This window comes from Zea mays, chromosome 6 (assembly GCF_902167145.1).
Source record: "Zea mays cultivar B73 chromosome 6, Zm-B73-REFERENCE-NAM-5.0, whole genome shotgun sequence".
Lineage (NCBI taxonomy): Eukaryota > Viridiplantae > Streptophyta > Magnoliopsida > Poales > Poaceae > Zea > Zea mays.
In genome coordinates, this window is record NC_050101.1 from 68,156,342 (window position 1) to 68,228,430 (window position 72,089).

General features: G+C 49.6%; 2 protein-coding genes across 3 annotated transcripts; both read left to right on the top strand.

The window, feature by feature from the left end:
• Window positions 1-518: 518 nt before the first annotated feature.
• Window positions 519-2,401, top strand: LOC100284990 (ATOZI1). 2 transcript variants are annotated; one of them, XM_008649730.4, is made up of 3 exons: window positions 519-761; window positions 1,746-1,844; window positions 1,938-2,401. In XM_008649730.4, exons 2-3 carry the CDS (start codon window positions 1,751-1,753, stop codon window positions 2,078-2,080), a joined length of 237 nt encoding a protein of 78 aa, XP_008647952.1. In that variant the 5' UTR covers window positions 519-761; window positions 1,746-1,750; the 3' UTR covers window positions 2,081-2,401. The 2 variants fall into 2 exon arrangements, with proteins under 2 accessions (XP_008647952.1, NP_001151357.1); NM_001157885.1 differs by having other exon boundaries at window positions 542-761; window positions 1,731-1,844; window positions 1,938-2,397.
• Window positions 2,402-19,459: 17,058 nt separating this feature from the next.
• LOC103631082 (G-type lectin S-receptor-like serine/threonine-protein kinase LECRK4) lies at window positions 19,460-23,739 on the top strand. Its single transcript, XM_020539252.2, has 2 exons — window positions 19,460-21,584; window positions 23,328-23,739. Exons 1-2 carry the CDS (start codon window positions 19,520-19,522, stop codon window positions 23,666-23,668), a joined length of 2,406 nt encoding a protein of 801 aa, XP_020394841.1. The 5' UTR covers window positions 19,460-19,519; the 3' UTR covers window positions 23,669-23,739.
• Window positions 23,740-72,089: the final 48,350 nt, after the last annotated feature.

Consider the following 72,089-nt stretch of genomic DNA (forward strand, 5'->3'; position numbering starts at 1 on the left):
GCTATATTTACCGGACAGAACTCTTTACAGAATGTTCACTAAACCAAATCATATACAGAGGTTTGACCTCTTTTTGTTTCAAAGGAAAGCTGAAACAAACAATGTTCGTTAAACCAAATCACGAAAAAAAACTCGTGATCTTTTGTCAAAGAAAACAAAACAAAGATGCGTGTAGGCAGATTTTGTACTGTGCGCCTTGCTCCTCAAAAATAAATAAATGCGTTCTAGCTGACGTCAGCGACTTAGGCATCCCGCGGAGACGCGGACTGGGACCTCACGAAAGCTTTTCTGCCGGCGTAGTCAGCTTGGGCTGGACCTTAACCTGGACCTCACGAGAACCCGCGGCTCCCGCCATGGCCGGCTCGGATCCTCTCGCGCATCCAGGTCACCTGCCTCCACGCCTGCCCGGCAGCCGCGTCCTCCACGCGTGCTCCAAGTCAAAATAGGTGATGGAGAGCATTCTTCCAGTAATTCATTTGGGCCTTAAAATAGCCTGTCGTTTTGGGCCACAAGGCTGGAAGCAATCCCTTACTAAGGGCCCACGTTGGCCCGCCCGGCCCGGAGGCCTGGTGCACGGCCACGGCGACCCCAGTCAGTGTGAGATCCGAAAGACCGGCCGCCGCCGCCCACCGGGTCATCGCCATTCGCCACAAAGCCATTTGAACCCCCCACGTCTCCTCGCCTCGTTCCCCATTTGCTGCGTCTCCTTGCCCGCGCCGCCGCTCGCCGTTTGCCCCTCGTCTCCGCACCGCGCGCTGTTGGTAATTCCTCCGCCCCCTGCTCCCATTGGTTTCCGCCGGTTCGCTCCCCTCACCAGGCATCGGGGGTCTTCTCTGATCTAATCTCTGGTAGCTGCGGACGACGACTCATGTGTCGGGTATTGCCCTCTTGGGGCCGTGGGAATCAGACGACTAGATCTGTGCGGATCCGACCGATTGGGGCGCGGCGCGGGCATCCGGAACTTCACCTCGCGTGCTTACGCTGACGGCGGCGGCCCTCTGTATTTTACTGGGTTGGAGATCCGTCCATCCCAACTTGAGTCGATTTATGTCTGATTTCTTTTGTTGCTCGTGTAGGCGAACGGACGGAAATTTGGGTGGGGAGAAATTTTCGCTTTTTAATGGTCTTAGCTATATAGATATGGATGTTTGTCGTGGTTTGAATTGCACCGTACACATTACACATGACACTGTCACTGTAATTCTGGTGAGAGAGATTCGTATTGACGCATGTTTTTGAAGAAAGATTGTGGATGTAATGTTAATGTGGGATGGAGGTCACTTCAAGTATGGCGAGATTCATATTAACACTGTCACTTTTAAGCCCAGTGACTTTCTTATTTACACTTTCATTGAAGCTTTTATGTTAATCATTCATGGTTTGAAATGTTCCCATGCATATGCCGCTGTTACTGTAAGACTAATAGTAACACTTGTTTCATGAAGATGGATACTGGATATAATATACTGGTAACATAACCTGCTACGGATTCGGGGTTCACTCGTTTGTTGCTGGAAAAAAACTGTTTGTCTTTCTGCTAACAATGAAATGTTATAGCTTCCCCGGGCTTTTGTGTTGGCGATTTATCTGTTGCTAGGCTATATGTTCTGTTTATTTGTGTTATTTGTGAGGAACAGTCTATAGGTTTGCCTTGTCTACAATGCATCTGCATATGTTAGTCATTTATTCATGATTCCATTATTTATCAGACCTGATAGTCTGTACTTCAGTCCATCCTTGTGCAGCAAAAATGACGGCTGGCTACATTGTTGGCTCACTGGTCGGATCCTTTGCCATTGCATACCTGTGTGACACATTTATCTCTGACAAGAAGGCATTTGGAGGTTAGTGTCATCCTCAATAGATTTATGTTTGATATCTGTGCTTCAACCCTGTAGATTTGGATTTGATCTGGATCAGCCTTTGCGGGCACATAGGTAGCACCCCCAAGACTGTTTCTGAGAAGGAGTGGTGGCAAGCCACAGACACCAAGTTCCAGGCCTGGCCTCGCACTGCTGGGCCACCGGTTGTCATGAACCCCATCAGCCGCCAGAACTTCATCGTCAAGTCCACTGAGTAGGTTTGGGCTGGAGAAGCTGGTTCTGCGACTTGGTGCCGCCATGAAGCCAGAGTTCCTTTTCTAAGGTCTTAATCAATTGTAATAAAACGAAATACAGTCAGGATTTTTTTGTGATTTTTACTTGATCTGTGAGCGAACACTGGGTCTTTCACCTTGTCATCCAATGGGTTCTGCTCCTTGGTGAAATCTCCCACCAGCCAGTAAAGAACTGGGTTGTTTTCATAATATATGCTTTTGCTACGCAGCCTCTGCTGTTGTAAGGAATTGCATTGTTATCTTATATCACTGTATGGTGATGTTTAACTAGTTTGTTGATGTGCCGCTTGTGGTTGTGGTTTCCTGTAGGCTGTTATGCCAATCTAACTCTTGGCTCATTTAGTACTATACTGGTCAAATTCTTATGAATCAAAACACCGGTCATCTCTGAGAGCCAGCTCAACTGAAGGCTTAAACTCAGGCGCACTTTATGGTAGATTCAGCAACAGATTATCATGGAACTCGGGAGGGGCCTTCGTCCTTGGGCGCCGAGCCCTCCGGTTGATTTGGTGATCAGAGATCACGGGAGGATGGGATGGAAGGGAATTAAGGGGGAAATTAGTTCATTTCTCTCTCAGGCCTTGTTCGTTTGTATCAGATTGGTGGGTCGGAATGATTCATAGCCGGATTGCTTCTCTAATTTATATAAACTTTGATTAGGTTGAACGATTCCAGGTGCAATCCGACACAAACGAACAAGGCCTCAATCTCTTCCAATCTCCTTATCATCAAATCAATCTGTAGTGTCTTGTCTTCCCTTGGCAACTCCATGGGTAACGATGGGATGATCAGCCATTGTCCCAACAATGCGACCGTTCAAGCTGTTTTCCTTGTCGCAACAATGCGACCGTTCAAGCTGTTTTCCTTGATAGACTTTGTATCTTTTCTAAAGCCTTCTCTAAGAATTAAAGTGGTATCAAAGGGCTAAAACGAAAAACCTTATGCAAGGGGACACTAATATGAGGTACTTTCATTTTGGTTGCTAGTAGAAAGTATAGAAAGTCTAGAATTTTCCAGTTAAAGGATAGAGACCAAATAATCAAAGGGGAAAGCTGCCCTGACAAAGCATATTACCACGTATTATAGGGACCTGTTTGGGCCGCTCGAGGAAAATTATGTTACTCCAGACGAAACTCCACGGCTATCTTTCACATTGCTATCTTTCAGATGAATCATAACAAAGCTCCACGGCTGGATAGTTCCCCAGTTGAATTTTATCAAACCTTTTGGTCTATATTAAAAGATGATTTCATGGCTTTGTTTGTGAGTTTCTATAAGGGTGATCTTTCTCTTTATAGTTTAAATTTTGGGACAATTATTTTGTTGCCAAAATCAAAATATGTTGAGTCGATTAAATAGTTCGTGTTATTTGTTTACCGAATGTAAGTTTCAAGATATTTACTAAAGTACTCACAAATAGATATCCAAAGTGGCAGATAATTCTATTGGACCGTTTCAGTCGACATTTATTCCTGGACGGAATATTTTGGAGGAGGTAGTAGTGTTACACAAAACAATCCATGAGTTGCATAGAAAAACACTAAGTGGGATCATTCTTAAGATAAATTTTGAAAAGGCCTATGACAAAGTGAAATGGTCGTTTATGCAACAAACACTACGGATGAAAGGTTTCTCTAGTAAGTGGTGCTCTTGGATAAATTCGGTGATGATTGGTGGCCATGTGGGGATAAAAGTTAACAATCAGGTGGGGGATAACTTCTAGACAAAAAAAGGTTTGCGTTAAGGAGATCCCCTATTTCTTATTCTCTTCAATATTAAACCGAGCGAAAAATGATGGCCAAGTTGATGCGTGTTATCTATTTTAAAATATGTGGATGACACTTTGATATGCATGGACCATGATTTGGCTAAAGCAGAAAACATTAAACATCTCTTACTGGCTTTTGAGAAAGTGTCTGGCCTAAGGATTGACTATCACAAAAGTGAATTATTCTGTTTTGGCCAAACCAGAGATGAAGAGTCTCAATACATTAATATGTTTGGGTGCAAAGGTGGGGAATATCCTTTCAGATATCTAGGGATCCCTATGCACTTTAGGAAGCTTAGAAATAGCGATTGGAAAATCATTGAATATAAGTTTGAGAATAAGTTTAGTAGCTAGAAAGGAAAACTTATGTCGGTAGGTGGTCGACTGGTGTTAATAAATTCTGTCCTTTCGAGCTTGGCTATGTTTATACTGTCCTTTTTCGAAGTCCCTAGGGGCGTTTGGGAGAGAATAGTTTACTTTGAATCTAGGTTCTTCTAGTAAGGAGAAGATCATAAAAAGGAAATATAGGCTAGCTAAATGGGACATCCTGTGCCAGCCAAAGGAGCTTGGGGTTTAGGGATCTAAAATATAGACATGCAGAACAAGTGTTTGCTAAGCAAGTGGCTTTTCAAGATGATTGATGAGGATGTCACGTGGCAAAATATTTTGAGGAAAAAAATACTTAAAGAAACATACTCTATCTAAAGTTCGCATAAGCCTCGTGACTCGTCACTTTTGGTCCAGACTCATGAAAGTTAAGGATGTCTTCTTCAGCCTTGGTATTTTTACCCTTAAAAATGGTGAACAAATTAGGTTTTCGGAAGATAAATGGTTAGGTAACCAATCCCTCATGGTTCAATACCCATCCTTATACCAAATTGTTTGGCAGAAAAGTGGCACGATTGCCAAGGTCTTTAGTTTAGTTCGGCTTAATGTATCTTTCCGTAGAGCTTTAGTGGGTCATAACATGGTTTTATGGCATAACCTTATTTTAGTTGTAATCTAACTTCTTCGAGACATTTTCTGTTCAATCGATGTATAGGACTCTGATCAACAATGGTTATGTCTTCCATCACAAAGTTCTTTGGAAATTAAAATTGCCTTTGAAGATTAAAATTTCCGTTTGGTCCTTACTCAAAGGAGTGATACTTACTAAAGATAATTTAGCAAGACGGAATTGGCAGGGCAATAAAAAAATATGTGCTTTGTGATAGAGATGAAACGATTCAACATTTATTTTTTTTCAATGTCACTATGCCAACCATTTGTGGTGACTTTTGTGCTGGTGTTTTGGTTTGTGACCACCTCAGTCAATCCATCATGTTTTCGAGAATTGGTTGTTGGGCATCGATTCAAAAACTAGAAAGCTTATTATTACATGTGTTTCTCTTATGTGTTGGGCTATCTAGATAAGTAGGAATGATTTGGTTTTTGATAACGCCCAATGCTAACTTCATTACAAGTGCTCTTCAGGGGAACATATTGGCTTACGTCATGTGATTTGTGCATCCGCTATTAATAATCCAACTTGTGCCCTGGATGCATAAACCTGCAATATAATTTAAGCTTGGGATTTAGGTACCCAAAACTTGTTGGGGTCCTATAAGGTTAGTCACATAAGATTTTGGAATCCAAATGCAAGTTTTGCCTCCCTTGTATCTAGGCCCCACATTTTTAGCAACAACTTTATCATTTTTACAATGTAGCACATATGAAGCATCATAGGTACAATAAAACAAAGTTGGGCCATTATATGCATTCATATACGCATGAGAAACAACATGATAAACACGACGCCTAGATCTACTTCTACCATGAACATATGAAGAGCTAGATGATGCAATCGTGCCATGAGAATCAGAGGCAACATCATGACACACATGTAAAACAACACGATCATAATAAACATCATGATGAGCAACATGATAAACATTAGAAGCATTCTTAACATGAGCATACAAATAAGCATGGTTTTTCTTGTCATGAAAAGAATTTGAACTACTAGCCAAGGGCGCCTTCCCTTTCTCCTTAATTATGTTGGAGGCCCTTTGGCTCTTTAAGTCCTTGGTTCCCCTTTGGAAACCAAGTCAATCCTTAATGGAGGGATGTTTACCAATGGTGTAGCATCCCGGGCAAACTTTATCTTTTCACATTCATTTTTGCAAATTTTTAGTTGAGCATGAAGATTAGCAATTTCATTATTCAACTTAGAAATAGTAGAGGTACGATCATCGCAAGCATCAATATCAAAATATTTGCATCTATTGCAAATAGAAATATGCTCCAATGATGAACTAGCAACATTTAAATTTTTTATTCTAGCATTTAAATCAACATTTAAACTCTTAAGGCTAGAAATAGAATCAAGACAAGAGGACAATTCAGAAGCAAGTGTTTCATTTTTCTTAATTGCTAACGCAAGAGATTTTTCAGCATTAATACATTTATCATGTTCTTCATAAAGATATCTTCTTGTTTTTCTAACAATTTATCTTTCTCATTAATGGTATCAATTAATCCATTAATTTTGTCAACTTTGGATCTATCTAAGCCTTTAAAGAGATCGATGTAATCTAACTCATCATCGGAATCCTCATCGCTAGAAGAAGTGTACTTAGGAGTATCTTCTGTACGTACATTCTTCTCCTTAGCCATGGGATTTGTTGAAGGTGGAGGCAGCAAGTCCCTCATCGCTGGAGTCGGATGTAGAGCAGTTTGAGTCCCATTTCTGCTAATATGCGCCTCGCCCTTCGCCTTCCTGTAGTTCTTCTTATTTTCCTTATTCTCTTTCTTTTCTTGTTCCTAGTCATTGTCATGCAATAAAATGACTAGACTTACCACATTTAAAGTATTAACGCTTTCCCTGTGAAGTTGTGTATCGGAGGGATCGACAAACTGCATAGCCCCTGAGCCCCCAAGTTTGGCAGAGGGTATGAGAAGGTCGTTGATGAAGACACTTGGAGGGGTGTCTTCATGTGAGGCCGTCAGCTTGGCCATAGTGTCGATGGCCTGATTGTCGCGTCTTAGTCTTAGGACGTGACAGAGCTCAAGACCATGGAACTTTTCCTCGAGCTTGCATATCTTGTTACAGTAGGCCTCCATCATCTCGTTATGATAGGATGCCACCTTCATGACTTAGTCTTCCATAAGCTTTGAGTTCCCCAAGACGTAGAGCCTGCGCACACCTAGGTCGGCGACGATGCGGAGCCCGTTTATCAAGCCTTTGTACTCCGCCACATTGTTAGTTGCCTTGAAGCGGAGGCGAATGGCGTACTGAAGCATTGACACCTCAGGGGAGATCAATACGACCCTAGATCCCCCTCTCGATTCCATGAACGAACCATCAAAATACATTGTCCAGTATTTCTATTTGGTCAGAGCCAGTACGGATTGCACTTCTGTCCACTCCGCCATGAAGTCGGCGAGTACCTGGGACTTGATGGCCATCCGTGGCACATAGTCAATCTCAAAACCCAAGAGCTCTATCGTCCACTTGGTTATCCTTCCATAAACATCCTTGTTGTGAACCACCTCCTCGAGCGGTGTGGAGGTAACCACCGAGATGTGGTGGCCCTGAAAGTAATGGAGTAGCTTCCTCTTAGCGACGAGGATGGCGTAGAGGAGTTTTTGGATTTGTGGTACCACACCTTGGTGTCGGATAGTACCTCATTGATGAAGTTGACGGGCCTTTATTTGCACCTTGATGGCGTGGCTAGGCTCTTCATGCTCCGCGACGATTACTGTGCTGACCACTTGAGTGGTTGCGACGATGTGGAGCGGCAAGGGTTCGCCAAGGGTCGAAGGTACAAGAACCGAAGCAGTCGTTAGGGAGGCCTTGAGTTGGTCAAATGCCCCATGCGCCTCGTCCGTCCACTGGAAGCAGTCAATTTCCTTGAGGAGCTTGTAAAGTGGCATGCCCCGCTCGCCGAGGCACGAAATGAAACTGCTCAAGGATGCCAAACATCTCATCAGCCTGTGGACACCCTTGACATCTTTGATAGGGCCCATCCTGGTGATAGCGGTAATCTTCCCTGGGTTGACCTCGATGCCACGCTCGGAGACAATGAATCCAAGAAAGTATTTTTCGTGATATGTTGGTCGGTTCTGAATGATCTTCATATATACAAACAGTCATTATGATCTATGAAACATAACCATTGTTTGCGATATGATGACATCTACCATAAATCACATAGTTTGAACTAAAAATATTACTACCACAGGGAGATGAAGAGGTAAAAATGCCATTAGAGATACTATTTTCGTAGTTAAACGGGGTAATAAACTGAACTAAAGAATAGGAGGTTATCTAGACAAACAAGAAACTTCGAGACAGATAATTTGGATTTTTTTTCTTAAAAAATTTAAGGTTAAAATTTATAATTAAATTTGAAGCAGAACCTAAAATCATTGTTTCAAAATTCTGGGCCTGTGTATCTGAAAATTTTGGAGAACACTTCAGTGGGCATCTCTAAATTTGGTGTTTATCCTGCTTTCAAGTGGATTTGGAAGCCTTTTCGTCTTATAGCTAAAACATAAGATCACTCTTTTTTTCTTGTGTTAAGAACTTAAGATAAGAATTTAAGATCACTCTTTTGTGATTGTCTCTCCAACAACATTGCAGGCAAGCTCAACTGCCTTAAACTCTGTTCATTCTCTTTTGGTTCATCGAACTTATCCACAAACCTGAATGTATACTTCAGCTGGACCAGATCACCTTCGCTAGACTTGGTGATGGTCTCCTTCGGCATTTCCCAGCTTTCTACAAGCGGCCATACTCTGAATGCTATATGCTCTTGAATTAAATCTCTTGTACCAATGAAGGAGCATACTGTACTGAAGGCCTTTTGACACGCTTCGGCGGCATCATCAATTTCAACCTTCGGCTTTCGGAGGCTGAAGCGGGACCAGATGGGGCGCATAATGATTTCCTTAATATCTTCCCTTGCTTTCAGATCATTTTTCACATAAAACCACTCTTCCATCCAAGCTCCGGGCCATCTCTTCCGAAATGTTGGTACTGGGTGGCTTGCGTTGGAACGGGCGATAAATCCATAACAACCGAAGTTGTTGTGGTATTGTTCTTTACCCATGGCCTTCGTCTCATATAGCAATTCATGCATATTACAGAAGCAATTTGCGCTTGGTTCTAACCCCTGGCTCCTTACTGCCCAGACAAAAATCCCCATCCTTATTATGGCTTCGGGGGTGATCTAATGAAGAAAGATTTGGAACGTCTTCAGCACTTCAACTACAAACTTACTCAAAGGGAACCAAAGTCCAGCCTTGAAGAAGCTTCGGTAGATCACAACTTCATTTTCTTCAGGGGCAGGGACGTTGTTGTCTCCGCCAGCTCTCACAATAGACATATCTCGGAAATACCTTCCTCTCATGTTCTCAAGATGACTTTGTTTGATGGTTGATTTTCCGAAGATTGAATGACTTGGCCTCTAGGGCCGATCCTCAGAATCTTTGTCCCCACTTTCTACATCATAGCTATCGCTGTCACCAGTATCTTCAGACAAGCCCTCCAGTATCTCCTTAGTAATCTTCTCTGTATTTGTTTTTGCCATTGACTCAATAAATCCAGCAATATAAGGATTCACAGTCTTCTTATCCTCAAAAAGCTTCTCTTCTTCAGTCAGCTTCGTCTCAGCAGCAACCTTCTTGTCTTGAGACATTTCTTTTTCATAAATGACGAAAATGCGTCTTTTTAACCGAAGCTCAGAGAGCTTGAAAAACTAGCAAGCGTTAGTGAGCAAGAGCTATGGAATTGAGAAAATAAAGCAAATAGCGCAAGCAGCGTATCAAATGTAGCTGGTGTGAGTTCTTATTTATACGCTCAGCACGCTCCAAATTGGGGGGGGCCCGTCCGTCATTGACTGTTGCTATTCTAGCAAAGGGAAGATGTTTTTTCGGACCTTCGGCTTAAGGCCTTCGTCCATGTCGCAGTCTGAATTCGTTATCTTAAACAAATTAATACTAAGAGGGGCTACTGTTGGGGGCCTTCTGTTGGGGGCCTTCGTCCTCCGAAGGTCCTCAAAAACGTGATTTAACAATGTCTTCCAAGTGTGACATATGAACATGTACCTTCGAACTCGGGTTAAAAGCATATACGATGTAAAAAAGCATGATCGTGACGAAGGCTGGAGTTGCTCCGAAGCTACGCGCAAGGGAGCTTCGGCTAAATAGCGGAAAAAGGAACCAACTTAAAGGGGAAAAGGCTATCTAGTCCTCATAGAGTTGTCCATAAGTCAATAGTAAATGTAAAGGACATGAATGTAATTTCTCACAGGCTGCGTCCTGTGCCTATAAATAGATGAACAGTACTCCCGTACTGTTCACGCTGATTTGTACTCGCTCGTGCATTACTCTTGTACTATCTCCTTCTGTCAAGCCGAAGGTACAAATGTAATTCTATATTACTTCAGTTTATTCAAGATAATATAATAGAAGATGGGTTAATAATGTTTCATAACCATTCACATTGTTTTCTATGTCTTACACACTTCTTCTTCCATTAATGTATATTGAGATCATGAAGGTATGTCCTTCATGACCTTCGTCTGAAGATCATTATATCCTGAGGGGAATAATGCTTCGAAGGACGAAGGGCCTTAACCTATAACATTTTTGTGTTGCCTTGTTCTTAACTCATAGCATTTGAGAACAAGTCTCCAACAGGGGGTGAATTGGGCTTTTCTAAAAATCAACAATAATTAAACCCTAAGCAAGAGCCCAACTTCACCCAACAACTAGCAATAAGAGAATACTACTAGAAATACAACAATATTAAGACATTGATTCAACTACTTGCTAAACAAATAAACAAGGTAAAATTCTTGAATTAAATGCGGAATGTAAAGCAAGGTTTAGAAGACTCCTCCAATTTTTTTCGAGGTATCAAAGAGTCGGCACTCTTCCCTAGTCCTTGTTGGAGCACCCGCGCAAGGGTATCGCTCCCCCTTGGTCCTCGCAAGAACCAAGTGCTCACTATGAGATGATCCTTTGCCACTCCGGCGCGGTGGATCCCTCACGACCGCTTACAATCTTGAGCCGGGTCACCAACAAGTCCTCCAAGGTAATCACCGTGCTCCCAACGCCACCAAGCCATCTAGGTGATGTCGATCACCAAGAGTAACAAGTCGTAGACTTTCACTTGACCAAGAGAAATCTAATGCATGCGGTGTGTGCTCTAGGTGGCTCTTACTTGCACTAATGAGGTCCTAATGCGGGATTAAGATTTTTTAATCACCTCACTATGCTTTGTGGTGCTTGCAATGCTCTAGCAATGTATGTGTGTTAATGCGGGCAACAAGACATTCAATATGGTGGGCGGAGGGGGTATACATAGCCCCACTCACCAAACTAGCCGTTACTAGGGCTTCCTGCATATGGGTGCACCGGACAGTCCGGTGTGCCACCGGTGCGCCAACGGTCACTTCAAACAGCTAGTTCTGACAGCTAGCCGTTGGGCTGATGGCACATCGGACTGTGAACAGTGATCGTCCGGTGCACATCGAACAGTCCGGTGTGCCGGTTAAAATTCCAATTCGCAACTCGTTGCTCTCGGGTTTCTGTGGGGGGAGAAGCTCTTCCCCGGGCCAGACTGGCCCCCCTGTTAGAGGGCACACTGGACAGTCTGGTGCCCCTAAGACAGAAACCCTGATTCTTATTTCCTTGTGATTTTCAAATATGTTTTCGTTCAAACTCGTGAGTGTGTTATAGAGTGACACTAGCACTAGATGTGAGTGTGAATATGCACCAACACTACACTAGAACTCTCTTGGTCAAACTACTCATCGTGAACCCCTCTTTATAGTACAATTAAAATAAAATAGAAGAACTAACTCTATACCGAGTGTCCACAACTCCTTTGACACTCGGAATACGAAGACCTTCATCTTTTGATTTGTCATTTCAGCCGTCGCTTCAAGTTCTCATCTCGGGGATTGTTTTCACCGTTGTAGTACAACTCTGTGTAATGCAACCTAACTTACCATTGTCTCTGCAAAACACACGTTAGTCACATGTAATATTACGTTGTCATTAATCACTAAAACCAACCAGGGGCCTAGATGATTTCAATCTCGTTATGATAGGATGCCACCTTCATGACTTGGTCTTCCATAAGCTTTGAGTTCCCCAAGACGTAGAGCATGCGCACAACTAGGTTGGCGATGATGTGGAGCCCGTTTATCAGGCCTTCTTACTCTGCCACATTGTTAGTTGCCTTGAAGCGGAGGCGAATGGCGTACTGAAGCATTGACACCTCAGGGAGATCAATACGACCCTAGATCCCCCTCTCGACCCCATGAACGAACCATCAAAATACATTGTCCAGTATTTCTATTTGGTCAGGGCCAGTACAGATTGCACTTCTGTCCACTCTGCCACGAAGTCGGTGAGTACCTGGGACTTGATGGCCATCCATGGCACATAGTCGATCTCAAAACCCAAGAGCTCTATCATCCACTTGGTTATCCTTCCATAAACATCCTTGTTGTGAACCACCTCCCCGAGCGGCGCAGAGGTGACCATCGAGATGTGGTGGCCCTGAAAGTAATGGAGTAGCTTCCTCTTAGCAATGAGGATGACATAGAGGAGTTTTTGGATCTGTGATACCACACCTTGGTGTCGGATAGTACCTCATTGATGAAGTTGACGGGCCTTTATTTGCACCTTGATGGCATGGCGAGGCTCTTCATGCTCCACGACGATTACTGTGCTGACCACTTGAGTGGTTGCGGCGATGTGGAGCAGCAAGGGTTCGCCAAGGGTCAGAGGTACGAGAACCGAAGCAGTCGTTAGGGAGGCCTTGAGTTGGTCAAATGCCCCATGCGCCTCGTCCGTCCACTAGAAGCAGTCAATTTTCTTGAGGAGCTTGTAAAGTGGCATGCCCCGCTCGCCGAGGCACGAAATGAAACTGCTCAAGGATGCCAAACATCCCATCAGCCTGTGGACACCCTTGACATCTTTGATAGGGCCCATCCTGGTGATAGCGGTAATCTTCTCTGGGTTGACCTCGATGCCACACTCGAAGACAATGAATCCAAGAAAGTATTTTCCGTGATATGCTGGTCGGTTCTGAATGATCTTCATATATACAAACAGTCCTTATGATCTATGAAACATAACCATTGTTTGCGATATGATGACATCTACCATAAATCACATAGTTTCAACTAAAAATATTACTATCACAGGGAGATGAAGAGGTAAAAATGCCATTAGAGATACTATTTTCGTAGTTAAACGGGGTAATAAACTGAACTAAAAGAATAGGAGGTTATCTAGACAAACAAGAATCTTCGAGACAAATAACTTGGATTTTTTTTCTTAAAAAATTTAAGGTTAAAATTTATAATTAAATTTGAAGCAGAACCTGAAATCATTGTTTCAAAATTCTGGGCCTGTGTAACTGAAAATTTTGGAGAACACTTCAGTTTTTTTGAATTTTGAGTAAATTATTAAACCGTAAAGATTAATTATTTTAATCATCATAAAAATTCATTTAATATCAAAATCTCTGTGTTGAAAACCAAATTGAGTGGACGGTCCGGCCTCGAGGTCGGATGGTCCGCGGTCCGGACGGTCCGCGCTAGGAGCGCGGACGGTCCGCGCGTGCGCCGAGTCAGTTAGGGTTCCTAGTTTCTCGCGGGATTTGTTACCTAAAACCGCGGGATTAACTCGGGAAACAGTTTGAAGCGGATCCAGACCTCCCCCTTTATATAGATGAAGGGCTACGGCCGATTGAACCCCCAACAATCAATCAAATCAAGTCTATTTCTCGTTTTACCTTATGCATTAGGAATAGCTCTAGTTTAGTTCTAGTTTAGTATTTCAATCCCCAAATTCTCCGCTTCTCTTCGACTCTACGTTGATTAGAGGAGTCTAGGTCGGCCTGCTGAGCCTAGACACACCTAAGATCTCTCCTCCCCGACGGGGTCCCTCCCGGGAGCGAGATCTAGGCGCCGCCGCCGACCTTCGCCACCCCTGCGCACGCGCGGACCGTCCGACCTGTAGGCGCGGACCGTCCGGTCGTTAGGCAGGGAACCCAAGCCCATGTACCAGGTCGCGGGCCGTCCGGCCCCTGGCCGCGGACCGTCCGCGCCTCTGTAGAGGGCACCGCCGCCGGTTCTTGTTATAGTGATTGGCGCTCGAAAAGGTGTCAACATACTTTTGGTGACTCCGCTGGGGAGTAGGTTTCTAGATCTGCTAAAAATCGGCCCATAGATGGCCAGTTCTAAGGACCACACCAAGATCTCCACCACCAACATCATCAAGCCGGCCATGGAAGCGCTCTCGGCTGATGATCAAAGACCCTTGAGGACCTCATAATGCGCGATGAGAAGGAGGTGATGCGACAATGGAACGAACAACGTGACAAGGATGAGGCGGAATTGCTGCATAAACTCTCCGAACGACGCAAGGAGGCAGCAGAAAAGTATTTGTCACACTTCATGGTGGATCGCCACCAGAAGATCATCCGTCAAGGGGAGATCGATATGAAATCTCTCCTACCTCCACTTCAGGGTCCTGCTGTAAGTACTCCAGATCTATCTCTTACGACTTTCATGGATCAACGAGGAGATCAATTAAAGCAATACGCAGATGAATCTATTAAAATGCATTTACGTTCATACGAGAAATCAACGGCTCCTAGTTTTCCATCGCGTGAGTCTAATACAGAGCCACCTGCGCCAAGTGCATCGACTACAAATGGGTCACCCTTGACCCAACCATCATATGGTATGCCGATGCACGCTTTCGTGTCACCATCACAGCCGCCGCCATTAGGCACGCGACAAGTACTGGACGCGGCCGGACCGTTCGAGCATCATCTCAGACAGTCCGGTTATACCGCGGACCGTCCGGCGTATTTTGCCGGACCGTCCGACTCGACGCAGGCCCGCACACAAAACGCTCAGGTCGCACCGTGCATGGTCGGACCATCCGGGTACAACCCCGAACAATTCGGCCCCGGACCGTCCGGTACATTACGCCGGACTATCTAGATATGTCGCGGACCGTCCGGTACCTTATGTCGGACCGTCCGGATATGTTGCGGATCGTCCGCTATCTTACGTCGGTCCGTCCGGATATGGCATGAACCGACCGGTGTATTACGCTGGACCGTCCGACTCTACACGAGTCCACGCGCAGACCGCCCAAGTCGCGCCATATATGACCGAATCATCCGGGTACAACCCTGGACCATTCGGCCTGATCGCAAACCGTCCATCCCTTTACTACGGATGGTCCGGGTACGAGACTACCCAGGCAACACCATATACAGCCGGACAGTCCGGACACACCTTCGGACTGTTTGGCCCAGTTACGGACCATCCGACCCCTTACGCCGGACCGTCCAGGTATGCGTACGCAGAACCAAGAGCTGCAAAACCGTTCCCACACTCATCGCAGCAACAATATGGTGCCCCACCAACAACACATTATAACCATGCCATGCCACCTCATGGACACATGGCTGAATACTGTTCGGCCACTAGAGAGCCTGAGAGGTATAGGGCAGGAGCTGGTGACATTAATAGGACATCTAACACACACCTCAGACATCCCTGGGAGGAAAGCCGACAGAGTGATGTCAGGCAACCTGAGATTTCCACCCACAAACTTAATGGGTGGTCGCCAGACATGGCGGAGAGGATTAGAGATGAGGTAGCCGGAATGTTCAGGGACGAACTCGGTGTTAGTATGTCAAGTACAGGACAATCATATCGGAAGCCTTATAGCCACCGATTCGACACCGTGTCGTATCCACAGGGGACTAGGATACCAGACTTCTCTAAATTTTCTGGTGAAGGTGGGAAAAGCACGCACGAACATATAAGCCAATTCATAGCACACTTGGGAGAATTGGCTGATGGGGAAGCTTACCGCGTTCGTTTATTCTCGTTGTCCCTTACTGATACCGCATTCGCATGGTACGCAGCCTTGCCACCGAATTCTATTAACTCTTGGAAAGAATTAGAGCGGAAATTTCATGAACACTTCTTCTCAGGAGAACATGAGTTAGAATTGGCTGACTTAGCTTCAGTCCGACAGGGGCCTGAAGAATCGGTTAATGACTATATCCGGAGGTTCCGAGACACTAGAAACCGATGCTTTCAGATCCATGTCGCGGAAAAACAGCTAACAGGACTGGCTTTCAATGGGTTGCGACCCTACTTAAAAGAAAAATTAGATGGCACCCAATTCTTTTCGCTAGTGCACTTACACCAGCGGGCTATGACCTGTGAAAGCCGAAGTAAGGAAACATCAAAATCACCTAGCCATAAGATGCATCTAGTGGGATACGATAATTCGAAAGATGAATCCACGGATGTACACACCACCGAACTGGTTTGGCCAGGATAGGCTAAACCTTCCGCATGTTTTGCTTTACAGTCGATTCGAAAGAATCGACAAGAAGAAGTTAAGTTTACTTTTAATGTTGCCAAATGCAATAAAATATTTGACGAGTTACTGAAAAACAGTAACATTAAATTAACTCATGCTATTCCTCCCCCTGATAAATTAAAGAGGCGTGCTTATTATAAGTGGCATAATTATTTTTCTCATGTCACCAATGATTGTAATGTTTTTTGTCGACAGATACAATCGACCATAAATGAGGACCGGTTGGCTTTTCAGGAGATGCAAGTAGACACACAATCATTTCCTGTTAATACAATAGAACTCACATGCAAAAAGGTCTTGGTTCGGCCCGAAATGGCCGATAAAGGCTAAGGCAAGGACATCGTCATTGGCGATCCTCGCATGTCAAATATATCACAAAAGAAGATTGCTCGAAAGGCTCCGGACGAGAAGGCTAAAAAGTTCGAAGGCGCCGGGGGGCAGGCACAATTAATAAGCCAAGCACGATAGTCTGGCCCGAGCATCGCAAATGGTCCGACACCTACGTGCGGACGGTTCGGTGCTCAGACAGACAGTCCGGCTAACTCAGCCGGACAATCCGCATATGGACAAAGGCGTCACCCTCCACACAAAGCAAGGAAAGAGGCGCAAGGGCAAAGCACATATGGTCGGGCCAGGTCGGCTATTGAAAGCTGACCCTACTTTTGATCAGTTGCTCTCCAAGAGTGCTCGCAAGAAGACCGTTCTACGTGATCGGTCAACGAAGAAACCTCGATCACCTTCTAAAATGAAACGGCCAAACAAAATGGCTCGAAAGGCGACACAACAAGCATCGCCTATTCATCCTATGGGACCAGGGTACTTTCCACCCATTTACTTATCGTCGGTATATTATCCTGTTCAAATATGGAATGGTACGACGATGAATCCATGATACATGTATAGTCCCTTTGTCTATCCAGATTGGGGGGCATCTCCATTCTATTCCTTTTGATCCATTGATCGAATGGTCATGGCCGAGAAAGATACAATCCGAAACGACCTTTATACAATGGTGCTTTATTGAATGATCTCCATATTGGAAAGCCGGTGACTTACATCAGGCTTAGTTCATATGCTTTTGGTTCGTCAACCTTCACCAAAAGGCAGGGGCATATATTGAAAACCAAATTGAGCGGATGGTCCGCGCGTGCGCAGAGTCAGTTAGGGTTCCTAGTTTCTCGCGAGATTTATTACCTAAAACCGCGGGATTAACTCGGGAAACAATTTGAAGCGGATCCAGACATCCCCTTTATATAGATGAAGGGCTACGGCCGATTGAACCCCCAACAATCGATCAAATCAAGTCTATTTCTCGTTTTTACCTTATGCATTAGGAGTAGCTCTAGTTTAGTTCTAGTTTAGTATTTCAATCCCCAAATTATCCGCTTCTCTTCGATTCTATGTCGATTAGAGAAGTCTAGGTCGGCCTGCTGAGCCTAGACAACACCTAGGATCTCTCCACCCCGATGGGGTCCCTCCCGGGAGCGAGATCCAGGCGTCGCCGGCGACCTTCGCCGCCCCTGCGCACGCGCGGACCGTCCGACCGTCAGGCGGGGAACCCAAACCCCTGTACCAGGTCACGGACTGTCCGCGCCTCTGCAAAGAGCACCGCCGCCGGTTCTCGTTATAGTGTTTGACGCCCGAAAAGGTGTCAACACTCTGTATAAAAGGCACACTTATTTCTTTAGCTAGTAAACTTATTGTTTTTTATGATGTAAAAGTAGCTCTGCATCGATCACAAGGTTAGACAAAAAAATAGTGCATGGGAGAGGAACTACAGTAACTCTTAAGGATAGGAAAAAGAAAAGAGAAAAAAAAAATCAAAGCTACATGGTTAATAAAAAATCATGTGTCCATATAAGAACCAATTAGGATTCAATGTCTCATAACCATCTCACAACTAAACGGCCAAGTCAATGTTCCACAAATAATTACGGATCCAGCCCATATATTCCTGCTCATATATTTAACAAACGACAAATTATCAGGCTTCAGATACATGCCCTTTAAATTGTTTCAAGGAAATGCCACAAAGAAAATTCAGAAAACAATGCATCCACAGAAATCTTTTTCTCAGAATTGAAAAACATAATAGAAATATCAAGGAAACTGGGTAAAAGTAACCAATTTTTTTTCTCTTGTACACTTTCAACCTCCTTGTTCCAATCTGATGACTAGTAGTCTAGGGGGGAAATCAGACACTTCGCATGACCCTCGTGATACTTATACTAAAGGTGTGTGTGGTTTTTATGGACTAATGTTTAGGCCATATTTGGTTTCTTTAGTCTAGGAACTAAAGTTTAGTTAAGTGATTAAAGTTTAGTGCCTAACATGTTTGATTCTAGGGGTTGAAAATAGTAAGAATATACTAAATGACTCATAAGAAGACTAAAATGACCTTTAATATTCTCCTGCTATTAGTACAATTGAACTAAATGAGGGGTAAATGTGGAATTAATATGGTTTAGTCTCTTTTAGCACATATATGAAGAACTAAAGACTAAATCATTTTAGTCCATATTTTAGTCCTAATGTTTGGTAAAAAAGGGACTAAAAACCAGAGATTAATCTTTAGTCCCTCTAACCAAACACCCCCTTAGTCACTACATTTTATTTTATTTTAGTATCTAAATTACCAAATATAGAGACTAAAACTCTATTTTAGTTTTCGTATTTAGCAATGTATTTAGCAATTTATGAACCAAAATAGATAAAATGAAGGGACTAAATATTTAGCAATTTATGAACCAAACACCCCCTAATTTCAGCTAATTTCAGCTGGCTTGACTGCTAGTCTGGTAGTATGTAGTTGTCATTGCTATTCTTCTGAAATAACTGCAGAATAATAACTGGTACCATCCAGGCAATGGTATTGTGCACCGGCCTTCAATATGTAACCACAAGAAAAATATGTCTTCATTAATGTTGAACTCGCCATCGTGTGAAAAAAATCTAGCATGCCCGTAAAGGAGCACCACATAACGCATGCAACCTTCCAAAACCAAATCCAATGCATCTGGACCAGCCAACTGTGTCTTGATTGACTGGTTCAAAGATGATTATTGTTACCCCTTGAAGGTTCTGATGACCCATCAACAGTTAGGTCAAGTCAACGAAGACCCATTGATGCATTGGATATATAAGCTTGCCATCAGAATTCAGAAGCAAGAAATGGCAGCCAAGCCATAATAATAATATAATAATAGTAATCGATGGGGTCTCACCTCCTCTTGCCGTTCCTCCTGCTACTGTCCTCACCATATGTGCAAGCTCAACAGAGAATCACCTTGGGCTCCTCCTTAACAACCCAAGGGCCTAACAGCTTTTGGCTCTCCCCTTCTGGTGACTTTGCCTTTGGCTTCCGGTCCATCGAGGGCAACACCTCCTCCTACTTGCTCGCTGTCTGGTTCAACAAGATCAGCGACAAGACAGTGGCATGGTATGCCAAGACCGCTGATCCAGATCCAGCGCTGGTACAAGTTTCATCCGGTTCATGCCTCGAGCTCACGTCCAGTGGAGCGCTCTCGCTCCAGGACCCTACTGGCAAAGAGGTATGGAATCCAGAAGTTGTGAGTGCAACCTATGCTTCCATGCTCGATACTGGAAACTTCGTACTGGCTGCTGCAGATGGCTCTTCCAAGTGGGGGACCTTCGATAACCCAGCAGACACTATTCTGCTCACTCAGGTGCTCACCCCTGAAACCAAGCTCCACAGCCGGACCATTGCCACAGACTACTCCAATGGACGGTTCCACCTTAACCTGCAAAATAATGGTGTTTTCTTCTATGCTACTGCTGTGCAATCCGATCCTCAACATGAATATAATTGGTCCATGCCTGGGAACGCCACAAATTTGGTATTCAATGCGACTGGCATGATATACATCACCTTGGATAATGGAACACAAGTAAAAATCACATCTGGGAAGACAAGCTCCATAGCGGACTACTACCATCGTGCCACACTTGATCCAGATGGCGTTTTCCGGCAATATATGTATCCAAAGAAGTTCAGCAACCACCTGTACACTCAGGCATGGTCAGTTGTCGACTTCAAAGCTCCAAATATCTATATCCCAAGAAGGTCAATAGCAGAGACACAGGTCAGCAGTGGAACATGCGGTTTCAACAGTTACAGCAAGGTGGATGTCATAAACAACCAGACTACCTGCGTGTGCGTCCCACAGTACACATTTAAAGGTGGAAGTAAAGGCTGCACGCCTGACTTCCAGCAACCAAGTTGTGACTTGGATGAAGCAGGTGCCACGAAGCAGTTTCAGTTAGTAACAATGAGCAATGTGGATTGGCCTCAATGTGACTATGAACAGCATGACAACATACCTAACAACCAGTGCCAGCAGCTCTGCCTGACGGATTGTTTATGTGCTGTCGCTGTGTTTCGTGATAGTGACAATACATGTTGGAAGAAGAAGTTGCCTTTAACAAATAATGTTGTAGGGGATAGTGTGCAGAGGACAGTTTACATCAAGGTACCAAAAAACAACAGTCAACAACCTGAGCTTCTTGATTCCAACAGATGGAAGAAAGATAAGAAGCACTGGATCCTTGGAAGTTCATTGTTTCTAGGAAGCTCTATCTTGCTGAACATTGTCCTGATCTCTGTTATACTCTTCGGTACTTACTGTACTATAACCATAAATGAAAGCCCGTCTGTGCAGTCATCAAACAATCTAGGATTGCCCCTGAAAGCCTTCAATTACACTGAGCTTGAGAAGGCAACCAGTGGATTCACGGAGGTACTTGGCACTGGTGCCTCTGGTATTGTTTACAAGGGCCAGTTACAAGATGATCTCTGTACATACATTGCGGTTAAGAAAATTGACAAGCTTGAGCATGAAACAGAGAAAGAGTTCACCGTTGAAGTCCAGACAATTGGACGGACTCACCACAAGAACTTGGTCAGGTTGCTTGGATTCTGCAATGAAGGAAAAGAAAGGCTGTTGGTGTACGAATTCATGACCAATGGATCACTCAACAGGTTCCTATTCGGTGATATCAGGCTTGAGTGGAACCTTCGGGCTCAGCTTGCTCTCGAGGTGGCAAGGGGTCTGCTATATTTACATGAGGAGTGCAGCACGCAGATCATCCATTGTGACATAAAGCCCCAGAACATCCTTCTCGATGGCAACTTCACAGCAAAGATCTCAGATTTCGGGTTAGCCAAGCTGCTCCGAACCAACCAGACACAAACTAATACAGGTATCGGGGGTACCCGAGGGTATGTTGCACCTGAGTGGTTCAAGAGTACCGTTATTACTGCTGTTAGACTATGTGTGTGTGAGTGTGTATGGGTCGGCACCATTGTTGGGCTGCCGGCCCATTAGGGTTAGGGTTTCCTGTGTCTCTATATATTGTAACCCCATCTATTATCAATACAATAGTTCATCTTCCTACATGGTATCAGATTAGGGTTTTTTCCTCACCTCCCACTGCAGCAGCCGGCGGCTCCTTCCTCCCGCAACAGCCACCGGCCGCCTCCAACCTCTACAGTCGTCGCCCCGGGAGGTTCATCCCTCATCCCTCCCTCCCGGGGCGGCTCCCTTCCCAGCCGCCGGCCATCCCTCCAGCCGCTCCTCCCCATCTCTCGGCGGCGGCCGGCGCTCAGATCCGCCGCCCCGCAGCACCCTCCCGCGCCGGCAGCAACCACGACGCCGGAAGCAACCACGACGAGCGGCCCCGGCGCGGGCGCGCGTTCCCCTGCGCGGGGCGGCCACGGCAAGCGGCCCCGGCGCGGGCGCACGATTACCCTGCGCGGGGCGGCCACGGCGCGGGCTGGCTCGACGGCGGCCATGGCGCACGCGGCCAGCGGCCTCACGGCCTCTCGTCGGTGCTCTCCTCTCTCACTCCTCTTCTCTCTCTCCCTGCCTTCCCTTGCTCCTGCGCGCAGCCGCCAGGGACCGAGCCCGACGCGCCCAGAGCGCTCTCTCGTCGGCGCTCTCCTCTCTCACTCCTCTTCTCTCTCTCCCTGCCTTCCCTTGCTCCCGTGCGCAGCCGCCAGGGACCGAGCCCGACGCGCCCAGGGCGCAGCCGCGCCAGGACGCCGCCCCTTCCCTGCAGCCCGGCGTCGTGGCCGCCCCTCCCCTCCGCCCACCACCGCCTGCTCCCTCTCCACTGCGTCCTCCGCCGGCACCCTCGCCCGTGACGCCTCTCATCGCGTGGCCTCCTCCTAACTGCTCGCGTTGATGCCCAGCAGCGCCTCACCCTTCAAGCTTCTCCCGGCGCCGGCGCCGTCATCGTCCCTAGCCAGGTCCGGCGCAGGCCCCTGCCTGGTTGGAACCGCCCCGTCGCCCTCCCCTTCCTCGCCTTCGTTGGATCCGTCGCTGCCGCGGCCTTCCCGGCCGGATCCACGTTGCTGCGTCCTTCTCAGCTCGATCTGCCGTCCCTTTGGCTGGATCGCGTCTCCCCGTCTGGATCCGTCGCTGCCGTGGCCTTCCCGGCCGGATCCGACATTCCCCTTCTTTTCTGCCGCGGGCGCGGACACCTTGACCAGCGCAGCCGCGTGCGCTGCTGTCGGCCTCTCTGGCGGGGCTCCTTAACGTCTGGTCGATCGAAGAAGCAGGAAGGTCGGCCTGTCGGTGCCCTTTTGCTGTGTCGCCCTGCCGATCGTTGACGCTCGAACGTCGACCCCTCCCGAAGATCAGGCTTTTGCTGCGCGTCTTCCGACCGCGACCACCTCGACTTCGGCTACCTCGGCATCTAGGGGCTATCGTCTTCTTGGAGCACACACCGTTCTCTACTCCAGCCGCAACATTCGCACCATCACGACGCTGCGACTGCGGGGGGATTTCAACCCGTCGGCTCCTACCTTCGGCCCCTACTCCAGTCTCATCGTGTGTGGTGCCCCCGTTGCGACTGCGGGGGGATGTTAGACTATGTGTGTGTGAGTGTGTATGGGTCGGCACCATTGTTGGGCTGCCGGCCCATTAGGGTTAGGGTTTCCTGTGTCTCTATATATTGTAACCCCATCTATTATCAATACAATAGTTCATCTTCCTACAACTGCCAAGGTGGATGTTTACAGCTTTGGGGTCATCCTGTTGGAGCTAATCTGTTGTCGGCGGAACGTTGAGTTGGAGGCTGCAGAAGAGAATCAAAAGATACTTACTTACTGGGCAAATGACTGTTATAGGTGTGGCAGAGTTGATTTTCTGGTGGAGGGTGATGAAGAAGCAATTTCCAATCTGAAGGTGGTGGAAAGGTTTGTAGCAGTGGCATTGTTGTGTGTCCAGGAGGACCCGACCATGAGACCTACTATGCTGAAGGTTACACGAATGCTTGATGGAGTAGCTGCTATTCCCACTCCTGCTGATCCTTCCTCCTTCATAAGCTCACTTCGATAGTACACCTCATCTACTGAAGGCAATGCAATACTAGCCTTGATTAGTGTTTTTTTTTTTTTTTTTTTTTTTTTTTTTGCGAACAGCACCAGCAGTCAGTGTTGTGTAGTTCATGTTCAGCGAAATAAAATGGCCGGAGAAAATAATAGGAAGTTTCCTCTTCCAGATGGAACATCTTTTTTCTATGACAAATTCTTTTTATGTGGTGAAATTTAGTTAGTTTTTTGTTGCATCTTATATATTGCTTAGTCAAATTATTACTTAATTCTACCTACAGCAGTTAGAAGACTCCAGCTGAATCTTAATACAAACTGCAAGCATCATGCACTAAGATACGTCAAGGGAAGGCACCTTATTATCTAAATCGTTCTACATATACCAATCAAGCAAATGCACTGTAGTTCAATAAATTTTGGACTCGTCTCAAGAAAGGAAAACAAATTTGAAGCTTAGAAAGTTAGAATAATTCATCTTACTACAAGAAAAGACCTTCTTCATTCTCAGTTATACTTGGTCGCTTGATGGTAGATAATTACGGTAGTCTGCTGAGCTGAACAATGTCATGGATCATTTCATCTGATGCTTCTAGTGCGTTAACTCTCATTGCTTGGGTTAGCAGCTCAGCACTTCTAATTTAGAGCATACTTTTTGGTCACACTACTAAGGGCGTGTTTGGCAGGGCTCCAAATAGCTCCAGATTCAAAAAAACAGCTCCACTCCAAATTTTTTTAGCCAAACACTCCCAACTCCAAAAACTCCGGATCCAAAAAAACTTGAATCTAGCTCCCAACTCCACCAAATCCATGGAGTCCCTCAGGGGTACTCCGCAAACACAGTTTTTGAAAGGACTCGTGAAGTTGTGTGGAAATTACCCACCATTGCCATCGTTTACACAGGATACCGCTTCGTTTTCTTTTTTCTCTCCCGATCGCATCTCCTGCCCGTCGCTCAAACGCAAACCGATCGCCTGCCCTAGTGCGTACCTGATCGCGCAGCCGCCGCCGGAGAAGGACAGGATGTCCCGGCCAACGTCAAATCCATCTGCACGCGCAGGCGGCCAGCCAGCTGCCGCGGTCGGCCAGCCAGGCGCTGCCGCGGTCGGCGCACGCGCAGGCGGCTAGCCAGCTGCCGTGGTCGGCCAGCCAGGTAGAATCTGCCTGTTTTACTACCAGCGAAAGCGTCTTTGTACATCCGACAGACTGACTTTGTTTCTTGCACCCGGTGCCAATGTGAGATGAAATAAGATTGCTGGTATCGCAACAGTTTCTATTCCTGCAGCTAGTGTGTCTGTTTCATAAAATTCCTGCAGCGATTTTGAGGAGAATTTTTTCATATACTGTATATAATTTGTTTCGTACTAATTAAAGTTGGCCATCTATCTGTTATATAGCCCCTCTATTCCAAATTATCGTCCTAAGTCCAACTTGTCTAATATAACTTGATCAAACTTAATAACATCTGCAGCGGCTGGCCAGCGCGCGGCCGGGTCTGGACGTGCTGCATCGACCAAAAGGGCTAGAGATGATGATCAGGTATAATTTGTTGTCTAATTTGCAGTGTTTACAAACTTTATATCTAGATAATTATATTGATCGGAATGATAATACATGCATAGGGGGATTATATTGAATGGAATGATCATCATACCACTGTTGTTTGCTCATTGTTTGCTGAACAAGTTAGAAAAGGAAATAGACCGAACACACACTTGAATAATTTGGGCTACAACGAGGTGATTACGAGGTTTTTCCAATGTACCGGTATCATGTTGAAAAAAGTCAGCTTAAGAACAAATGGGACAAGTTGAAGAGTGATTTGACTGTTTGGAGAAAGTTGATGAGGAAACAAACTGGTCTCGGTTGGAATTGGGACAATGGAACTATCAACATGGATGCCGAGTGGTGGAAAAAAATAAAAAATGTGAGCATCTAAAATTTCTTTTCATTCAACTTTTTTAATATAATAATGCAATTGCTTACTTGTTAGCCTAAATATGTAGGAGATAACTGGTGTTGGGAAATTTAAGAATAGGCCTCTCCAAAATGAAGATGATATGAAGGTGATGTTTGGGAGCATCATTAATGAAGAGACAGATCATTGGAATCCTATGTCTTCCAACCCGATCATGCCACCTAGTGCAGATCAATCCCCTCACATTATCTATGTGTGTGTCTTGTGGACAAGTTATCTATGTGTGTGTCTTGTGGACAATTTATCTATGTGTGTGTCATGTGGACAATTTATCTATGTGTGTGTCTTGTGGACAATTTATCTATGTGTCTTGCAGATATGTAGCGATGATGATGGTGATGAGATTGAGGATTGTTTCAGAATGGTCTTAGGCGGTGCTATGTTGGCACAAATATATGTTGACATGTACCTTACTAAAAACCCTACAAGGACGTCTACAACAAGTGGAATGGGATTTATGTTAGAGCTTTTCAACACTCCAGGGGAATGCCATAGACAACTTCACATGAGCATAGAAATTTTCTTTGACCTCCATGGGTTATTGGTTGACAGGTACGGGCTGAAAGAATCACTACACATGTCAACTATTGAGAGTCTAGGTATTCTGTTATTCATTTGTGGAGGGAATGAGTCCATCAGTAGAGTTGTTAATAGATTCAAGCACTCGGGTGAAACTATTAGTAGAAAATTTGAAGATGTTTTGTTCGCTTTGATGGACATGACAAAGGATTTCATTAGACCAAAAGATCCAAATTTTCATATGATCCATAAGAGGATTACGGATGACAAGCGAGCCTATCCATATTTCAAAGATTGCATTGGAGCACTTGATGGCACACATATCCGTGTCACACTTTCACCGGATGAGCAAGTGAGGTACATTGGGAAGACAGGGATACCCACCCAAAATGTGTTAGCAGTTTGTGATTTCGACATGCGATTCACATATGTGTCAACGGGCCAGCCGGGATCTATGCACGACACAAGTGTGCTATACAATGCATTGAGTGTCGACAAGGACATATTTCCACATCCTCCACAAGGTAATTTACTTGCATTGACCATACAATTATGTTTTACGTATCATTTGTAGTATAATTATTTTTTGCATCATTCGTAGGTAAATATTACGTTGTCGATGCGGGGTATCCTAATCGCCCCGGTTATCTAGCTCCGTACAAGGGTGAGAGGTATCATATGCCTGAGTGGCATAGAGGTATGGAACCTAAAACCCCGAAGGAAAAGTTCAATCGCAAACATTCATCTATTCGCAATGTGATTGAGAGATCCTTTGGGTTACTGAAAATGAAGTGGGAAATTCTATACAGGATTAAGAAATACCCCATGTGGAAGCAAAAAATGATAGTTGTGGCTTGTATGGTCCTCCACAATTTCATTCGCGAGCATAACAGTGACGATGCCGACTTTGCTCGGTTTGATCGTGATCCTAATTTTATGCCTACAATCCCGAATCGGTATAAACGATTTACCGTTCCGGCAAACGCATCAGATACATCTACTATGGAAGTCGGGGAACATTGCATGGATACTTTTTGGGATGAACTTGCCACAACTCTTGCTCTTGGTTGGAACTAGTTTGTTATCAAAATATGTAATTTTATATTTCTAAGCTTTTGAACAATTCTTGTGACTTGTTTTGATGATCGAACTATTCTTCTAAGAGTTTGAACAATTATCATTTGATAGGATTTTTGTTTTATCAAATGCATGACTTGTTCGTTTCACTATTACAAAAAAAACAACGCCATGCACCATCTAGCGTCTAGGCACGGCGCGGCAAAAAGAAAAAAAACAGCGACATGCAAGTCTCCAGGCGCGGAAAAAAAGACCAACGCATTCTGTTCCGGAGAGCAAAAGAGGGCAATCCATTCAAATTCCTTGTTTTTGAAGCTAGAGCTGTTATTCCTGACAAACACATTCCTCAGCATCAAATTGAGAGTCCAGCTCCATGCGTGGAGCTGCTCTGTGGTGGAGCAGCAGCTCCAGAGTTGATTTGGTAGAGCTGGAGCCCTGCCAAACACGCCCTAAACCATTAGAGAAATTAAAAGGAGATGCTGAAGGAGCTCTATTCAATCACATCCCACTCCAAATTCTCAATTAGGCCTTGTTCGGTTACAAGGGAATAAATCCCACCATGGATTTAATCAGGTTCTGAATTGGGTGAATCCATGTCACACCAAATCCCATGGTGGGATTAAATCTACCATTTAATCCATGTATCTCTTAAAGCTAGCTATTCTTTTGATCCATGGATTCTAATATACACTTGTACAATATCTTAATGGATTTGTTCTATACCTAATGAACTATGGATATAATCCATGCCGTCCATAGTTTACAAATTTCCCAAACCCTTGGGTTATAATCTGTCGGTACCCTGAATCAGGGGTACCCCTTACTACAGTGTGAAAGCGTGGAGTCCATGCGGCTACCTCTAGCCACATAGCAAACAACGTCTGACCCCACCACGTGGGCAGCACCGAGGCCGCCACGTGGCCGGAGGAGACGATATACTCTGTCGGTACCCTGGAACAGAGGTACCCCTTTCTACGGTATGAAGGTGCGGTACCCGCGCGTCTAGACGCGTGATAAACAACGCCCGACCCTACCACATGGACGACTCCGGGGCCGCCACGTGACCAGAGAAGGTAGCGTATACCGCGATATCGTTAGTGGATCCAGACCCCATGGGAAAGTGCCGGACCCCAGCATACGTAGCCCGGACCTCCAGGTACAACACAGGGCCCCCACATTCTCCCGGATGGGACCTAGACCCCTCTAAGTGAGGTCCGGGCCACCCACGGCAAGGTCTCGGGACGGGGAATACCCTGGCCTAGGTCAGGGACGTACAGGGGTCCAGCGCAGGCACTTGTCAGGGCTTTGTCCAGAGCGCTTCCGCTCCCCGCTCAGGCAAAGACCCGATGCTGCCACGTGGCATATTGCCCGTGACGTAAGCCAGCGGACGGAGCCTGACGTAAGGCCTCTGGGCCACGCGATCTCCACATTTATTGCGGAAACGACGTGCCGCCTATCCGCCCTGCTGACAGGCGATGTGTCGCCTCGGCATTTAATGAGCCCCGTCCACTCCGTTGGTAGGCGACGACCAGGCCACTCTACAGGCAGCGTGCCTATCCAATCAGACAGTGGGCAGTACGCCCATACCGCCGCGCGCGCCATGGTCATCATGACTTGTACATTACCAGGGAAGCTTCTGCCGCACGCCAATGCTACACAAGCAGCGGATATCGGGGCACAGGGAGATTGCACAAGATAACGGGCATTAGTTGCTCCGGGAGTTCCATCCGTTATGTCCCTGGGCCCACATGTCGGGGTTCAGTGTCTTTGTATGTGCCCCCCCTTGAGCTATAAAAGGGAGGGCACGCAACAACACACACTCACACACAAACTGAACTGAGACTTAGACTCTCAGCTCTCAAGCTTCCACAGCAATACAACACACAGTGGAGTAGGGTATTACGCTCTGGCGACCTGAACCACTCTAAATCCTCGTGTGCTCCTGAGTTCATCATACATCTAGCAAGACATGCAAAACGCTTAAGCCCCCTCCTCATCTTAGGATTTAGGGCGGGTGCACTCCGCCACCCGGCCGGAGAATTCCCTCTCTGACATTTGGCGCGCTAGGTAGGGGGCTTGGCATTAGGTTTTTGCTTGTTTTCTCGCTCAGCATGATGGTGCAAATCGTTGAGCATCGCGCCGAGACTTCAACGGATTTCTTGGTGGAGGAAGAAATTGTTTCTTCCACGCCACAGGTTCCCAACCGCCCAGTGCCGGGCACTGTTGCTGTGCACGCTGCGCGGCAGCATACAACTATGCAGACATCCTAGACTCCATCGAGGACGGCTCCGGGAGCATTGTCAGCAGCCAGGGAGTTGCTGCGTCACCCTCCAAGCTCCATGGCCTCACCGGGGGCCATGAAGCAGTGGCGGGACAACGTCGACCGACTGCTCGGCATGGCACATTCTACCTCGACCAGGTCGAGGCCACGGTCATCCCGGTGCCAACATGAGGCATCGGCGTCTGTGCGCTCACCCTCAGTGAGGGGCGCACAGACCAGTGACCTCCGGACAGAGCTCAACCGCAGGCGTGTGGGGGAGGATGCCCGGATCTCTTTAGAGAGGGCGCGTGAGCGCCGACAAAATGTCGAGGGCCACAACCTTGACTACGACTTCACTGCGGTTGCACTGCAGACCCCAGTGGGCACCCGGCTCCAGGCGAGTGCCCCCTTGGCCGGTGTGGGCTGCGCCGCACTCGCAGATCATCTCCGCGCGGCGACCTGGCCACCCAAGTTCCGGCCACACCTGCCAGAAAAGTACGACGGTACGTCCAACCCGTCGGAATTCGTGCAGGTGTACGTCACCGCCATTACGGTAGCGGGTGGGGACACCACCGTGATGGCGACACATTTTCATGTTGCCTTGTCTGGGCCTGCCCGGACTTGGCTCATGAACCTTACCCCAGGGTCAATTTACTCCTGGGAAGAGCTCTACGCGCGGTTCACAGCGAACTTGCCAGTGCTTATCAACAACATGGCGTGGAGGCTCACCTCCACGCAGTGCAGGGGTCCGAACCATTCAAAGGCCGGTCTACTACGTCAGCGAGGTCCTTCATGAGGCGAAAACCAGGTACCTTGAGACGCACAAACTTCTCTATGTTGTGCTTATCGCGTCCAGGAAGCTGCGCCATTATTTTCAAGCGCACAAGGTTGTGGTGGTTACCTCCTTCCCATTAAGGGCCATCCTCCACAACTCTAACGCCACATGCAACATCGCCAAATGGGCCGCGGAGCTCGCTGAGTTCCAGCTGGACTTCTGACCTCACCACGCCATCATGAGTCAGGTCCTGGCTGACTTCATCGTAGAGTGGACACCTCCCCCAAGCGTCCCTGGGGGTCCGGATCCTGATTCGGACCCCACACCTGAGGAGCCCAGGGGTTCGGTATTCACCGAGCCCCACTGGACGCTCTACTTTGATGGATCTGCCCGCCAACAAGTTGGCGGGGCCGGGGTGATCCTCATCAATCCAAGCGGAGATCAAGTGAAGTACATGGTGCACCTTGAGTTCAAGGCCACCAATAACATAGCAGAGTACGAGGCGCTGATCTTCGGCTTATCGGCAGCCCTATCCCTGGGGATCCGCCATCTCCTGGTGAAGGGAGACTCCCAGCTGATCATCAAGCAAGTCCACGGGGAGTGTAGCTACAATGAGCCCAGGCTCGCAGCCTACCTTCTTCACGTGAGGAAGCTGGAGAAAGACTTCACAGCCCTAGAACTGCAACATGCTCCTCAGGCCGACAACTCGGCGGCAGATGACCTCTCCGTGAAGGCATCAACTTGGGCACCCATGCCTAAGGGTGTCTTCGAAAGACGGCTGCTGAGACCCACCGCCCAGCCTGCCGAACTGGGCGAAGGGGGCAAGACTTGCACCTCGAAGCTAGCGGTCCTGGTGGCGTCCCAGAACCCACCGAAGACTGTGTGTGCTACAGGGGGGCCTACCAACCCCTTAGCGCTGCAGCCAATATCTCAGAGTGGTCCAAATGCATGGATCTCCGAGATTCGGGACTACCTGAAGGAGAATATCCTTCCTGAAGACCATGTGTCCGCAGAACGCATAGTGCGGTTGGCTAAACGCTACGCGGTGGTGGAAGGGGATCTCTACCATCGCGGCGCCAACGACATTCACATGCGGTGCATTACCCAGGAGGAGGGCCGTGAGTTGCTCACGGAGATCCATGGAGGAGAGTGCGGAAGTCATTCATCACCCCGCACACTGGTCGGTAAGGCCTTCCGGCATGGCTTCTACTGGCCAACTGCTCTTCAGGATGCAGCTGAGATGGTAAAGTCCTGCAAGGCGTGTCAATTCCACGCAAAGCAGATACACACACCAGCTCAGACTCTGTAGATGATCCCACCCTCCTGGCCATTCGCCGTATGGGGGGTGGATATCCTGGGACCATTTCCCAGGGCCATTGGCGGGTACCGGTACCTCTTCGTCGCCATCGACAAATTCACCAAGTTGCTAGAGGCCACTTCTGTGGTCAACATCACCCAGGGTGCCGCTGTCGCCTTCCTCAAGTCCATCGTCTATAGATTTAGGGTCCCAAACTGTATCATTACGGACCATGGAACCCAGTTTACAAGTCGGATCTTCTAGGAGTATTGCGAGGGCATCAGCACCCAGCTCTGCTTTGCGTCTGTGGCCCACCCCAAGAGTAATGGCCAAGTGGAAAGGGGTGCGAATTGGGTCAGTGAACTCCCATCCGTGCTATGGGGGAACCGGACAACACCCAGCCGAGCCACCGGGGAGACCCCGTTCTTCCTGGTCTACGGGGCTGAAGTCTGTCTTCCCCGGGAAATCATCATGGGCTCCCCACGGGTCCAGGCTTTCGATGAGTCTATGCAGGAACAGCTGCGACGTGAAGACATGTACCTCATCGACGAGCGTAGATGGCAAGTGGCCATCCGAAATGCACGGTACAACCAAGCGCTCAGGCGTTATCACCAACGGTTTGTGCATAGTAGGGAGCTCAGGGTCGGGGACCTAGTCCTAAGGCGAGTACTGAACCAAGAAGGGCTCCATAAACTCTCCCCCAGCTGGGAAGGACCCTTCAAGGTGACGGAAGTATGCCGACCTCGGTGTGTCCGCCTTGCCACAACTGAAGGAGAGCCTCTGCCCAATCCCTAGAAATAGAGCACCTTCGTAAGTTCTTCCCATAAAAGCAAAGCTAGGGAATTCAGTTTTCTTCCTTTGTAACTAGGTAGCACATATATGTACGCCAACCCGGTGAGGTCCGCCCTCATAAACCCGGTCTGTTGGTTTACACTCATGAACATCAAGTTATGAAGAGAAGATTCACCCACCCCAGATTTGCTTTATGGTGGTTTTATTCTGCTTAAGTTTGCAACCATTATTTGTATCTAACCCACCCATACGGTTTCCCTCCATTGCTGGTATATTAACATCCGGATTAAGTAGCCAGGCCGTGTAGCATGGGGGCCAGTCCAAGAGAACGGATAATTGTCCCTAGAGAGGTCTGGAGCCGTGCGACCGCTTAGCTTGGTCCAGTACCCTAAGCCCGCACGCTTCACCGCTCTGTGACGGGTGTCCTAGTATCCAGAACTATAGTCCTGTGGGTCCAGAAAACCGAGGTCCGGCTCTAAAGAAAGGACACTCGTCTCATGGGGAGGTCTGGAGCTGCGTGGCTGCTTAGCCTGGTCCCATACCGTAAGCCTACGCACTCCACCACCCTGCAATGAGTACCCTAGTAATTGGAAGCCGTGACCCAGGGGGTCCGAACACACGGGTCGGCTTCCCACTCTAAATCCTATAGGTCCTGTTGCGTAAATCGAAGGATAAAGGATACCAGATAATGGGCCCTATGAGTGCACTATTGAAACTCCCTAGCTAAGGCTGTGTGCAGGTTCGGGTCCCCGTCGAGACTACCTCCTGGGGACCAGATCACCAATTATTTCCTAAATATACTGGCATCCAGCCTCGACAAATCGAGCCCACATCCCAGGGGTGCCAAGTACCAGGGAAGGAGTTGACAACGACACACACAACAAAGGGAAAGTAGCATGCAGATAAGTTGCAATGTTGCTTGACAAGTAGTACTTAAAAGTATCTTACAAAATCAAAATATAATAAGCCGCTTCCCAGCAAAACCCTTGCTTTCTCTCCACAGATCCAACTACTCATCATCAGCGGGATCCCGCTGGAAATGCTTGGCCACCGCATCTACAACGTCTTGTACGCTCTCCCGGGCATCGTCTTCGGTATCGGCCACCAGACCGGAGATCACCGGCCCCAAGGAGATGGCCAGGTCGTGGCTCCAGAAGCACGTCAGGATGTACTCTATTACCGCCTGGCAGAGTCTGCTGCCCTCAGCTTCTAGGAGGGCGCCAAGGATCTGATCCAGGCGTCGGAGGCGGTCGGCAGTAGAATCCAGCACCGGGAGCGCGTCGGAGATGGACACCGACTGCTTCGACACTGGGATGGGGCTCACCCCTAGCGGCACCAGAGCCGAACTCGCCTCATCGGCCCATGCGGCGATACGCTGGACCCCGGTGTGATGCTTTGCCCGGAGATCTTCAAGCGTCTTCTTCATCGCCTCCACCGCCTAGGAGCCCGGAGCCGCCTGCGCCGTCTGGGCTACCTGCGCTGCCTGCGTCGCCTAGAAACGGCGGACCTGCTCCTCCAGTGTCCGCTCCTTCTCCTCCAGTTTCTTCTCCTTCGCCTCCGCCTCGAGCTCGTGTTCGGCCAGCAACTTTTCCTGCCTTTCCTGCATCTCCTCCCTCCAGGCGAGGTCCTTCTCCTGCCAGACAAGATCTTTCGCCCGCTCCTCCAGGGAGGCATCCTTCGCCTTGAGGTTCTCCTCGGCGAGAGAGATGTTGCTAGCCCTGTCATCGAGTTTCCCGCCGCAGCTTTTGCAGAGCCACCTCAGTCGCGGTCTGCTCATCCCGCTGCTTCTCCAGCATCACATTATAGGCTTTCAGCTTCTCATGGAATTCCGTGATGACCGCCTCCCTCTGGTTCAAGTGCTCTTCCTTCTTGACCAGCCTCATCTCCTTCTGGGTCACCTCTCGCTCCCGGTCAAACACCTTCTCCAGGTCCTCCTTGAAATCCTCGCGCTCCTGCTCTAGCTCGGACCGCTCTAAGGCAAATTGGCAGGACGCGGCCTTGGTACGCTCCTCCAGCTGGGTGCGCCAATCACCAAGGCGCTGGTGCTCAATCTCGAGCGCCTCCCGCTCCTGCAGGATCGCCGCCTCGGTCTCCCGGAGAGCCTGATGAGCGCGGACAGTACCCGAGGGAGGGGAGTCGGCGCCGCTTCTAGCCCACCGCCGGTCTGGAGTCACCGCTCAAGAATAACCTCCAGCTCCTCCGGAATGGGCGGCGGGATGGAGCTGGGCGCGCCCCCCGCGTCTTCTGCCGTTGCCGACAGTATATTCGACGACATTGCCGCCGCCGGTGGGTCTGCAGTAGCTGTAGGCGACACTGCTGCTTTCGAACCCCCGACTAGAGCCTGGGGGCCCGACGGCGCTGCCTCGGCCGTGGCAGCCAGAACTTGGGGGCCCGATGGCGCGACCTCAACAGTAGCAGTCGGAACCTGGGGGCCCGATGGCGCCGCCTCGGCGGTGGCAGGTGGAGGCAGGTCGCCGGCATCAAGGCCAGCAGACGCCTGCTGCTAGGAGCCAGATCCACCGGTGGGAGCGACTTTGGAAGCAGAGGGAGAAGAGGCCCTGATAAGCAAAGGATGGGTTAATGCCCATCAACATGGTAACTAGACCAGTGAAAAAAAAATAAAAAGGGTCACACTTACTTGGGGCCCTGAACCTTCCAGCGACCCTGGAAGCGAGACGTCCGCTGCCCTTGATGTTGTTGCTGCTGTCGGTGCTGCTGCCCCTGGGGCGGCGGCGAACCAGGTGGTGGTGATGGCGGCGGCAGCGGAGGGTCTGATGGTGGTGCTGGTGGAGGGCTGACGCGCCTCTGCGAGCCCTGGGCCTGGGAGCCGGCCTCCTCGGCCCCGCCAACTGTCCTCTCGCGCTTCTGTGGGAGTTCCGAATCAAGGGGCGGATCTGGGACGAAGGACCCGTCGGCGCGGCGCAGTCGGTGCCGCCTCTCTCCCTCTGACCTCCCGGAACCACCCGGGGCGGAGGAACTGCTCGCAGCCCCCTTGCCCTTATCCGAGGGGCTGACGGCTGCGGGGGGAGCTCTGGAGCTGACATCGATAGGTCGGGAACCCCGGGGATCTGAATCCCGCGGTGGGGGTGCCGGCCGCCGGTCTGGCGAACCGCCACGCCGCTCTCGTCGAGGGTCGGCAGCCAATCCAAGATCGCTGCCCTCAACCCTTGGTCCTCGCAGAGCGGAGGAATGCCCTCGGGAGGGATTAGGGTCTCAGGGACGAAGGACTCCCCAGTAATCCCCTTCACCAGGAGCTCCAGTCCCTCCCAGGATAGGTCGGTGCCTGGCCTGCGATGGATCCGGCCAAGGTCGTTCGAGCCAGTGAACCAGTAGCTTAGGCATGCCCTCGCCTGCAGCGGTGCGATCCGGTGCTTCAAGAAGTCGCCGGCCACATGCATCGACTTCAGACCGCCGGTCGCCAGGGACTTGATCCTGTCCAGTACGGGCTCAAACTCCAATGACAACAACGACTTGGCCCTCCATTGCTTCTTGTCGAGCCTCGGCCCGTCGCTCGGTAGTACGAGGCGGTCGCTGGCCTCGGTACTAGCGATCACCCATTCGGCACGCCAGTTTTCCCACCTCGCGCCGTTGAGGGAGGAGATGTAGGCGCCGACCGAATCCACCCTCGTCTGGAAGTAGTACGCACCAAGATGGTCCTTGGCCTTCCCGGACTTCACCAGCACGAAAAAATGGCGGAAGAGAGAGGTACACGGCGCCACCCCCACGAACATCTCGCATAGGTGAGCGAAGATGGCTGCCTGGAGGATGGAGTGGGGTGTGAGATGCTGGAGTTGGAGACCGAGATCCTCCAGCAGTAACATGAAGAAGGGCGAGATCGGCAACGCCAACCCGCATGAAAGGTAGGAGACAAAGAGCACAAACTCCCCGGCGGCGAGATCGCCGAGGGGAGTAGCACCGGCCCGGATCCTCCAGGCGTGCGCCGACGCACTCCATCCGAGCAGGCAGAGCACCGTGCTGAGTGCCCTCTTGGTCTGGTAACGCTCGGGATGAACCAACGAGGCCATGGCGACTACGGCGGCGAAAAGCTGAAGAATGCAAGTGCAGCAGAGGCGCAGAGAACTCAGAGGTGAAAGGGTGCAGCAGTTGGAGAAAGTGCGAAAGCGTAACTGCTGACCGCGGGATGAATCCCCTTTTCAAAAAGGGCTCTCCCACTCGTGCCCCAGGAAATCCCATCTGATGCGCGCCTAGCACTCATAGTGACCCAGTCCCCAACATGGGGGCTTGGGTCGACATGTCACGCACCTGGGGTACCGACCGCCGAGTGCGGAGAAGGTGAACCGTCATCCCAGGAGCAAACCGTCGTGCACGACCGCACGTCGCCTTGGGGCCGCTGCGGAATATTTTTAACTTAGACGGTGGCAACGAGACGCCTCGCGCGTGCGGCCTGACAAAACCGCCAGGAGTGGGGGCCACATACCCGTCATCTGCGGGGACAGACGTGGCAGGCAGCATGACCGAAGGCGGGTTGGCGGTGGCTACGTCAGCAAGTGCCCAAAAATGGCACGCCAATCACCAATCAGGCTTTGGCCCCACCTGCAGGCTTGTAACCTCCCCTAAGGTGGGCCCGGGGGCCACTGTCGGTAACCTGGAACAGGGGTACCCCTTACTACGGTATGAAGGCGCGGTACCCGCGCGTCTATCTCTAGACGCGTGATAAACAGCACCCGACCCCACCACATGGATGACTCTGGGGCAGCCACGTGACCAGAGAAGGTAGCGTATACCGCGATATCGTTAGTGGATCCGGACCCATGGGAAAGTGCCGGACCCTAGCATACGTAGCCCGGACCTTCGGGTACAACCCAGGGCCCCCACGTTCCCTCGGATGGGACCCGGACCCCTCTAAGTGAGGTCCGGGCCACCCACGGCAAGGTCTCGGGACGGGGAATACCCTAGCCTAGGTCAGGGACGTACAGGGGTCCGGCGTAGGCACTTGTCAGGGCTTTGTCCAGAGCGCTTCCGCTCCCCGCTCAGGCGGAGACTCGATGCTGCCACGTGGCCTATTGCCCGTGACGTAAGCCAGCGGGCGGAGCCTGACGTAAGGCCTCTGGGCCACGCGATCTCCACATTTATTGCGGAAAATACGCGCCACCTGTCCGCCCTGCTGACAGGCGATGTGCTGCTTCGGCATTTAATGAGCCCCATCCACTCCTCTAGCAGGCGACGACCAGGCCACCCTACAGGCGGCGTGCCTGTCCAATCAGACAGTGGGTAGTACGCCCATACCACCGCGCGCGCCATGGTCATCATGACTTGTACATTACCATGGAAGCTTCTGCCGCACGCTAATTCTACACAAGTAGCGGATATCATGGCACAGAGATATTGCACAAGATGATGGACATTAGTTGCTCCGGGAGTTCCATCCGTTATGTCCCTGGGCCCACATGTCGGGGTTCAGTGTCTTTGTACGTGCCCCCTTGAGCTATAAAAGGAAGGGCATGCAACAACACACACTCACACATAGACTGAACTGAGACTTAGACTCTCAGCTCTCAAGCTTCCACAACAATACAACACACAGTGGAGTAGGGTATTACGCTCCGGCGGCCTGAACCACTCTAAATCCTCGTGTGCTCCTGAGTTCATTATTCATCTAGCAAGACAGGCAAAATGCTTAAGCCCCCTCCTCATCTTAGGATTTAGGGCGGGTGCACTCCGCCACCCGGCCAGAGAATTCCCTCTCCAACATACTCCATGGTGACAACAGTGGGTCCGGACCCCCACGGGAAAATGTCGGACCCCTGGATACATAGTCCGGACCTCCGGGCAGGGTCCAGGACCTTTGCGAGTACAGACTGGACCCCCGAGACGGGTCCCGAGCCTCCCTGTGTGGGGTCCAGGTCACTCACAACAAGGTCCCGGGATTCTAGGAGAAGGAGTACCCGGACCTTAATCTTGCCAGGCGGGGGTCCAGTGCCGACACGTGTCCGGACCATGTCACGTACGCCTCTCAGGCAGAGACCCGATGCTGCCACGTGGCCAGCTGCCTGTGACGTAAGCCAACGGGCAGAGCCTATCATAAGGCCTCTGGGCCGCGCGCATTTATTGCGGATGAGGTGCGCCGCCTTTCAAACTGGCAGGTGATGTGCCGCCTTAGCATTAAATACGCCCTGTCTACTCCACTGACAAGCGATGTGCCGCCTCAGCATTAAATGAGCCCTGTCCACTCTGCTGACGGGCAGCAATCAGGCCATCCTGCAGGCGGCATGCCCGTCCACTCCGGTGGCAGACAGTACGCCCATGCTGCGGCATACACTGTGCTCATCATCACTCATACGTTGCCATGGAACCTTCATCTTGCATGCCAATGCTACGCAGACCGCAGATATCAGGGCACAAGGAGATTGCACTGGCGACCAGCATTAGTTGTACCAAGTATTACATCCATTATGTCCCTGGGCTCGCATGTCGGGGCTCAGCATCCTTGTACGTGCCCCCCTTGAGCTATAAAAGGGAGGGCACACGACGTTACAGAAAAAAGGCTCAAGCTCACTTGGACTCTCACACTCACAAGTTCATACAAGCTCTCAAGCTCAATACGTCACACAGTGGAGTAGGGTATTACGCTCTGGCGGCCCGAACCACTCTAAATCCTTGTGTGTTCTTGTGTTCGTTCGTCGCTTAGTAGATAGGCAAAACGCTTAGGCCCCTCCTCATCTTAGGATTTAGGGCGGGTGCATTCCGCCACCTGAAAGAGAAATGTGCCCTTGGGCCATTTCTATTATGTTTTGGTGATTAAGTGTCCAACACATAGTGAGTGAGTTGCTATGAGCTAAACAAGCAAAAAGTGCAAATCATATAACAAGGTATGTTTCTAGACTTAGTAATTGGTTTTTGTATACTAATGTATTTTGTCTAAGTGTTAGAAATAGAGCAGAGAAAAAAAGAAACAAATTGGAAAAGACTTGGCTGTGTGCAGCCAAACAACAACTCTGGTCAGGTGCATCGGACTGTCCGGTGGTGCACCAGACAGTGTCCGGTGCGCCAGGCTGGTTCGCGGTGAACTCGCCGCTCTCGGGATTTGACGGCGGCGTACGTCTATAATTCACCGGACTGTCCGGTGGTGCACCAAACTATCCGGTGAGCCAACGGTCGCTAGTGCAACGGTCGGCCGCGCAATCCGCGGGCGACACGTGGCCTGCAGCAACGGTCGGTTGGGCACACCGGACAGTGTCTGGTGCGCCAACTGACCCCGAGGACCAACGATCGGATGGGCCAAAAAAGGAAGGAGATCGCACACCGGACAACTACAGTGACTGTCCGGTGGTGCACCGGACTGTCCGGTGCACCACCCGACAGAAGGCAAGTTTGGCCTTCCAAGTTGGCCTCCAACAGCTCCTAGCTGCCTTGGGGCTATAAAAGGGACCCCTAGGCGCATGGAGGAGTCATCCAAGCATTCACTAAGCATCCTAAGACTCCAAGACTCCAACTTCATGCATTCGATTCTTTGTGTTAGTGATTTGAGCTCCATTGGAGTCGTGAACTCCGTGTGTTGTGTTTCGAGCTCAAGTCATGACTTGTGTGCGTGGTTGTGCTGCGTATTTGAGTCTTGTGTGTGTTGCTCTTCCCAACCTTACTCTTGTGCATTCTTTGTGATCAATATTGTAAGGGCGAGACGCTCCAACTTGTGGAGATTCCTCGCAAACGGGAAGAAGACTATAAGTAAGAAAGTCGTGGTATTCAAGTTGATCATTGGATCACTTGAAAGGGGTTGAGTGCAACCCTCGTTCATTAGGACACCACAATATGGAAGTAGGCAAGTGTTACTTGGCCGAACCACGGGATAAAATCGGGTGTCTCTTGTGTTGCTCCTCTCTGTGATTATTTGTGTTCGCAAGAGCTTGCTTCAAGCTACTTAGCCATACTAACACTTATAACTAAGTTTTGTGGCTATTAGTATTTGATTTTTACAGGATCACCTATTCACCCCCATCTAGGTGCTCTCAATTGGTATCTGAGCCGTACTCTTCACGTAAGGGACTAATCACCCGAAGAGATGGATCCTAAGGGAAAGGGGATGGTGGTCAACGACAAGGAGAAGGAGTCCATCTTCAACGAGCCAAGAGATGACAAGCCCACTGACTCTGGCTCGAGTCACAATAAGAAGGACGGGAAGAAGAAGAGGCGCATCAAGAAGATCATCTATTACGATAGCGATGCATCTTCTTCTTCACCAAGAGACGACGACGATGACGATTCTTCGTCAAAGAAAAAGACGGTTAATCAAAACTATTCTTTTGATTATTCCCGCATGCCGTACAATTCAAATGCGCATCTACTTTCAATTCACCTTGGAAAACCTCCACACTTTGATGGAGAGGACTATTTGTTTTTGATTCATAAAATGCATAGTCATTTATTCTCTCTCCATCCTAGCATATGGGAAATTGTAGAAAATGGAATGCACTTTGACAGCACTGATAATCCTGTGATTATTAATGAGCAAATCCATAAAAATTCCCAAGCTACTACTGTGTTGTTAGCATCTCTTTGCAGGGATGAGTACAATAAGGTGAGTGGCTTGGACAATGCCAAGCAAATCTGGGACACCCTCAAGATATCTCATGAGGGAAACGACACCACCATGATCACCAAAATGGAGTTGGTGGAAGGCGAGCTGGGAAGATTTGCGATGATCAGGGGAGAGGAGCCAACATAAACCTACAATAGGCTCAAGACCCTGGTCAACAAAATTAGAAGCTATGGAAGCACAAGATGGACGGACCACGACGTCGTCCAACTCATGCTCAGGTCCTTCACAGTTATTGACCCCCATCTTGTGAATCTTATCCGTGAAAATCCCAGGTACACAAAGATGACGCCCGAGGAGATACTCGGAAAATTTGTAAGCGGGCACATGATGGTTAAGGAGGCAAGGTATGTAGATGACGCCTTAAACGGCCCTCTGCCTGTCTACGAGCCGTAGCCCGTTGCGCTCAAGGCAACTAGCAGCAAGGAGGCACTACCAAGCAAGGTAGCTCAAGTGGAGGCTGTCGGCCTCAACGAAGATGAGATGGCGCTTATCATCAAGTGCTTCAAGACCGCACTTAAAGGACGCAAGGAGTACTCCAACAAGAACAAAACAAAGGGAAAGCGCTCCTGCTTCAAATACGGTAAGACTGGTCACTTTATTGCAAATTGTCCCGATAATGATAGTGACCAGAGACAAGAAAAGAGCGGGAAGAAGGAGAAAAAGAAGAGCTACAGGAAGGCAAAGGGCAAGGCGCACCTTGGAAAGGAATGGGACTCATGCTGGTCCTCTTCCGACTCCGACGATGAAGGACTCGCTGCCTCGGCCTTCAACAAGTCTTCTCTCTTCCCCAATGAATGCCATACATGTCTTATGGCCAAGGAAAAGAAGGTACATGTTCGAGATACCCCTAAGTACACTACTTCTAGCGATGATGATTCTTCCGATGATGAAGTAGATTACTCTAGTTTATTTAAAGGTTTAGATAGAGCCAAAGTAGAGAAAATTAATGAATTAATTGATGCTCTAAATGAAAAGGATAGACTTTTAGAAAAGCAAGAGGATATTTTGTATGAAGAACATGATAAATTTGTTAGTGTTCAAAAACCTTTTGCTCTAGAAATTAAAAAGAAATGAAATGTTATCCTCTGAGTTGTCCGCATGCCATGAATCTGTCTCTAGTTTAAAGAATTTCAATGATGAATTAAATGCTAAGCTAGAGGAGGCAAATGCAACTAGATCTTGTGTAGAACATGTAGTTATTTGCAATAGATGCAAGGACTTTGATGTTAATGCTTGTGATGAACATCTTATTGTTATTACTAAATTGAATGATGAAGTGGCAAGTTTTAATCTCAACTTAAGACTTGCAAAAATGATTTTGATAAATTAAAGTTTGCTAGGGATGCCTACATTGTTGGTAGACACCCCTCAATTAAGGATGGACTTGGTTTTCGAAGGAAAACCAAGAACTTAACAAGCCAAAAGGCTCCCATTCTCACCAAGGAGAAAGGGAAGGCCCCTATGGCTAGTAGTACTCAAAGGAATCATGCTTTCATTTATAATAGGAAAATTGCTAGACATTCCAATTATAATAGGAGTTATGATCATGATGCTTTTGATTCACATGTTATGTTTGCCTCTAGTTCTACTTTTGTTCACGGTAGAAGTAGGCCTAGGAGAAATCATGTTGTGCATCATGTGCCTAGGAAAGTGTGTAATGAATCTACTACTGTTTTCCATGCTTGCAACACTTCTTTTGTTCTTTCATGTAAGAATGCAAAAGCAGTGGCTAGGAAATTGGGATCCAAATGCAAGGGAGACAAAACCTGCATATGGGTTCCAAAAACTATTGTGACTAACCTTGTAGGACCCAACAAGAGTTGGGTACCTAAAACCCAAGCTTAAATTCCTTGCAGGTTTATGCATCCGAGGGCTCAAGCTGGATTATCGACAACGGATGCACAAACCACATGACAGGGGAGAAGAAGATGTTCACCTCCTACGTCAAGAACAAGGATTCCTAGGATACAATTATCTTTGGAGATGGGAATCAGGGCAAGGTCAAGGGTTTGGGAAAGATAGCCATCACCAACGAGCACTCCATATCAAATGTATTCCTAGTAGAGTCGCTTGGTTACAACCTTCTGTCTGTAAGTCAATTGTGTCACATGGGTTACAATTGTCTTTTTACAAATGTTGATGTATCTGTATTTAGAAGGAGTGATGGTTCATTAGCTTTTAAGGGTGTATTAGACGACAAACTCTACTTAGTTGATTTTTCGAAAGAGGAGGCCGATCTAGATGCATGCTTAATAGCTAAGACTAGTATGGGTTGGCTGTGGCATCGCCGTCTAGCACATGTTGGGATGAAGAACCTTCATAAACTTCTAAAGGAGAACATGTGTTAGGACTAACCAATGTTTGTTTGGAGAAAGATAGACCTTGTGCAGCTTGTCAGGCAGGGAAACAAGCACTCATCACAACAATAATGTGATGACAACATCAAGACCACTGGAGCTTCTTCACATGGACCTCTTCGGACCCGTTGCCTACCTTAGCATCGGGGGAAGTAAGTATGGTCTTGTAATTATTGATGATTTTTCCCGCTTCACTTGGGTGTTCTTTTTGCAGGATAAATCAGAAACCCAAGGGACCCTAAAGCGCTTTCTAAGGAGGGCTCAAAACGAATTTGAGCTCAAGGTGAAAAAGATAAGAAGCGACAACAGGTCCAAGTTCAAGAATTTGCAAGTGGAGGAGTATTTTGAGGAAGAAGGCATCAAGCACGAGTTCTCCGCTCCCTACACACCACAGCAAAACGGTGTGGTAGAGAGGAAGAACAGGATGCTTATCGACATGGCAAAAACAATGCTTGGAGAATTCAAGACGCCCGAGCGGTTTTGGTCGGAAGCTGCAAACATAGCTTGCCACGCCATAAACCGGCTCTACCTACATCGCCTTCTCAAGAAGACCTCGTATGAACTCCTTACCGGTAACAAACCCAACGTTTCTTACTTTCGTGTATTTGGGAGCAAATGTTACATTTTGGTGAAGAAAGGTAGACATTCTAAATTTGCTCCCAAGGCAGTAGAAGGGTTTTTACTAGGATATGACTCAAATACAAAGGCGTATAGAGTCTTCAACAAATCATCGGGTTTGGTTGAAGTCTCTAGCAACGTTGTATTTGATGAGACTAATGGCTCTCCAAGAGAGCAAGTTGATCTTGATGACATAGATGAAGATGATGTTCCGACGGCCGCAATGCGCACGATGGCGATAGGTGATGTGCGACCACAGGAACAATAAGAGCAAGATGAGCCATCTTCCTCCACAATGGTGAATCCCCAAACTCAAGACGGTGAACAGGTACCTCAAGAAGAGGGACAGGATCAAGGGGGAGCACAAGAAGAACAAGTGATGGAGGAAGAAGCACCAAGTGCCCCTCCAACTCAAATCCGAGCAACGATCCAACGACATCACCTCGTTGACCAGATTCGGGGTGACATAAGCATGGGAGTAACTACTCGCTCAAGATTAGCTAACTTTTGTGAGCATTACTCGTTTGTCTCTTCTATTGAGCCTTTCAGGGGTAGAAGAGGCCTTGCAGGATCCGGATTGGGTGTTGGCCATGCAGGAAGAGCTCAACAACTTCAAGAGAAATGAAGTTTGGAGCCTGGTGCCACGTCCCAAGCAAAATGTTGTGGGAACCAAGTGGGTGCTCCGCAACAAGCAAGACGAGCACGAGGTGGTGACAAGAAACAAAGCTCGACTTGTGGCAAAAGGTTATGCCCAAGTCACAGGTTTAGATTTCGAGGAGTTTAGCAGGGTGATGACTCAAAAGTTTGAGATGTCGATGATGGGTGAGTTGAACTACTTCCTTGGGTTCCAAGTGAAGCAACTCAAAGACGACACCTTCATCTCCCAAACGAAGTACACACAAGATCTTCTTAAGAGGTTTGGGATGAAGGACGCCAAGCCCGCGAACACACCGATGGGAACCGACGGGCATGTCGACCTCAACAAAGGAGGTTAGTCCATTGATCAAAAGGCATACCGGTCTATGATAGGGTCATTGCTTTATTTATGTGCTAGTAGACCGGACATTATGCTAAGTGTATGCATGTGTGCTAGATATCAATCCGACCCCAAGGAATGTCACCTTGTGTCCGTTAAGCGAATTCTTAGATATTTAGTTTCTACGCCTTGCTTCAGGATCTGGTATCCAAAGGGGTCTACCTTTGACTTGATTGGATACTCAGACTCCGATTATGCCGGGTGCAAGGTAGATAGGAAGAGCACATCGGGGACATGCCAATTTCTAGGAAGGTCCCTGGTGTCCTGGAGTTCAAAGAAACAAACATCTGTTGCCCTATCCACCGCTGAGGCTGAGTATGTTGCCGCAGGACAGTGTTGCGCGCAACTACTTTGGATGAGGCAAACCCTCCAGGACTTTGGCTACAATCTGAGCAAAGTCCCACTCCTATGTGATAATGAGAGTGCAATCCGCATGGCGGATAATCTTGTTGAACACAGCCGCACTAAGCACATAGACATCCAGCATCACTTCCTGAGAGACCACCAGCAAAAGGAAGATATTGAGGTGTACCATATTAGCACCGAGAACCAGCTAGCCGATATCTTTACCAAGCCGTTGGATGAGAAAACTTTTTGCAGGTTGCGTAGTGAGCTAAATGTCTTAGATTCGCATAACTTGGATTGATCTATAGCATACATGTGCTCTATGCCTTTGATCATGTTACTTTATGCATTTACTACTTGTGTTATATATTTGTGGTGCTCAAGTTGTACATGACCTCCCCGAACCTCACAAGTCCATATGCAAATAGTGCACATATTTAGGGGGAGATGTGCTACAACTTGACCCTTTGAGACTAACCTTTGTGTTCGAGTATACTTGATGTAGTCTCAAAAAGTGTATTGAAAGGGAAAGGTGAACTTGGACAATGCAAAGACTTCCTCTGCACTTCGGTATTAGTGTACTCACCTCCAAGTTCATACTTATGCTCTCATTGCTTTTTTGCTCTTAATTGACATTTTTGGTGAGGCAATGGGGTTAAGGGGCCAAGAATGATCCCGTTTTGGTGCTTAATGCCAAAGGGGGAGAAATTAAGGCCAAAGCAAATGGATCAGCTACCACTTGTGAATTTTGAAAACAATAGAGTTAGAATTTGATTTTGTCAAATTACTCAAATTGCAAAATTTGGTCTCTTATGGGGGGAGAACTTTTGATTATGGGAAAAAGGGGGAGTTTTGGGTACTTAATCAATTTTTCCATTGGAATATCTCTTGATTTGCCCAAACAAGTGTGTTTGACTTAGATATAGGAAAAAAGATTTGATTTACAAAAACAAACCAAGTGGTGGCAAAGAATGATCCAAATATGTCAAATCTTGTGCAAAAACAATTTTAGTTTTCAATTGCATTGATGTTGCACTTCTTTTGTTGCTTTTTGTTGTGTTGGCATAAATCACCAAAAAGGGGGAGATTGAAAGGGAAATGTGCCCTTGGGCCATTTCTATAATGTTTTGGTGATTAAGTGTCCAACACATAGTGAGTGAGTTGCTATGTGCTAAACAAGCAAGAAGTGCAAATCATATAACAAGGTATGTTTCTAGACTTAGTAATTGGTTTTTGTATACTAATGTATTTTGTCTAAGTGTTAGAAACGGAGCAGAGAAGAAAAGAAACAAATTGGAAAAGACTTGGCTGTGTGCAGCCAAACAGCAGCTCTGGTCAGGTGCACCGGACAGTGTCCGGTGCACCAGGCTGGTTCACGGTGAACTCGCCGCTCTCGGGATTTGACAGCGGTGTACGACTATAATTCACCGGACTGTCCGGTGAGCCAACGGTCACCAGCGCAACGGTCAGTCGCGCAATCCGCGGGCGACGCGTGGCCTGCAGCAACGGTCGGTTGGGCACACCAGACTGTCCGATGTGCACCGGACAGTGTCCGGTGCGCCAACTGACCCCGAGGACCAACGGTCGGATGAGCCAGAAAAGGAAGGAGATCGCGCACCGGACAGCTACAGTGACTGTCCGGTGGTGCACCAAACTGTCTAGTGCACCACCCGATAGAAGGCAAGTTTGGCCTTCCACGTTGGCCTCCAACGGCTCCTAGCTACCTTGGGGCTATAAAAGGGACCCCTAGGCGCATGGAGGAGTCATCCAAGCATTCACTAAGCACCCTAAGACTCCAAGACTCCAACTTCACACATTCGATTCTTTGTGTTTGTGATTTGAGCTCTATTTGAGTCATGAACTCCATGTGTTGTTGTCGGGGACCATAATTAGGGGTACCCTCAAGGCTCCTAAATCTCAGCTGGTAACCCCCATCAGCACAAAGCTGCAAAGGCCTGATGGGTGCGATTAAGTCAAGGATCAGTCCATTCAAGGGACGCAATCGCGCCTCGCCCGAGCCCAGCCTCGGGCAAGGGCAGCCGACCCCGGAGGGTTTACGTCTCGCCCGAGGACCCCCTATGGCAACGAACGCACCTTTGGCTCGCTCGAGGCCCAGTCTTCACCAAGAAGCAACCTTGGCCAAATCGCCACGCCAACCGACCAAATCGTAGGGGCATTTAATGCAAAGGTGGCCTGACACCTTTATCCTGAGGCGCGTCCTTCAGTTGACAGAGCCGAAGTGACCGTAGTCACTTCGCCGCTCCACTGACCAGCCTGACAAGAGGACAGCGCCGCCTACGCCGCTCCGACTGCTGTGCCACATGACAGAGTGAGGCTGACAGCAGCCAAGCCCGGCCCCAGGCGCCATAGGAAACTCCGCTTCACCCGACCCCAGGGCTCGGACTCGGGCTCAGCCCCGGAAGACGACGAACTCCGCTTCGACCGACCCCAGGGCTCGGACTCGGGCTCAGCCCCGGAAGACGACGAACTCCGCTTCGCCCGACCCCAGGGCTCGGACTCGGGCTCAGCCCCGGAAGATGACGAACTCCGCTTCGCCCGACCCCAGGGCTCGGACTCGGGCTCAGCCCCGGAAGACGACGAACTCCGCTTCGCCCGACCCCAGGGCTCGGACTCGGGCTCAGCCCCGGAAGACGACGAACTCCGCTTCGCCCGACCCCAGGGCTCGGACTCAGCCCTAGCCTCAGCCGACGGTCTCCGCCTCGCCCGACCCAGGGGCTCGGACTCGACCTCGGCCTCGGAAGACAGACTCGACCTCGACCTCGGAGGAGCCTCCACCTCGCCCAACCTAGGGCTCGGACCGACCATGTCACAGGAGGCGCCATCATTACCCTACCCCAAGCTGACTCAGGCTACAAGGAACAAGACCGACGTCCCATCTTGCTCGCCCCGCCAAACAAGTAATGATGGCGCTCCGCACGCTCTATGACGACGGCGGCTCTCAGCCCCCTTACGGAAGCAAGAGGACATCAGCAAGGACTCGACAGCCCCGACAGCTGTCCTTCCGCCAGGCTCCAGCACTCCTCCGACGGCCACGACACCACACGAACCGGGTGCCAAAACCTCTCCGGCTGCCACGATGACATGTACTTAGGGCACTAGCTCTCCTCCGCTAGACACGTTAGCACACTGCTACACCCCCCATTGTACACCTGGATCCTTTCCTTACGCCTATAAAAGGAAGGTCCAGGGCCCTCTGACAGAGGGTTGGCCGCGCGGGGAAGGACGGGATGGCGCTCGCGTGAGGCCGCTCGCTCCCTCCCGCGTGGACGCTTGTAACCCCCTACTGCAAGCGCACCCGACCTGGACGCGGGACAAACACGAAGGCCGCGGGTTTCCCCTTTGTACGCCTGTCTCCCTCCGGCTTCTTCCCCCCTTCGCGCTCCGTCTCGCGCCGACCCATCTGGGCTGGGGCACGCGACGACAATTTACTCGTCGGTCTAGGGACCCCCCGGGTTCGAAACGCCGACAGTTGGCGCGCCAGGTAGGGGCCTGCTGCGTGTTGACGAACAACTTCCCGTCAAGCTCCAGATGGGCAGTCTTCAACAACCTTTCCAGCCCGGGACGGTACTCCGTTTCGAGAGTCTTGAGTTCATGTCCCTCGACGGCAGCTACGACATGATACTCCTTCCCTCGCCGCGCGACAGCGACAATGGCGGCCGACAACCCGCCCGCCGGCGGCGGAATCGACAACGTCTTCCCCGCGTGGTGGAAGAACAACATTCGAGCTCGCCCCGTCCCCTCCCCCGCCGACGGAGGAGGAGGCGGGGCAACCAAGGCCAAGAAGGAGGCGGCACCTCGTCGGCTGTCGAGCGAGTCGACGGCGCCGGCGCCCCAACGGGGGGCACGTCGGGCATCGACCTCGCGTCTGAGACGAAGACGAGCGCCGTCTCCCCGCAACACGCCAATCCCAAGCAAATGGACGACGCTAGCACGCTCGCGAAGGACTTGCTGGGCGTCACCCTCGTACCTGAGACGACGGTGCAGTCAGCCCCTGATGTGACTTCGTCACCGCCCGTCGACCAAGAGGTACCAACCGATTCCCATCTCACGCCTTTTGGATTCAGCCTCGCCCCACCAAGCGACTTCGCTTTGGTGGACGCTCTTGTAGAGGCGAGTGCAAACCCTCTGGGGTATCGTATGCGGTCACCCTGGGACCGGCTGACGGCCGTCTCGACCTACGGGCCCTCGGGGTCCGAGGAAGATGACGAGCCCGACTTCTGTTGGGATTTCTCCGGACTTGGTAACCCCAGTGCCATGCGGGACTTTATGACCGCGTGTGACTACTGCCTTTCCGACTGTTCTGACGGTAGCCGCAGCCTCGGCGACGAGGACTGCGACCCAAGTCGTGAATGTTTCCACGTCGATCTAGGGGGTCCCAACGAAGGCAACCATCTTGGTATGCCGGAGAACGGTGATCTCCCTAGGCCTGTGCCTCGCGTTGACATCCTTCGGGAGCTAGCTGTGGTCCCCGTCCCAGCGGGGGGTCATGACCCATAGCTCGAGCAAATCCGCGAGATGCAGGCCAGGCTCGATGAGGGGGCAGGAACACTTGAGCCGATCCGCCGGGACATCGGGCAGGAATGGGCGGGCCAACCTCCGGTCGGAGAAGTGCGTCATCTATGTAGCACCCCAGGTGTTACCATGGCTAGAACCCACCTTGATACTAAGGCTATGAGCACCTGTGGAAGAACTTAAGGAGCAGAAGCATGAGGGCCTTGGAAAGTTAGATGTTAACCAAGGATTGTGAGTGACCAAAAGCTTTACCCTAATCCTTGCACACTTACTACATTGGAGAAGAGGGGAGAAGAACCCTAGACCTCTCTTAAACCCTATCTCCCAAAACCCTTGATGAGAGGGAAAAGAGAGTGAACAAGTGTGCAAAGCATGAGTAACATTTACCCAAACCTTAAGTAACCTTATAACCAGCACTTAGGGTAGGGAAATATTGCAAAAAGACCCCAGGAGAAACCCTAAATCAAATCTCCAAGTGGAGAGAGAGCTAGAGCTCTCTATTTCTCTCTAAGTCCAATTTTTAACCCTAATCTAAAGATCAACCGTGTTCACTTTAAAGATGGCACCGAAACCACTTAGGATCTATACCAAAAATGTGGCATACCACCTAAGGCACCCCCTGGAAAAAGTGGAAACCGAGACTTTGACGTTTGACAGGTTTTGGCATCAGTTTTGTCACGGTGTGGGCAGTGAGACAAGCCAGATTTGGCGCCCGTCTATCTCCTGATCTAGGGCGTATCCTCCATTGGAACTCACACATGTGAGATAGCCCTAGGTGCCAGGAAGAGGTCTGCGCCGGATTCATGGCAAGATTCGCACGTTTGCGATCTCTGCAGACGTTTGAACAATGGAAGAAACACACCTCCACGTGTTCGACGCTTCCTGCCCGCGCCAGAGCACGCTCGCGCGCGCCCCCGCATACCCAGCGCCGCGCCCGAGCCAAGCTAGCGCCATGGCCCACGCCCGCGCCTATAAAGCCCTCCCAGGCTTCGACTGCACTCTTCCGCGCACCCTCAAACCTCACCAGAGTTTAGCTCACCGCCGTTTGCCCGTGCGCAGCGTGTCCGCGGCCGCCCAATCCCTCTGCCACCGTAGACCGGCCAATAGAGCCATTCCCAACCCCATCCAGCCCTCGGAGAAGACTGTGCACACCTCCGTGAAGCTCCCCGAGCGAGGAATCGGAGTTTGCTTCGCCGGAGAGGCCAGTCCACGCTCGCCGGAGCTCTCAACCCCGCCGGAGTACGTGGACCGGGTAATCCACTCAACCATCCTTCGATTCCTTGTGCACACGGTCACTACGTTACCCCGTGAAGCTCACCGTGCCCTTGGATTGAACCAGTTCGCCGTGGTTTGGCCGGTACACTCGCCGCCGACGAGAACACCCGCCTGCGCGCGTGGACCGGGCGATTCCGGCCATCCCCAACGTCAAGCCGTACCTCGACATGACCGCCGGAGCCTCCCCGAGCCAACCCCACCCTTCGCCAGACCTCCCTCGCCGCCGGTAAGCCGCGCCACCCTTTTCTTTCCCGCGGTTACTGTTTGCATAGAGGGAAGGACTGCGGGTGAGAGGGAGAGAAGGTCATGGGGTTTTGTGAAATGTCAGAGACACAGGGGAATAGTGGCGCAAGGGTAGAGTTGCGAAGGTTGATTTAGTTTAAACCCAGGGACCTCGGTGTAAACTGCTTTTTCAGAAAACCTTATTAAACCTGATTTTAAATTTGAACAGAAACTTTGAAAATCCATAACTTCTGTTTAGTTCATTCAAATTTGGTCAAACCAATTTTGCCAGACTCTAAATAATGTAACCCACTTAAGAAAAATATAAAACCTCCTATGTACTATAGAAAACTTTAAAGCTCTGATTTAATTATAGTTTTGGCCAAAAGCTCAATAATAGGGCAAAAATTAGTTGCACTATTTGACTAGGGTTAGAAAAATTTGGAGAAGTTTATATCTACCTACTAACCCAAATAAAAATGTCAAACCTCCCTGTCCACTCCATTAAGTTAGTTTTTACCCCTTATTCTATAATATGCTTAAGGATAAGAAAAATAGAAAATGTAATTTAAACAATGAACCAGAGAGCACCCCTATTTTTTTTAGGATACTTATTTAAGGTAGTTCACTGGAAAAATATATCATACCCTGTTTTAGTATAAAATAAGTAGGATACCTTTTATTTTAATAAAACAAGGGAAACTTAGAAAAACCTTACAAAAATAACCCCAAGGTGAAAACACCCCCACCCTTGGGATAGCTAATGTTTTGTTATGAAGAACTTAGGAAAAATATGAAATCTGCTGTTTGACATTTTTCAAATAACAATGTAGTAGAAAGTGCCTTTTTGACATTAAACTTTAGAAAAACATAACTAAATAACCACCCCTTAGCTTTCTGTGGTTTTTGGCACAGAAGCCTATTATTACTGGTAGATGCCAATAAAAATAACCCTTAGGACAGACCCCACCTCTAATTAAGAGTTGCAGTACAAAGTGGCCCATTTACCCAACTTTTATTCTTTTTGTCTTAAGCATAGCCTTTATATGTTGAGCCTCAAATTCTTAAAACAGGCTAGAATAGCAATTGACAACCCACTGTAATTTTTACAAAATTTTTGGAAAATATTAAACCATTGTCGTAGTTCAAACCTACACTAGAGACATAAGTAGAAATTAAGAAAAGGAAAATGAATAATGGTAATTAATGTCATCCTAAAATCCTTTATATCTTATCCACTGAAGGATACAAGAGCAATACAAATTCCCTATGTTTATCCTCAACAAAAACCTAAGCCTAAAGGTGATAAGTCTAACCCACTAGAAGCCCCACATAACCAAGAAACCCTAAGTTACTTCTTGACTTAGTTTCTTTTCAGCATAATGTTATTAAATCTTGCATAATCATGACATACATGTTCATTGCATTTCGATAGACTGTAACCTTGCTGACGGAGAGTACATCCTCGTGCCGGAGCAAGGAGCTGCTCAGGAGGTAGCCCCGGATCCAGCACCCGAGCCTGCACCAGAGGACCTGCCTGCCACTGCTTTGGAAGGCAAGCCCCGGTTTTATGCATAACCTGTTAATTATGTTATTTTACTTCACTTAGTGATTGTAGGATTGATTGTGCACTTAGGTGTAGGAATTGGTTGGAACCCTAGTTGCATGATCTTAGGAATCCTGTTGAAATGAATACTAGTATGCTAGGTCGAGTAGCTGCTTTATTAATAGGATCTCGGTAGAAGTCGAGTGATTTTTCTAGCACTCGCGTGAGGCCAAGAAATTGATTGTATCCACTTCTTATCATAATGATGCTAGTTTGTGGACAACAATCCATGGGGATTGGTTGTTCATGGGATAAAAGAAATTGGATTAAGGATTAAGGTGTGGTACCGTGAGTCAAGCGTTTGAACGTACTAAACATATACCGAGAAATATGGTAAATCGGTAAGCCTAGTACCTGATTGAACCTGGCAGCAGATTGCCCTCCTCACGCGACCTGAGACGAGGTCTCCCATTCCGGTTATGGTGGGTACAAGTGCGGTCACTGCACGACGGCATTCGGGGTCAGTGAGGCATTGTACGCCAAGGCGGCGAGCCCCTCTCTGCTGACGGGGAATCGATGAGGACGGTTGATGTGTGTGGGGACGGAGTGCCCCTACATGTCGTGTGTTTAGGTTTACCTTGCAAGGTTTAAAAACTCGATTCGAATCGTCTGCTTCTAGCAGCTAATGAGACTGCTTGATCCATGCTGCTACATTGAGTAACAAGTGGAATTGTGCTGAGATGATACAAGATGTTGATTGCTAAAAATGTTTGCTACTATGTATGAATAGATAGTACATCTTTAGCCTTAAGAGAGTCACACTTAATTTTGACAAAGTTAAAAACTTGATTTAGAAACTCAGCTAGTGCTTTTGGCAACCAAACCCCACAGCCAAACAGCTGCATGTCTAGAGGTAGAGGAGTAGACTCCTCACACCGGGTAAGTCTAGCTGAGTATTAGTATACTCAGCCTTGCTTGTGGCATAATTTTTACAGGTTCTCTGGAGGAAATGGTTGCTGGAGTGACTTGGCCGTCCATCTTGCCACCGGGTTGGACCGTCGAGTGGGACCCTGCCTCGGCTGAGGAGGAGCATGAGGAGTGATGGGACAGGCTTCCCCATCTCTCTATTTATTTACCGTTAGTTTATTTCCGCTGCACTTCGAACAATGATGGTTACTTTTGGCAAAACTCCGATGGTGATGTAATAATTTTAATACTCTTACCTGCATGGTTTTATGCTTTATTGTATTTGCTCTGTGACTCACCTTCGAGTGAGATTGTGGTACTTGATCCTGTCAGTGGCCGTGTCGGACTAGATCCGAGGGATTGACGGGTTATTCCCATTTAAGTGTGGTCTAGCCTCTAAGGCGGGGCTTAGGCACTTAAGTTGGAATAATTCGGGCAGTTCCGCCACAGCTGGTATCGGAGCTTGTACCACCACAGAGGAATCAATAAAATATAAATACCATCATTTTTTCAAATAAAACTTGATAGAAACAATGTTGGATAGGTAGTAGGACGAGCAGGATAGACCTAGGACGTGAAGCCTTAGGATAATAGAAGGGTAGCTAGGTGGCTAAGTAACTAGGCCCTACATGCCATTTTTACAGGATGGGAGTTCTTCCCTATTCCTTTTATCTTGTTGTGAGGTCGTTCAGGACGAGCATGCATGCATTCTTAATTAAGCAAATGGATAACTAAGTAAGGACTTAAAGACAAGATAACAACCAACTAGGCCCCCAGTACAATTTTATTTTAACCAGAGAAAGGAGCTGAGTTTTATTTTTCCTTGTTCTTTTTATAATTCTTTTTCTTTTACTTACGCTTAACCGTACACAGATGACTTCCCACGGATCCTCCGGTGACGGAAATGCACTGTCCCACACTGACGGGCTTGCACGAGAGGGCTTTCCCCGCATTTTGTGGGAGGTACTTCAGGGGGCCGGATACGTGACACCCTTTCAGTACGCGGTGCAGCAGTTCAAGAAGCACCGAGTGCCCCGCTGTAGGGTGAGGATGACCTTGGAGCCTCATCCCCTGCAGCCAGGCTGGCGCTCTTTGGACTCCGAGTCTTTCGGATACCGAGCGGAGGACACGATCGAGGCGATCGCTCTGCATGGACTGACTACTTTCTGCGGATTCCATCCTTTGGAGCTGGCCACCCACCCCATTGGCTTGTTCCCCGCTGAGAGGGAGGACGACCCAATGTGGAAGGATCGGGTGGAGCATGCCAAGGATATCTGGGCCATCTACCCAGGACAGACCGCGCACCTGACCGTACGGTGCATGAATGCTCTGTACCGTCTGCAGGTGATGCGCGGTGAGGCGATGTCCCATCTGATGGCACTGCTGGAGGCAACAAAGATTACGTTGGACAACAGAGAGGAACTCATGGTTGACTTGTCCCAAGAGATGGTGGAGAAGGACTTGCAGGTGGAGCAGCTATCCACGGATATCCAAGAGTTGGAGGAGCTAGTGGGCACCAGGGAGAACACCATCGAGGTTCTAGAGGATCAGCTCATTAACACTCAGCAGCAGCTTGCTGAGGCTAACGAGCACCTGGATATGCATCACCAGGAGATCCAGGACCTGGAGGCCAACGAGGACGTCGACATCGAGGGAGGAGATGAGCCTGCCTCCAGTGTGGACACTGCTGGCTCGGGAAGACCACCTTCCCCCCGAGTCGAGTGTTGCTTCGTTCGCTCACTAGGTGTTCAGGATAGGATTAGAAGTTGGATAGTCGGACTCCTCGCAGCTAGCTTAGCTTTTGCACCCTTGGGGTACTAGGCTAGATAGAGTTGAGTCTTTTTGGAACAATTGATGTAATCGTGCTAAACTCTCTTGGAAGCTTGTTTGACGGATGCTGTCATCAGTTTAAATTTGGAAGGAAGAATTTATGCCTTTTTAAAATCCTTTTGTTGAAGTCGGAGTCTATCATGTTGTGTTTAACTTTTTGTCCGCGATAAAATCTTGAACTTGGAAATGTGGTGTTAAGTATGTATGTGGTTTTTCAGATGGCCGGGAGGCAGCGTCGTGGCCAGAATGAGCGTGTTCCTCCACCGCCGCCACCGCCTCCCACTCTGCAGGAGCTCATGGCTCAGCAGAATGAGATCTTGAGACAGCTGGCCCAGCGTCAGCCACCACCTCAGCATTATGGTGGTGGAGACCATCAGCGTCACCCTGCGGCGGCTACCTATCAGGAGTTCCTCAGCACCCAGCCTCTATTGTTCACAAGGGCAGAGGACCCACTTGATGCAGATGTGTGGTTGTGAGTGGTGGAATCAAAATTCCCACTACTCCATGGAGCTTGCTCAGAGGTCACCAAAGTTAGGTTCGCCACCCAGCAGCTTCGCGGACCCGCAAGGACTTGGTGGGACCATTTTCTTGCCATGCAGCCAGAGGATCGAGAGGTGGAATGGAGGGAGTTCAAGACAACTTTCAGGGGACACCATATACCAGCCGGGATTATGGACCGGAAGCTCAATGAGTTTTTGGCACTCACTTGGGGCAACAGGACAGTGTTGTAGTATGCCCAGGCTTTTAATGACTTGTGCCAGTATGCAGGATATCACGCAGATACGGATGAGAAGAAGAGAGACAGGTTCAGGAGGGGACTCAGCATTAAGCTCCGTGACCGTCTCAACACCGTCCGGGCCAACAGTTACAATGAGTTGGTCAACATGGCTATCTCCCAAGAGGACTGCATTACAGCTCGACAGACAGAGAAGAAGAGGAAGACCCCTGTGGCAGGACCCTCAGCTCAACCACAGCGCTTCAGGATTGTGTCCGACACTCAGAACAGGGGACCCCAGCAGCAGCAAGGGCGATGGGTGATCCGACCTCAACACCAGCAGCAGCAGGCACCCAACCGCACCTAGTTTCCAGCTCAGAGGAACAATCAGCAGCAGTACCGTCAGGCAAATGGCAACAGGTGCTTCACTTGTGGCAACACCGGACATTACGCCAAGAATTGCCCCAGGAACCAGCAGAGGCAGGGGCGGAATGTTAATCAGAACCAAGGCAAGAGGCAGAAGGTGCAAGTGAGGCAGGGCAGGCTAAACTTCACCACCATGGCTGATATTCCAGAGGGAGCACCTGTCATGACTGGTATCTTTACAGTTTTAAATTATCCTGCTATTATTCTATTTGATTCTGGTGCATCGCATAGTTTTATCAGTGCCAAATTTAGTGCAAAGTGCCAGTTGCCCTTTCACCACACCGATGGGGGCATTACAATTTCAACGCCAGGAGGCAGAGTTGCCACTTATCAAATCAACAGGCAAGTGCCTATAAAATTTGGTAGTCTGGTAATTAGAACCACCCTTCTCATCTTAGGATTGGATAGCGTGGATATTATATTGGGAGCTGACTGGTTGACTAGGCATCAGGCAGTATTGGATATTGCAGCCAGGGCCATTGAAATTCATTCCCCTGCTTATGGCGAGACTGTATTATATTTACCTGACCAGGGATGCACCCGTTCTTGTGCCTTCGTCATGATAGATTCCCCAGTGGAAAAGATCCCAGTGGTCCGTGACTACCCGGATGTGTTTCCGGATGAGTTACCAGGGATGCCACCTGATCGAGACATTGAGTTCGCAATCGAATTGCAACCCGGGACTGCTCCTATCTCTAAGAGACCCTATAGGATGCCTCCCGCGGAATTGGCAGAATTGAAGAAGCAATTGCAAGAGTTGTTGGACAAGGGGTTTATTCGTCCAAGCACTTCACCATGGGGATGTCCAGCATTATTTGTGAAGAAAAAGGATGAGAGTTTAAGGATGTGTGTTGACTACCGCCCTCTTAATGCAGTGACTATCAAGAACAAATACCCACTGCCCCGTATTGATGTTCTATTTGATCAGTTGGTAGGAGCCAAAGTGTTCTCCAAGATAGATCTTCGCTCAGGGTACCATCAGATCAAGATCCGTGCCAGCGATATTCCCAAGACAGCTTTCTCTACCAGATATGGGTTGTATGAATTTTTGGTGATGTCTTTTGGGCTGACCAATGCCCCGGCTTATTTTATGTACCTGATGAACTCAGTGTTTATGCCAGAATTGGATAAGTTCGTGGTCGTTTTCATTGATGATATTCTGGTCTATTCCAAGAATGAAGACGAACATACTGAGCACCTGCACATCGTGCTTCAGCGGCTGCGCGATCATCATCTTTATGCTAAGTTGTCTAAATGTGAGTTCTGGCTGAAGGAAATCAAATTCTTGGGTCATACAATTTCTCAGGATGGGATATCAGTTGATCCTGAGAAGGTACAAGAAGTGATGGATTGGAAACCCCCGACTACAGTGAGGCAGATTCGGAGTTTTCTGGGATTGGCAGGGTATTATCGACGATTTATCCCGGATTTTTCCAAAATTGCCAAACCAATGACTGAACTGTTGAAGAAGGGAGTCAAGTATAATTGGAGCCAAAAGTGTGAAGATGCCTTTCACACTTTGAGACAGCATTTGACAACCGCCCCAGTGTTGGCTCAATCGGACAACACCAAGCCATTTGAAGTTTATTGTGATGCTTCTGGTACAGGATTGGGATGTGTCTTGATGCAAGAGAACAGAGTCATTGCTTATGCTTCCCGAGCACTCAGGCCCCATGAGCAGAACTACCCTACACATGACCTGGAATTGGCAGCTGTAGTTCATGCTCTTAAGATATGGAGACACTACTTGATGGGAGCCCACTGTAACATCTACACTGATCACAAGAGTCTCAAGTACATCTTCACTCAGGCAGATCTGAACATGAGGCAAAGGAGATGGTTGGAGTTAATCAAGGACTACGATTTGGAGGTGCATTACCATCCGGGCAAAGCAAATGTTGTGGCAGATGCCTTGAGCAGAAAAGCCCAGTGCAATTGTATGAGCATGGATGCCAGAGTCACCACCCTGTGCGATGAGTTGTGCAAGCTGAACCTGGAAGTTGTTTCTTCGGGTGACTTAAGTTATATCTCGGTGGAACCCACATTGCAAGAGCAAATAGTAAGGGCACATATTGAGGATAAAGGTGTCCAAATGATTAAGGAAATGGTCAAGCAAAAGGCAGAGAAATACAAGTGTTTCTGACAGGACAGCAAGGGAATTCTATGGTTTGGAGACCGATTAGTTGTTCCCAAGGACCCTGAACTCAGAAAGAAGATCCTAGACGAAGCTCATCTTTCCAAATTTTCCATGCACCCTGGTAGCAACAAGATGTACCATGATCTCAGGTCTTTATATTGGTGGACCAGAATGAAAAGGGAAATTGCCAAGTACATATCCGAGTGTGACACTTGCCAGAGAATAAAAGCTAATCACTTGAAGGCAGTAGGCCCTTTGCAACCCCTTCCCATACCATCTTGGAAATGGGAGGACATTTGCATGGACTTTATAGTGGGATTACCCAATACATCCAGGCACCATGATTCTATTTGGGTTATTGTGGACAGATTGACAAAGACTGCACATTTCTTACCAGTGCGCACCACCCACAGGACAGAGAAATATGCAGAGATCTACATTGATCAAATAATTCGTCTGCATGGGATACCAAAGACTATAGTCTCGGACAGAGGAGCACCATTCGTGGCACGATTTTGGGAACAATTGCAAGAATCACTTGGGACCCATGTCATCCGAAGCTCAGCATACCACCCCCAAACAGATGGCCAGACAGAAAGGATAAATCAGATTTTGGAAGACATGTTGCGAGCATGTGCACTACACTATGGGAATGATTGGGACAAGTGGCTGTCTTTGGCAGAGTTTTCTTACAATAACAGCTATCAGTCCAGTCTGAAGATGGCACCTTTTGAAGCCTTATATGGGAGAAGGTGTAGGACCCCACTAAATTGGTCTCAAGCAGGAGAAAGGGAAATTTTTGGGCCAGATTTGGTACTTGAGGCAGAGGCAAAGGTCAGGATCATCAAGAAGAACTTAGAAGCTGCTCAGGCCAGGCAAAAGAGCTATCATGACAAGAGGCGGAAGCCCCTATAGTTTGAAGTAGGAGATCGTGTTTATCTCAAGGTATCACCAACCAAGGGTGTCCAGAGATTCGGGATCAAGGGCAAGTCAGCTCCTCGCTACATTGGACCCTACGAGATCAAGGAAGCTTGTGGACCCGTAGCCTATCAAGTGGAATTGCCACCTCACATGTCAGCAGTTCACAATGTGTTCCACGTATCTCAGCTGCGGAAATGTGTTCGTCTACCCACTGAAGTGCTACCGGAACCGGACATTGAGATAGAACCAGACTTATCCTACCAAGAGTACCCCGTCAAGGTATTAGATCAAAAAGAAAGATCAACTCGGCCAAGGTCGGTCAGAATGTATAAGGTTCAGTGGAGTCACCATTCCGCAGAAGAAGCTACATGGGAGACTGAGGATTTTCTACGCTCTCGTTTCCCCGACTTTTTGCCCAAAGGAGTCGATATGTAACCCCAAAACCCCACCCCCACCTGCCATTTGAATTCAATTATAAGAAAAACTTAGATAACAAGGATAGTCTAAGTTGTGGATGTAACTTAAGAAGGGCTTCCTTCTGAAGTTGCAAAGAGAATGACATTCGAAGAGCAGTTAATAAGAGAAACTTGAGTGTAAAGGAAGAATAAGACAAACACACCTTCAAGCACCCTCCAAGGGCCTCTACCTAAAATCTCGGGACGAGATTCCTTTAAGGGGGGAGGGCTGTAGCACCCCAGGTGTTACCATGTCTAGAACCCACCTTGATACTAAGGCTATGAGCACCTGTGGAAGAACTTAAGGAGCAGAAGCATGAGGGCCTTGGAAAGTTAGATGTTAACCAAGGATTGTGAGTGACCAAAAGCTTTACCCTAATCCTTGCACACTTACTACCTTGGAGAAGAGGGGAGAAGAACCCTAGACCTCTCTTAAACCCTATCTCCCAAAACCCTTGATGAGAGGGAAAAGAGAGTGAACAAGTGTGCAAAGCATGAGTAACATTTACCCAAACCTTAAGTAACCTTATAACCAGCACTTAGGGTAGGGAAATATTGCAAAAAAGACCCCTGGAGAAACCCTAAATCAAATCTCCAAGTGGAGAGAGAGCTAGAGCTCTCTATTTCTCTCTAAGTCCAATTTTTAACCCTAATCTAAAGATCAACCGTGTTCACTTTAAAGATGGCACCAAAACCACTTAGGATCTATACCAAAAATGTGGCATACCACCTAAGGCACCCCCTGGAAAAAGTGGAAACCGAGACTTTGACGTTTGGCAGGTTTTGGCATCAGTTTTGTCGCGGTGTGGGCAGTGAGACAAGCCAGATTTGGCGCCCGTCTATCTCCTGATCTAGGGCGTATCCTCCATTGGAACTCACACATGTGAGATAGCCCTAGGTGCCAGGAAGAGGTCTGCGCCGGATTCATGGCAAGATTCGCACGTTTGCGATCTCTGCAGACGTTTGAACAATGGAAGAAACACACCTCCACGTGTTCGACGCTTCCTGCCCGCGCCAGAGCACGCTCGCGCGTGTCCCCGCATACCCAGCGCCGCGCCCGAGCCAAGCCAGCGCCATGGCCCGCGCCCGCGCCTATAAAGCCCTACCAGGCTTCGACTGCACTCTTCCGCGCACCCTCAAACCTCACCGGAGTTTAGCTCACCGCCGTTTGCCCGTGCGCAGCGTGTCCGCGGCCGCCCAATCCCTCTGCCACCGTAGACCGGCCAATAGAGCCATTCCCAACCCCGTCCAGCCCTCGGAGAAGACTGTGCACACCTCCGTGAAGCTCCCCGAGCGAGGAATCGGAGTTTGCTTCGCCGGAGAGGCTAGTCCACGCTCGCTGGAGCTCTCAACCCCGCCGGAGTATGTGGACCGGGTAATCCACTCAACCATCCTTCGATTCCTTGTGCACACGGTCACTACGTTACCCCGTGAAGCTCACCGTGCCCTTGGATTGAACCAGTTCGCCGTGGTTTGGCCGGTACACTCGCCGCCGACGAGAACACCCGCCTGCGCGCGTGGACCGGGCGATTCCGGCCATCCCCGACGTTAAGCCTTACCTCGACGTGACCGCCGGAGCCTCCCCGAGCCAACCCCACCCTTCGCCGGACCTCCCTCGCCGCCGGTAAGCCGCGCCACCCTTTTCTTTCCCGCGGTTACTGTTTGCATAGGGGGAAGGACTGCGGGTGAGAGGGAGAGAAGGTCAGGGGGTTTTGTGAAATGTCAGAGACACAGGGGAATAGTGGCGCAAGGGTAGAGTTGTGAAGGTTGATTTAGTTTAAACCCAGGGACCTCGGTGTAAACTGCTTTTTCAGAAAACCTTATTAAACCTGATTTTAAATTTGAACAGAAACTTTGAAAATCCATAACTTCTGTTTAGTTCATCCAAATTTGGTCAAACCAATTTTGTCAGACTCTAAATAATGTAACCCACTTAAGAAAAATATAAAACCCCCTATGTACTATAGAAAACTTTAAAGCTCTGATTTAATTATAGTTTTGGCCAAAAGCTCAATAATAGGGCAAAAATTAGTTGCACTATTTGACTAGGGTTAGAAAAATTTGGAGAAGTTTATATCTACCTACTAACCCAAATAAAATGTTAAACCTCCCTGTCCACTCCATTAAGTTAGTTTTTACCCCTTATTCTATAATATGCTTAAGGATAAGAAAAATAGAAAATGTAATTTAAACAATGAACCAGAGAGCACCCCTATTTTTGTTAGGATACTTATTTAAGGTAGTTCACTGGAAAAATATATCATACCCTGTATTAGTATAAAATAAGTAGGATACCTTTTATTTTAATAAAACAAGGGAAACTTAGAAAAACCTTACAAAAATAACCCCAAGGTGAAAACACCCCCACCCTTGGGATAGCTAATGTTTTGTTATGAAGAACTTAGGAAAAATATGAAATCTGTTGTTTGACATTTTTCAAATAACAATGTAGTAGAAAGTGCCTTTTTGACATTAAACTTTAGAAAAACATAACTAAATAACCACTCCTTAGCTTTCTGTGGTTTTTGGCACAGAAGCCTATTATTACTGGTAGATGCCAATAAAAATAACCCTTAGGACAGACCCCACCTCTAATTAAGAGTTGCAGTACAAAGTGGCCCATTTACCCAACTTTTATTCTTTTTGTCTTAAGCATAGCCTTTATATGTTGAGCCTCAAATTCTTAAAACAGGCTAGAATAGCAATTGACAACCCACTGTAATTTTTACAAAATTTTTTGGAAAATATTAAACCATTGTCGTAGTTCAAACCTACACTAGAGACATAAGTAGAAATTAAGAAAAGGAAAATGAATAATGGTAATTAATGTCATCCTAAAATCCTTTATATCTTATCCACTGAAGGATACAAGAGCAATACAAATTCCCTATGTTTATCCTCAACAAAAACCTAAGCCTAAAGGTGATAAGTCTAACCCACTAGAAGCCCCACATAACCAAGAAACCCTAAGTTACTTCTTGACTTAGTTTCTTTTCAGCATAATGTTATTAAATCTTGCATAATCATGACATACATGTTCATTGCATTTCGATAGACTGTAACCTTGGTGATGGAGAGTACATCCTCGTGCCGGAGCAAGGAGCTGCTCAGGAGGTAGCCCCGGATCCAGCACCCGAGCCTGCACCAGAGGACCTGCCTGCCACTGCTTTGGAAGGCAAGCCCCGGTTTTATGCATAACCTGTTAATTATGTTATTTTACTTCACTTAGTGATTGTAGGATTGATTGTGCACTTAGGTGTAGGAATTGGTTGGAACCCTAGTTGCATGATCTTAGGAATCCTGTTGAAATGAATACTAGTATGCTAGGTCGAGTAGCTGCTTTATTAAGTAGGATCTCGGTAGAAGTCGAGTGATTTTTCTAGCACTCGTGCGAGGCCAAGAAATTGATTGTATCCACTTCTTATCATAATGATGCTAGTTTGTGGACAACAATCCATGGGGATTGGTTGTTCATGGGATAAAAGAAATTGGATTAAGGATTAAGGTGTGGTACCGTGAGTCAAGCGTTTGAACGTACTAAACATATACCGAGAAATATGGTAAATCGGTAAGCCTAGTACCTGATTGAACCTGGCAGCAGATTGCCCTCCTCACGCGACCTGAGACGAGGTCTCCCATTCCGGTTATGGTGGGTACAAGTGCGGTCACTGCACGACGGCATTCGGGGTCAGTGAGGCATTGTACGCCAAGGCGGCGAGCCCCTCTCTGCTGACGGGGAATCGATGAGGACGGTTGATGTGTGTGGGGACGGAGTGCCCCTACATGTCGTGTGTTTAGGTTTACCTTGCAAGGTTTAAAAACTCGATTCGAATCGTCTGCTTCTCGCAGCTAATGAGACTGCTTAATCCATGCTGCTACATTGAGTAACAAGTGGAATTGTGCTGAGATGATACAAGATGTTGATTGCTAAAAATGTTTGCTACTATGTATGAATAGATAGTACATCTTTAGCCTTAAGAGAGTCACACTTAATTTTGACAAAGTTAAAAACTTGATTTAGAAACTCAGCTAGTGCTTTTGGCAACCAAACCCCACAGCCAAACAGCTGCATGTCTAGAGGTAGAGGAGTAGACTCCTCACACCGGGTAAGTCTAGCTGAGTATTAGTATACTCAGCCTTGCTTGTGGCATAATTTTTACAGGTTCTCTGGAGGAAATGGTTGCTGGAGTGACTTGGCCGTCCATCTTGCCACCGGGTTGGACCGTCGAGTGGGACCCTGCCTCGGCTGAGGAGGAGCATGAGGAGTGATGGGACAGGCTTCCCCATCTCTCTATTTATTTACCGTTAGTTTATTTCCGCTGCACTTCGAACAATGATGGTTACTTTTGGCAAAACTCCGATGGTGATGTAATAATTTTAATACTCTTACCTGCATGGTTTTATGCTTTATTGTATTTGCTCTGTGACTCACCTTCGAGTGAGATTGTGGTACTTGATCCTGTCAGTGGCCGTGTCGGACTAGATCCGAGGGATTGACGGGTTATTCCCATTTAAGTGTGGTCTAGCCTCTAAGGCGGGGCTTAGGCACTTAAGTTGGAATAATTCGGGCAGTTCCGCCACAATCTACCCCAGGGTATCCAGCACCGCATCACCGATGATGTCAGGGTAAGGCCGCCACCGACTTCCAGTGGAGTCGGCCAGAACCTGGCTGCAGCGGCAATGCTTCTCCGCGCGATGCCGGAGCCATCAACCACCGAGGGGCGGCGAATTCAGGGAGAGCTCAAGAATCTCCTGGAGGATGCCGCGGTCCGATGGGCCGAAAGCTCCGCCTCTCGAAGGCAGGGGTACCCCTCGGAACATCGCGCCGCGACTTCCCGATTCATGCGGGAAGCCTCGGTCCACACCGGGCGCACGCGCAACACAGCGCCTGCGGCCCCGGGTCGCCTCGGCAACGAGCACCGTCACCACAACCGTCGGGCCCACCTCGACGAGAGGGTGCGCCGAGGCTACCACCCCAGGCGTGGGGGACGCTACGACAGCGGGGAGGATCGGAGTCCCTCGCCCGAACCACCCGGTCCGCAGGCTTTCAGCCGCGCCATACGACGGGCGCCGTTCCCGAGTCGGTTCCGAACCCCGACTACTATCACAAAGTACTCAGGGGAGACGAGACCGGAACTGTGGCTCGCGGACTACCGGCTGGCCTGCCAACTGGGTGGAACGGACGATGACAACCTCATCATCCGCAACCTCCCCCTGTTCCTTTCCGACACCGCTCGCGCCTGGCTGGAACACCTGCCTCCGAGGCAGATCTCCAACTGGGATGACCTGGTCCAAGCCTTCACCGGCAATTTCCAGGGCACGTACGTGCGCCCTGGAAACTCCTAGGATCTCCGAAGCTACCGACAGCAGTCGGGAGTCTCTCTGGGACTACATCCGACGATTCTCGAAGCAGCGCACCGAGCTGCCCAACATCACCGATTCGAATGTCATCGACGCGTTCCTCGCCGGCACCACCTGCCGCGACCTGGTGAGCAAGCTAGGTCGCAAGACCCCCACCAGGGCGAGCGAGCTGATGGACATCGCCACCAAGTTTGCCTCTGGCCAGGAGGCGGTTGAGGCCATCTTCCGGAAGGACAAGCAGCCCCAGAGCCGCCCACCGGAAGATGTCCCCGAGGCGTCAACTCAGCGCGACGCCAAGAACAAAGGCAAGAAGAAGTCGCAAGCGAAACGCGACGCCGCCGACGCGGACCTTGTCGCCGCCGTCGAGTACAAGAACCCTCGGAAACCTCCCGGAGGTGCCAACCTCTTCGACAAGATGCTCAAGGAGTCGTGCCCCTATCATCAGGGGCCCGTCAAGCACACCCTTGAGGAGTGCGCCATGCTTCGGCGCCACTTTCACAAGGCCGAGCCACCCGCGGAGGGTGGCAGGGCTCGCGACGACGATAAGAAGGAAGATCACCAGGCAGGAGAGTTCCCCGAGGTCCGCGACTGCTTCATGATCTACGGTGGGCAAGTGGCGAACGCCTCGGCTCGGCACCGCAAGCAAGAGCGTTGGGAGGTCTGTTCGGTAAAGGTGGCGACGCCAGTCTACCTAGACTGGTCCGACAAGCCCATCACCTTCGACCAAGACGACCACCCCGACCGCGTGCCGAGCCCGGGGAAATACCCGCTCGTTGTCGACCCCGTCATCGGTGACGTCAGGCTCACCAAGGTCCTCATGGACGGAGGCAGCAGCCTCAACATCATCTACGCCGAGACCCTCGGGCTCCTGCAGGTCGATTTGTCGTTGGTCCGGGCAGGCGCTGCGCCTTTCCACGGGATAATCCCCGGGAAACGCGTCCAGCCCCTCGGACAACTCGATCTACCCGTCTGCTTTGGGTCACCATCCAACTTCCGAAGGGAGACCCTCATGTTCGAGGTGGTCGGGTTCCGAGGAACCTACCACGTAGTACCGGGGAGGCCGTGCTATGCTAAGTTCATGTCCGTCCCCAACTACACCTACCTCAAGCTCAAGATGTCGGGCCCCAACGGGGTCATCACCGTCGGCCCCACGTACCGACACGCGTACAAATGCGACGTGGAGTGCGTGGAGTACGCCGAGGCCCTCATCGCCGACCTGGAGAGCCTCTCTAAGGAGGCGCCAGACGTGAAGCGCCATGCCTGCAACTTCGAGCCTGCAGAGATGGTTAAATCCGTCCCTCTCGACCCCAGCAACGACGCCTCCAAGCAAATCCGGATCGGCTCCGAGCTCGATCCCAAATAGGAAGCAGTGCTCGTCGACTTTCTCCACGTGAACGCCGACGTTTTCGCGTGGAGTCCCTCGGACATGCCCGACATACCAAGGGATGTCGCTGAGCACTCGCTGGATATCTGAGCTGGAGCCTGACCCGTGAAGCAGCCTCTGCGCCGATTCGACGAAGAAAAGCACAGAGCCATAGGCGAGGAGATCCACAAGCTAATGGCGGCAGGGTTCATCAAAGAGGTATTCCATCCCGAATGGCTTGCCAACCCTGTGCTTGTGAGAAAGAAAGGAGGGAAATGGCGGATGTGTGTAGACTACACTGGTCTAAACAAAGCATGTCCGAAAGTTCCCTACCCTCTGCCTCGCATCGATCAAATAGTGGATTCCACTGCTGGGTGCGAAACCCTGTCTTTCCTCGATGCGTACTCGGGGTATCACCAGATCAGGATGAAAGAGTCCGACCAGCTCGCGACCTCTTTCATCACACCCTTCGGCATGTACTGCTATGTTACCATGCCGTTCGGTTTGAGGAATGCGGGTGCAACGTACCAACGGTGCATGAACCATGTGTTTGGCGAACACATTGGCCGAACGGTCGAGGCCTACGTCGATGACATCGTAGTCAAGACGAGGAAAGCCTCCGACCTCCTTTCCGACCTTGAAGTGACATTCCGATGTCTCAAGGCGAAAGGCGTGAAGCTCAATCCCGAAAAGTGTGTCTTCGGGGTTCCCCGAGGCATGCTCTTGGGGTTCATCGTCTCCGAGTGGGGCATCGAGGCCAACCCGGAGAAGATCGCGGCCATCACCAGCATGGGGCCCATCAAGGACTTGAAAGGCATACAGAGAGTCACGGGATGTCTTGCGGCCCTGAGCCGTTTCATCTCGCGCCTCGGCGAAAGAGGCCTGCCTCTGTACCGCCTCTTAAGGAAGGCCGAGTTCTTCACTTGGACCCCTGAGGCTGAGGAAGCCCTCGGGAACCTGAAGGCGCTCCTCACGAACGCGCCCATCTTGGTGCCCCCCGCTGCCGGAGAAGCCCTCTTAATCTACGTCGCCGCGACCACTCAGGTGGTTAGCGCCGTGATCATAGTTGAGAGACGAGAAGAGGGGCATGCATTGCCCGTCCAAAGGCCAGTCTACTTCATCAGCGAGGTACTGTCCGAGACCAAGATCCGCTACCCACAAATTCAGAAGTTGCTGTACGCGGTGATCCTAACGCGGTGGAAGTTGCGACACTACTTCGAGTCTCATCCGGTAACTGTGGTGTCATCCTTCCCCCTGGGGGAGATCATCCAGTGCCGAGAGGCCTCGGGTAAAATTGCAAAGTGGGCGGTGGAAATCATGGGCGAGACGATCTCGTTCGCCCCTCAGAAGGCCATCAAGTCCCAGGTCTTGGCGGACTTTGTGGCTGAATGGGTCGACACCCAGCTCCCAACAGCTCCGATCCAACCGGAACTCTGGACCATGTTCTTCGACGGGTCGCTGATGAAGACAGGAGTAGGCGCAGGCCTGCTCTTCATCTCACCCCTCGGGAAGCACCTACGCTACGTGCTACGCCTCCACTTCCCGGCGTCCAACAATGTGGCTGAGTACGAGGCTCTGGTCAACGGGTTGCGCATCGCCATCGAGCTGGGGGTCCGACGCCTCGACGCTCGCGGTGACTCGCAGCTCGTCATCGACCAAGTCATGAAGAACTCCCACTGCCGCGACCCGAAGATGGAAGCCTACTGCGACGAGGTTCGGCGCCTGGAAGACAAGTTCTACGGGCTCGAGCTCAACCACGTGGCCCGGCGCTACAACGAGACTGCGGACGAGCTGACTAAAATAGCCTCGGGGCGAACAACGGTTCCCCCGGACGTATTCTCCCGAGACTTGCATCAACCCTCCGTCAAGACCGACGACACGCCCGAGCCCGAGAAGGCCTCGGCCCAGCCCGAGGCACCCTCGGCTCAGTCCGAGGCACCCTCGGCTCGGCCCGAGGCACCCTCGGCTCGGCCTGAGGTACCCTCGGCCTCCGAGGGTGAGGCACTGCTCATCGAGGAGGAGCGGAGCGGGGTCACGCCTAATCGAAACTGGCAGACCCCATACCTGCAATATCTCCATCGAGGAGAGCTACCCCTCGACCAGGACGATGCTCGACGGTTGGCGCGGCGCGCTAAGTCGTTCGTCTTGCTGGGAGATGGGAAGGAGCTCTACCACCGCAGCCCCTCGGGCATCCTCCAGTGATGCATTTCCATCGCCGAAGGCCAGGAGCTCCTACAAGAGATACACTCGGGGGCTTGTGGCCATCACGCAGCACCTCGAGCCCTTGTTGGAAACGCCTTCCGACAAGGTTTCTACTGGCCGACGGCGGTGGACGACGCCACTAGAATTGTCTGCACCTGCGAAGGGTGTCAGTTCTACGCAAGGCAGACCCACCTGCCTGCTCAGGCCCTGCAGACCATACCCATCACCTGGCCGTTTGCTATGTGGGGTCTGGACCTAGTCGGCCCCTTGCAGAAGGCACCCGGGGGCTACACGCACCTATTGGTCGCCATCGACAAATTCTCCAAGTGGATCGAGGTCCGACCCCTAAACAGCATCAGGTCCGAACAGGCGGTGGCGTTCTTCACCAACATCATCCATCGCTTTGGGGTCCCGAACTCCATCATCACCGACAACGGCACCCAGTTCACCGGCAGAAAGTTCCTGGACTTCTGCGAGGATCACCACATCCGGGTAGACTGGGCTGCCGTGGCTCACCCCATGACGAATGGGCAAGTAGAGCGTGCCAACAGCATGATTCTACAAGGACTCAAGCCTCGGATCTACAACGACCTCAACAAGTTCGGCAAGCGGTGGATGAAGGAACTCCCCTCGGTGGTCTAGAGTCTGAGGACGACGCCGAGCCGGGCCACGGGCTTCACACCGTTCTTTCTAGTCTATGGGGCTGAGGCCATCTTGCCCACAGACTTAGAATACGGTTCCCCGAGGATGAGGGCCTACGCCGACCAAAGCAATCAAGCTAATCGAGAAGACTCACTGGACCAGCTGGAAGAGGCTCAGGACATGGCCTTACTACACTCGGCGTGGTACCAGCAGTCCCTGCGACGCTACCATGCCCGAGGGGTTCGGTCCCGAGACCTCCAGGTGGGCGACCTGGTGTTTCGGCTGCGACAAGACGCCCGAGGGCGGCACAAGCTCACGCCTCCCTGGGAAGGGCCGTTCGTCGTCGCCAAGGTTCTGAAGCCCGGAACGTACAAGCTGGCCAACAGTCAAGGCAAGGTCTACAGCAACGCTTGGAACATCCAACAGCTACGTCGCTTCTACCCTTAAGATGCTTTCAAAGTTGTTCGTATGCCTCATTTCCCACGCAAAGTTTAGTCATCAAGGAAGGGTCAGCCTTGCCTCGGCAAAGCCCGACCCTCCCTCGGGGGCTAAAAGGGGGGAACCCCCTCTGCGCCAAAATTTTCCTCGGAAAAAGATCTTTTCTGCCAGAATGTCTTTTGTGCTTTTCGACTACTTCGAAAGTGGATCTTGAAAATGACGGAGTACACGTAAGCAACCAAGGCTGACCGAGCCGAGGGACTCCTACGCCTCCGGGATACGGATACCTTACTCATCACCTTCTGCGATAAGTAACTCGCGCTCGGATAGGTGATTCCGTGGACCGAACAAGTCTTCATGCTCGAAAGCTCCTCTGCCGAAACGATTTTTCGGGCCTTCTCGACTGCGTCGGTGACAGAACCCTATGGACGAGTAAGAGTGCGCGTAAGCGGCAAGGCCGACCGAGCCGAGGGATTCCTACGCCTCCGGGATACGGATACCTTACTCATCACCTTCCGTGAAAGGTAACTCTCGCTCGCACAAACAATTCTGTTACCGACAAATAAGTCCAGATACTCAAAACAAGGGGAAAAGAAACGCAGCTTTACAACACGACGATGGTGTGTTTGGGCCTCGACGGCCGCAGAAAACATACACACACTACAAGATAATCCGATCCTGCAGGCTCGGATCTTGACAGTCGAAGGGAGCAGCAGCACCCTCGGCGTCAACTACGCCTTCGGCGAGGTCCGACCTAGCCTCGGACGGCGACGCGGTCGGAGGATCTCCACTCTAAAGGACGACATCAACACCACGCCCGGGCCATCGCCGCCAGGGTCTTCTCCAGGAATCCGGCTCGAGCAGACGGCTCGGCCGGCCACCCCGAGGCCTCGGCCAGCTGTCCCCCGAAGACATCAGCCCGACCCGTGGCCTCGGCAACTCAACTCCGGCGTCGGTCCCGCTAGTGGACGACTCGGCCAGGCTCTGGCCGACCAAGTCTTCTTTTCGAGCCAACTCAGCCTCTGTCCGTGCTGACACCGCTACCTCTGGCTTCGGCTCATCAGAGAGCGGCCGAGGGTTTCCTTTAACTAAGCAAGAGAAGCCTCGGACAGCAAGGCCGACCGAGCCGAGGGACTCCTACGCCTCCGGGATACGGATACCTCACTCGTCACCTTTGCACGAGGCAACTCACACTTGGTGAAGCGGTTCAGATAGCCGACAGGCGAGTCTTAGTGCTCGAAATGAGGAAAAAACACGGCTCCGTGCCGAAAATACATACATGTTCAGGCCCCAACATCCACAATGAACAAGACACCGGCACTCAAGGTGCCATTACAAACGGAACCCCGGTTCCACCTCCGCAGGTACGAACAACCCCACACGATTGGGGGGCCTGCGGAGAACAGAAGGCCGATGGACGGCTCGCCGTTGCCCGCTCCAGCAGCAGCGATGACGACGACTTCTGCTCCGGGGGGTCGAACAGCAGCAGCGATGACCTCAGGGCGGATGCTGCTTCCATAAGGCCCTCGCCCATGCCCTCACTCGAGAGGCAAGGACGGGCAGAAGGCCGTAGAGTTGGAGGTCAGTCCGTGGGCAGCACCGGCTATCTCGTCGGCAGGAGAAACCTCTTCCGGCTGTCGTGGCGGAAGGCGGCGCCGGAAGCGGCTCCGAAGCCACTCGGGTCGGAGAGCCGGGCACGCGGCAGCTGCCAGCGCCACGAACGGCGAACGCCCTTCCCCCCGATCACTGAGGGAAGGAGCGGGCCGCCGCCCGCGTAGGGACTGACCC

Coding starts and splice junctions, on each gene's coding strand:
- LOC103631082 (XM_020539252.2), top strand. CDS start 19,520: ATGGGGTCTCACCTCCTCTTGCCGTTCCTCCTGCTACTGTCCTCACCA. Junction 21,585..23,327: donor GTTCAAGAGTACCGTTATTA/CTGCTGTTAGAC, acceptor ATCTTCCTACAA/CTGCCAAGGTGGATGTTTAC.
- LOC100284990 (XM_008649730.4), top strand. CDS start 1,751: ATGACGGCTGGCTACATTGTTGGCTCACTGGTCGGATCCTTTGCCATT. Junction 1,845..1,937: donor TGACAAGAAGGCATTTGGAG/GTTAGTGTCATC, acceptor GCGGGCACATAG/GTAGCACCCCCAAGACTGTT.